Source organism: Lethenteron reissneri, chromosome 65, assembly GCF_015708825.2.
Source record: "Lethenteron reissneri isolate LAM-NWPU_2019-01 chromosome 65, ASM1570882v1, whole genome shotgun sequence".
Classification (NCBI taxonomy): Eukaryota; Metazoa; Chordata; class Hyperoartia; order Petromyzontiformes; family Petromyzontidae; genus Lethenteron; species Lethenteron reissneri.
The window spans coordinates 1,457,439-1,529,527 of record NC_083843.1 but is presented as its reverse complement, the minus strand read 5'-3'; the positions used below and the strand labels follow the sequence as shown (position 1 = coordinate 1,529,527).

General features: G+C 47.9%; 1 protein-coding gene across 1 annotated transcript; it reads left to right on the top strand.

Annotated features, from left to right (window-relative positions):
- The first annotated feature begins 24,155 nt into the window (after nt 1-24,155).
- Nucleotides 24,156-48,675, top strand: LOC133359628 (aerolysin-like protein). Its single transcript, XM_061578102.1, has 2 exons — nt 24,156-24,177; nt 46,279-48,675. The coding sequence occupies exon 2, from the start codon at nt 46,293-46,295 to the stop codon at nt 47,232-47,234; it is 942 nt and encodes a 313-aa protein (XP_061434086.1). The 5' UTR covers nt 24,156-24,177; nt 46,279-46,292; the 3' UTR covers nt 47,235-48,675.
- Nucleotides 48,676-72,089: the final 23,414 nt, after the last annotated feature.

The following is a 72,089-nucleotide window of genomic DNA, read 5'->3' as shown; positions in this document are numbered from 1 at the left end:
CCAAGAAGATGACTCACACATCATCTTCATCTCGCAGGGGCCGTTCGCGTGATGTGTTCGACATGCCAGGGGAGAGTTCTCCTGATCCTTGTGTTGCTCCGCACCCTCGTGCCACTCCTTCGGATGTTGCAGGTGTGAGTCCACCAAGGGTGGCCACACCGAAGGATCGGGGAGCTGCCCGACCGCCCGGCCTGCAGGAAGACGGCTCACGGGCACTGTCCCCTGCCTCCAGTGACGTGCCGGACGCCCGTCGTCAGACCCCTCCAGACCCTCCACCGGGGACGCTGAACTCTTATGATGGACCCGCTACACGGACTCACTCGAAGCGTCCCCGGTTCTCATGAGACCTGATCCGACGCACACACACCGCCCCTTCCCTCTGGGCTCCTGGCGTTCGGTCGGTGGTGTGGGTGTGAGGTTGACCCCAGATCCTTGGTGTGGTGTGTCCACAGTGTTCATATTGTTGGATCTATGCCCTGTTTTCCGTTATTAATATTAAGAATAATTAAGAAAAAAAACTATTTCTCTTTTTATTATATCTATATATACCTTTTAATTAAATAATGAAAACAACCCACTACAAACACACCAGGAATCTGTGAAACGGCCATTAAACTGGTAAGAAGTCGGTGACAGAGAGGTCATAGACATCCAGATGGACAAAAGATGTATGGACTAACCTTCCAAAGACATCTGGAGATGTACAGATAAGGTGCAGAGCAAACAACGGTTGAAACTCGCGTTTTCTTAACGTTTTCCTTACCGAAAAGTAGAAACTTAAAATAGATAATTAACCAACAAACAATAATATTATTATTAGTAATTCCCTTATATTCACCACATACATATTATTTAGAAGTATATGTTTCCTATCTACACGACCTTCCGAAAAACTAAAGAGTACGAATTCCAGAAAGCTTAAGTGCATGTGCACTTAACCTCAGGACATAAAAAAATTAACTCAGAATAAAACACCAATCTCTGGAGAACTAAACTTGGCGAAGCCCAAATAATAATGTGACGAGGATCATGGCGAATATTCATTAAACATAGACGAATGATAACCCCGATACCAAGACCGAAGGAACTCATAAAATATAATTCAAGAATAAATGTAACACACAGGACCACATAAATGTATTGCAAACATCTCCTCAGCCACCTTTGTCTTCCAGCAGGGCCTGACAAGCAAAGAGGGAGTAAAAAGGTCACAAGGGGCGGGGGGGGGGGTTTGTGCTGACATGGTTTGTTTTCTCTCGCAAGAGACGCGGAGAGACGAGAGGGTGCTCACGCTTGAGTTAAACACGGCCGCCTTTGTCTCCCCGCAGCACAAACACATGGCCCATGAATACTTGGAGGGTTAGGAAGGTCGCGAGGAGGGGACGCGGTGATGTCTGCTTATTCTCGCTCTGTTTTAGTTTGTTTTTCTCTCGCAAAAGAGAGAAGAGGGTGATCACGTTTTGAGCACAAACAGCAAGATTTGCACACGCAAGCAAAATAACATTCCCCACCCCTCCTCCCAGAATGGTTACACAGCTGGGTCTTTACTAATAAACACGCACACGACACACGAAACACACGAACGCAGATGTGTTCAACCCACAGAAAGATATATGACGGCCTTCAAACAACTCGGGAAGATTGAGTGGATTTTCTGAATATAAGCCGGGGAAAAATCCATTCAACTCAGATCGCCAGGGGCTCTGAGCCCCACATCGTCCGGGCCACGGGCCCCACCAGAAATCGTCAAGAAGTTTTCGTCATCCAGAATGACGAGGTTTGCGGGGTAGCGACGTGCCGCTACAAGCCGAGGTCTGCACCACCTGAGAAGAATCGCTACCCTGAGTCGCCGAGTTGCGAGTGAAGCCAACAAAGACGCCAACGTCCACCCTGCCACGAACGAAGCATCGCTACTCGTCAGAGTGACGACCAGTGAACAACCCGCAGGAAAGGTGGAGATCGCCAAGCGTGCGCCACCGTGCGCCACCGTTCGCCACTGTGCGCCACCGTGCGCCACCGTGCGCCACCGGGCGCCACCGTGCGCCACCGGGCGACACCGTGCGCCACCGTGCGCCACCGTGCGCCACCGTGCGCCACCGGGCGCCACCGTGCGCCACCGAGCGACACCGAGCGACACCGAGCGACACCGAGCGACACGAACGACCGAGCATCTTCAAGGACAGCATCGTGCCAACTCGTCATCGAGCAGTGGAGAGAGAGAGAGAGCAAAAGCCGAGCGACACGCCGAGCGAGGGAGCAGCACGACTCGATGCGGCCACGCCCCACCCAGAGGAAGCTGGCCGCTGTTCGTATCCTCCCACACCACACAAGCTAACGACACAACTCCCGACTCTAAGAATTAATTAATATTACAAGGGGACAACGCACACACAGCACGCACACGAATAAGACTTTAAAAGAAAAACTGTCTTTGCGTTTCAAAAAGGGTTGCCATTTCGAGGTGGTGCGTTCAATATCAACTGATCGTGCAAAGCAGTTGCTGCCGTCGAGCTGCATGAATAAGAAATGTTTTAGTCATTCATATTAGGTAATTGCATAGTATCGCAAATGCATGAGTTTATTCATTCATTTTAGTCAAATGCATAATATCGTAATTGCATAAGAATTTTAGTTATTCATATTAATCGAATGCATAATATCGCAAATGTATAAGAGTTTGGTTATTCATGAATATTGACGCATGTTTGACCTGCATGATAGAATGTCACATGCTTGTTAGAATAAATTGCTTCACACCAACTGTTCGAGTGCTTCTTTCCAAGTCCATGCAAAACTATCTTATTCATAAGAGCTGTTGCCTGTGATGAGATCTGAAACTGGTGACCTAAAATATCATAACACACTAAGATAATCGGTAAACGTTTAATCGATGATAATCGTGTTATCCTGATTGATATAACTCTGGATAAACGAAGCTAAGCCTAATTATCACAACTGCACACATTAACATAACCGCAAGCATCCGCATAAATTACTACGATTATCTCCGTGATTATCATAAATTATGCATATAATTACATGCATTATCATAATTTATGCATATTAATACACACACTATCATAATTAATGCGATTTGCGCATTTTTCGGAAAATTATTAATTTTTATTATTTTTATCAAAATTTCATAACCCAACACATACAACAATATGCACAGGTGGGTTGGGGTAAATTATTGTGGGTGTTGTTGGCTTATTGTAATTGTGCTGTTGTTGTTACTGTTGCGTTGAGGCTCACGGATTTTTTTTCTTTCCTGGTTCTCGTTGTTTGTATTATTGTCGGGGATGTGGATTGTGTTGCAGCCGGGGCGGCTGCGTGCTGTACAGGGGGGGTGATGTGGTGGTCATGATTGACACACACGCGCCACAACCAGGGGGAGGGGTAGAAACCGGTCCGGACCGGTCGGGCCAATGGCGGTTGGAACCCCTCTGAGGGGAGGGGGCTTGCATCAGCTACGATCCCCCAGAACCCCGCCCCTCAGGGAGAAAGAGTATATAAGGCGGGTCCCTGAGAGCGCGAATCAGTCCGTCTCAAGCTGAAGCCAGAAGCCGCCTGAAGAAGAAGAAGACCCTGGACCCCAATCCGCCGACGTCCTTCTAAGGGCCGGGGCTCAGTGCGGTGCCAGTGGTCGTGGGGTTAGGACCCTGAGGTTCCCTCGGCCTGATGCCCTTGTAAGGGCCAGGTCCAGACGGGCCAGTGGTCAGGGACCCACCGGGCCAGCGGTGGGTCAGCCTCCCCTAGGTTTAGCTAGCCGGAGGGCTGGAGTAGGGAGAGTTGTAGGTACGATAGCCCGGAGGCTGTACCTCCCCAGGTTGTGGGTGGAAGGGGCCATTACCCCTTTGTGTTAGGGATTAGTGTAAACTGTTTGAAATAAAGCGTGTTGCCTCTACGAAGACTCCGTCTCCCTCCAAGAACATTACACATTGGTTTCTATTGCATTGGACTGTGCGAGTGAGTGCGTGAGTGGTGCACTCAGAGCGCAGTGCTGGGCGAGGCTGTGTCTGCCTCGTGCATACAAAACGTTCAACGTGAACAGGCGCGCTGCCTATACCAGCTTCTGGTTGCTGTTGTTATGGTGAGCGTCTCAGATTCCCTGGGTATTTCAGAGGGGTCGGTTTATCCCCGTCCCTGCCCCCCCTCTGCCCCGCACTGCTGTACTGGGTAGATGTCTACAAGGTGCACTCGTACGGCCCTTTTATTCGAATCAGAATCTTTATTTTGCCTGGAGGAATCCGATGAGCGACAAAGCTCTTTTTCACAGATGTCTAGTAGCAATCTGACAATAAATAGAGATTGCAATAGGAAAAATTAGGGATGTGTTTCGGACAGTGATTATAACTCTACTCCTAACATAAAAATATAATACACCAACATCACGTTTCACAACACGATACAAATATATAAAGAATATACGTACTAAAAATATGAAAAAAATAAGGTAAAACAGCAACAATTAACCTTGTAAGGGAACTTAGCAAAATATTTGCTGCATGTTGGAATGACTGGAGACGGCAGGCTGCAAATGAGAAATTGGCCAGGCTTAAGGAATCGGAAATCATGGAAACCTGGGGAGAGAGCATGGCTGCATTGCCCCCAGGTGCCCGTGGGCACATCTCCTAAATCACATAGGCCATGGCAGGGCCCGGTGGCAGAGGCGTAGCTAGGGGGGGCAGGGGGGTACATATCTCCCCGGGCGCCAAGCTAAAGGGGCGCCAAAATGAGGCTTACAACGTTACATTATAACTCATTGCGGCGGGCGCGGCAGCCTGAAACTACTGCACAAATCTACACCTCAACCTAAAAGTTTATTTATCCCGCCACACACAGCCTACATGTCATGTAATTACATTTTGGTACGCGCGCCTATTAAGAACTTACATGAAAGAACGTCCCAAACAACAGACAGGCGCAGTCTTTCAGCCTTAGTCACTGGCCTGTTTTTTGGTGGCAGAAACTACGACGGCCTATTTTTAGTTCTTATTAGTGACACCACACTTCAGGCGGCTGCAGCAGCCGGAGCAGCCCACGCACGTTCAATTACATCAGCATGGTTTAAACGCCGAATAGCGAACGGAGAAGAAGTGAATCGTTCGTGGCTATTATATTCACCAATCAATAAAGCTGCTTACTGTTTTTGTTGTCTATTATTTACATAATCGAGTTCAAACTCACGAGCTTCGTTTGAGTTAACAAACGGTTTCAACAAGTGGAGAAAGCCAGAAAAACTAAATTCTCATGAAAACAATCCTAGCCACCGCACAGCTTTTACTACATGGAAGGAAGCCGAACGAAGGATAATTGATGGTACTGGAATTGACGCAGTGGTTCAAGCTCAGATTCATTTGGAAAAACAACGTTGGTGAGATATATTGCAAACAATACTCACCTGTATTAAGTTTCTGGTTTCACAAAATTTGGCACTACGTGGCCATGAGGAAAATTTGAATGCGGATGAGGATAAAAATGTTGGAAAAATTATCGCGCTGATCAAACTCGTTGCGCAGTATGACCCATTGTTAGCAAAACACGTACAGCACGCAGGAGAAAATCCGGGATCAGTTTCTTATTTGTCATCAAAAATCCAGAATGAATGTATCCACATACTTGCGTCGACTGTAAAGAACCAATTGTTGAGTGATATCAGGAAAAACAAGTACTACGGTATCTTCCTGGACTCAACTCCTGATCTAGGACATCGGGAACAGCTTTCTCTGGTCATAAGATTTGTGGATGTGGATTTTCAAACTAAAAAAGTAACTATCAAATATTTGTTTTTAGGTTATATCGATATACATGTAAAAGATGCAGCAAGCCTAGAAAGAGTCATCGTCGAAAGACTGAAATCTGACAACATACCTCTAGCCGACTGTCGGGCACAATGTTATGACAATGCTGCTGTGATGACTGGGCATATATCCGGCCTTCAACCACGAATATGTGACAAATATCACAGAGCATTGTTTGTCAACTGTGACAACCACAGCTTAAACTAAGCAGGAGTACACTCAGCTAAACAGGATCCACATTTCGTCACATTTTTTGGAACAGTTGAAAGTATATATTTGTTTTTCTCTCGTTCAACAATTCGTTTGGAAGAGTTAAAAAAAATCTGTGCCCATCACAGTAAAGCGGGAGTCTGAAACATGATGGAGTGCAAGATCAGAAGCTGTTAGAGCTATCTATGAAGGACTGGATGAACTAGTAGGGCTGCTAGACAAATTATCGGAGGATGTAACTATGACGCCTGAAACCAGAAGCGATGCAGAACTGCAGAACAGTTACAGGCATGCGTATTAAATTTTAACTTCATAGTTTTATTACATTTCTAGAATGTCATTCTTGGAAAAAATTATCGTGTTCAGAAGCGCTTACAGGATCCTACTATGAACTTCAAGGAAGCAGCAACTGATCTTGAATCTTTGGAGCATGAATTTGTCAAGCTTCGTGATGATTTGAGCCAAGTTGCTGTAGAAAACGCCAAAACAAGATGCACAGCCTGGGGGATAGATGTGGACAGAAGAAGATACAAGGATAACTGGCAAGAGATGCAGGACTTTCAGCAGAAGAAGAAATTGTGCGCGTTATGAAGAGCGTACTTTATCGACTTCAACAGGAGATGTCAACACGGTTTTTACGACTAAAAGACCTGAACACAAAATTTGGATTTCTGCTGGACGTCAAAACTCTTCTATCCGACACAGATGTCGATGCAATTCGTCGAAATTGCACAGATTTTGGAAATTTCTATGACACCGACATCAATGGCCACGAACTTTTCACAGAACTTGGAGATTGCAAAATGCTGCTCAGTAACCGGAATGAAGTTCTACCAGAAACTCCTTTGGATCTTCTTGGTTTTATTGTGTTTTATGGAGACGACATATTTCCGAATTTGCAAATTTCACTGCAAATTTTATTAACAATAGCAGTTTCAATTGCAAGCTGTGAGCGGTCGTTCAGCAAATTGAAACTTATTTTGTCGTATTTGCGTGCTTCAATGGGACAAGATCGTCTCAGCGATCTTGCTCTTCTTAGCGTTGAAAGAGAAACATTGGAAAAAACAGATTTTGATTACGTGATTGACCAGTTTGCGACAGTGAAATCAAGAAAAATTAATCTTTTGTAGACTATGTCAACCAGTCTACGACAGTGACTGAGTGAGCCATGTAATATAATTTATATAAATGTGCTTGTTTAAATACAATGTTTCATTAAAATTTAAATTGTTATTCCTTATTCGATGTAATAGGAAAATGTGATTAAACGGGGGGGGGGGGGGGGGGGCAATTTTATAGTTCGTCCCCGGGCGCAAAATATCCTAGCTACGCCTCTGCCCGGTGGAGGTAATTGAGGTTAGGAGGCTGCAGTGTGTACCGATCCAGGTTGGTCGCAGGCGTTGGAATGTGCACCCGTCACGACTGAAACCATATTTCCCACCTTATGAGTGAAATTAATCTCCATCTGGTGGCCGGGTGTGTGTGTCTGACAGGGACGGATGTACGGAGAATGCGCCTCTGCGAGACTCTGTTACTCCATCCACAGGATTCCAGGGCGTGATGCCCATGGAATCGCCGGTGATGCCGCCCACTGGCGGACCGGGGTGGATGGTACAAACGCCTCTTACTTCTTCCTCTCCTCCATCTTCATCCCGGGGGGGGGGACCACGCCCATTTGGCCAGCTGCGTGTCACCCCCAAGGTCCCTAGGGGACCCGTGTCGGGTCCATACGATGGACCAGCAAAAAGTATCCGTTCCAAGGCAGTTCGGTTCAAATTACCGCCCCTTCTCGTCGTTGGGTTGCTGTTATTTTGAGGGCTGGACTGTTGCCATGCATTGCGAAGTGTTGCGTGGATATTGCGGTGTTCGTATGGAGGTCAACCGGGATGGCTGGGGGTTTTTTCACGGGGGGGGGGGGGGGGGGTGGTAATGACGTGACATAGAATGAGTCACTGGAGACAATAAAATTAGGGGTAACAGCCTGTTCTACGAGTTGCACCTGTGGGCAAGGCACGGAGCAATCTGGAGGATCCAGAGGGGTGCGGGGACGAGGTCGGAGGGTGGCCACACTTCAGAAAATAAGACGAGCTCCGACTCACAGTCGGGGCTGCAGCGATGGGGAATGGAACTGGTTGTGCTGTCGTTGTTGTGATCTTCTCCACTCTGCAAGCCGTGGGTCTGGCAGCATGCTGGCTGTCCCGTCCCAGAATGGAGTTACCCCCGAAGGCTGTGAAGGCCGGTAATAAAGTACCTCCAAATAGTGTCTCGAGTTTAGAACACTACACCTGTTATGCAGAGGGATCTGGTTGCAACCCCGACGCCTGTATATTTGTAGTTTGCATGTTCACTCTCTTCCAAAATGATCACTGGATTTTTATCCGAGTCCTCCAGTTTATCCCTCCACATTTATAGACATGCGTTTGTATTATTGGGCTTACAAAGATTTGTATATTATAAGCCACTTCGGTGAGCTTTCATTTGCGGCCAGGTCGCTCGTAAAAAAAGCTATTAGCTCAGTGGGATTTACCTAGTAAATAAAGTAGTTTAGTGTTAGTAAAAAAGAATAGTAAGTTTTGCTCATGGCTTTGGAGAGAAGCTGAACGTTTGGTCAAGTGTAATTCCCGAGGTATTAGGGGTTTTGGTCATTGTTAAGGTGGGCATCACAGTTTAAATAAAAATTCTGATTTGACCTTGAAGGGCCGTGAGGCTTCGATGTTTCTCAAATGCAAGGAGGATGCTTACGTCGTCCCTGCATTGGGCTTTAAGTACTTCGAGTATTTTCAGGTCCAACCTCCAGGGAGACACGGAGACACACACATAGCTAAAGTGGAACACAACTTGTTGGGATTTTTTTTCAAAAGATAGATTTTCAGTCGTGACTCCAGATATCAACACTATCACGATTATTTATTGATAAATTATTCGTTAACTACTGGAGATCAATGTCAACAAGCAAATATACAATTCACCACACCCCACGGCATAGCGATTGTCGTGTCCAGTGACCGGAAAGCCAGGAGCTGTTTTATTCGGCCTCGCCGTCGATCGCCTGTTGACAGCTGATGGAAGAGAAGAGACGACTATACCAGTACTTCTTACACTACACATCTGCTTAACACAATGTGTTTTTGCTACTCGTGACAGCTTGCTCACAAGGTTACTTTAATAGCATATTAATCAGCGTGGGGATGCTCATGATTATTAATTTTTGATTTCGATGCCAATTGTTGCTGTTTAACCTATTCAACATATTCCATTTTCCCATCTAAAATCCAATTCGTAATAACTCGTCTAACATGCCCCGACTCGTATGTTCTGTCTCTGCTGTTTGTCTCATTTGCATTGAATAATTTTCTGTATCGTGTATCTTACACGTGCATGTTTTCCCTATTTGTATTGTGTAATATGGCTTGATTCGCAATATCTGTCTGCCTCGATTGTTGTGTATTATTTGTCATGTCTGTTTTTTTTTGTTTGTATCTTTTTTTAGAAGTAGAAACTACTCGGTCGAACCAAACGAGTTATTGGGTATAACGTGTACTGACACTCTGAGACTGTGGAGCCTAAGCGTTTGGATAAATTACTGTATTCATCTTCTGTTAGTGGTTGGATGGTGTACCATCTCCCGAGGTGCGAACAGGGATTGTAAAGTAAAGTTAGAGATGATTCACAGTATAATTTCTGCTGGTAAGGAAACAGGAACAGGTGATAGGGCTGGGAGGTGTACACATCATACGCACTGGTTGAGAACGACTGGTATAGCAGATTAATGTATTTAGCCAGTTATGGGTTATATGTTTCACTAAATGTACTAAATAAATAATATCCTCAGGCATTCTGATGACAAACTTTCATAATTCCAATTCATCACCATTTTACTTACATTGTAGTTGCAGTAGGACTTTTTTTACCAATCATTTTTCAATTCGTGTATTTAATTAGATAGGCAGGGGTGGCACAAATGTGCCTCACAGATTAGACGTTCTGTGTTCGATTCCTGACTCGGATGCCTTTCTGTGTGTTCTCCTCTGCTCTTGGATGGGTTTCCTGTGGGTTCTCTGCTTTTCTTCTCTCGCAATTTTTTAAAATGTTTGGCCGAATATCCAAATATTGAAAATGTATCTGCAAATTACTCAATTGGGATCACACACAACAGCTACATCAAGTTCAAGTTAATTCATTAGGTATAGCCCTGTGAGCCATTCGGCTCTTGAATCGGGTGTAACCGCAACAAACAAAAAACAAAAGACAACTTAGATTAAGGCCATCAGTCTTACATTACCCCCTATTGCGAAACTTAGAGAGGCCCTTTCGAAAATGGTATCTTTAGAGTCAGTAAGGATATTCTGGGTATACCAGCAGCATACAGGTACAGGAAATCTTTACCCAAAGAGGATTTATTGAACGCGTGTTTAAGGACAACACGAGTTACCTAATGAGGTATGTTTTAAGGAGCACGAGGGTTATGTTTTGGCTATACGTGGCTTAACGCTGCTAAGATTCTCATCTTTGCAACGAAAAGTAGTGCCGTAAGAGGGTTGCTCGTTTTGTGAACAAAGAAGTCGATTTTCAAATCGCTCGTTATTGCTAATTATCGGAGAAAGAATGCTCGTTAAGGGAGACACACCCGTACAAATGTACAAATAGCAAAAATAACATATTCCTGCCAATTTTCAACACCAAATGCAAACCTCGGCAAAACACCAAAACAACAACAGACTACACCATGACAAGAATAACAACAGTCCCACACATCAGCAGCCCTCCTTTGAGGAGCACGAACGACATTTCTTGTCTCCTTTAAATCTTCGCACACGTCGGTCGTATCGGGGGGATTAGTCATTTCCCAAAACCACCCTTGTGTGTGGTGATCCCGCAACCAAGGTACATTACACCCGGCACAGAGCATACCTGCCCACCAGCACTCTTTTTACCAGCCCCCCGCCTTTCCGACGTGGCATCTCCTTTACATTTTCGCACACGTCAGCCATATCGGGGGAGGTTATTTTCAACTGGCACTCTCACCAGGGCTCGCATTGCAGCGTTTCGCTGTACACAATCAAACGGAGAGGACAAAACGCTATTTGACGGCCAGATGACAGCCCAACGCACCCTCAATCCACCAAGGTCGTAAGGGGCATTCTCGCACAAAAAAATCCGTGCAACAAGAGACAGGATACAGCCAGTGACATTGAAACAAGCACGGGACCTGTCCTTTGGATCTCTCAATATATCGGTCCAGCAACACAGGATACATCCAATGACTTTGAACAACACTGGACCTGCCATTTGGATATCCCCATTAACAAAACACGGGATTCCCACGAGACAGAGCACTCCACTCGACGGCAACACACCACACAGTCCCCACAATCATCGACAATCCCGAGCAATGCACCATAGTCCCCCCAGAAATTAACAATCCCGACGCCGCAACTTCCACGAAAAAAAACAATGTTCCAACGCGGAACACTGACACGGACGCCATGGCCATCCACCACCCGATGCAACCCTATTCTCACGCTCCACAACCCGGCGAGTAACAACACACAAATCCGACGTGATGCACGAAAACGATGCCTGATGTGTCTGCAATGGCCGGTTTTTGGATGTGTAGGGCTTGAGTATAGCACGCCACGCATCCCCCGCCTCTGTTGTTATGCAAGTGTAATGCGGGCGTAAATGGCCTCGCGGATATGACGTCACGGGGGGAGGGGTTAGGTCACGTGGGAGAGAGGGGTAAGGTCTTAAGGGGGAGAACCGGAAGAGACGGGGGAGAGTACGGGAATAGAGACAGGGAGAGGCCACGCAGGGCGGAGAGTGGAGAGTGGCGAGATCGCCACGCAGCGAGACTCGGCACCGTCGGCCAGCGGTGACCGAGCAAGGCAGGAACGAGGAGCAGCGGTGGAGCCGCAGTGAGCGCAGCCGGAGGACTGCACAAGGGAATCTGCAGCGGAGCTGCAGCAGAGCTGCAGCGGAGTAGAGAAAGGCTACGGGAGCGACGGCAGCGTTGAGCTGCCAAGCGGGGAGGCTCTGAGCGAGGGCCATGTGGGACAAGTTGTAAAGAACCCAAATAAAGGACAACGGAGACAGACACAGTGAAAGAGTCCTTTTATTACACAAGCAAGCACAGTACAGTGGGGTGATGTGAGGTAATGGTTGTTGTTGTGGCTTTAGGCGAAGTGGGTCGTTAAGGGTTGAAACAGGTGTCAGGGTAGCCGGGAGGACACAGGCCAGTGATTGGCTGGAAAGGTAATTGGGCATTAGCTGGCGTCGCTCCGGCGGCAAAAACAAGGCCACGTGACACGAGGGGCCAGGGGGCGAGCGATAAGCGGGGGGTAGAGATAATTAGGGAGATTAAATGGTGTGGGGATATAAGCCAGAGCGCAACGGAGAGAAGGGAGTCCTGTACGAGTCGGCGTCGTGGATGGAGCTGCAGCAACGGTGCCCGGGGAGTCGCAGAGCAAGTGATAGTAGAGTAAAGCGTAGAGAGACAGTGTTAGTAGAGTAAAGCACGGAGAGACAGTGGTAGCGAGAATGCAGTGAACAACCAGGGTAGCCATGCATCGGAAGGATGCAGAGTAGGAGAAATCGTAGAGACAACAAGTGTAGCGATAGTGAGGTAAAGAGATGCGGAGCGACGCGGAGCAGAGTGAGGGCACGGAGAGACACAGAGCGGTGACGCAGCAGAGAGACGCGGAGCGGAGCGAGGCCGCGCCGAGACGCGGAGCGGTGGCGCGGCGAAGGTGGACTCTTAAGAGGAAAATAAAGAGGAGAGAAAAACAACCCTTGTACGAGTCCTACAGATGTATCACAACTCGCCTGAGGACCCAGAGGAGCGGAGGACGGCAGGGTGGAAGATCACGGCGCCATGAAGAATCTTGCTTGGCCAGCGCAGCATCCTCTTAAGACGTGACCCGGCACGCCGCACTCCAAGCAGCCGACAGGGGCACTCCCGGGAGAATAGAGGTCCCCATCCGCTGGACTCGGCCCCGGCGGGAAGCACTATTTGGCGGGATCCCCGTCCTGCCCGGCCGACAAAATGACGGCCACGCAAGCGGGCCACGTTTTTTCGGTTTCCTGCGTGCGGGTAACGGCAGCGGCAGAGCAGTCTCCCTGCGGCCCCAACACACTGACTTCTCCCACCTGCTCCTCCATCCCGAGCGTGGTGAGCAGTGCTGCGGCCGCGGAGAAAAAAAAAAAATTCGGCAGGGTGGAGCAGCACGTGTGGCGCTCTCACTCCAGCAGTGGTGGCGTGGAGACGTTGCTTTCCACCCTCTGTAGAGCCGCCATGCAGTGTGTAGCCAGGCTGCAAACCTCCGGTGCCGTCTGGAGAATCACCCCCTCGTCGTCCTCTTCATCCATAGACACCTTGGAGAGTCGTTTTGTATTCTTCTCGCAACTATCGCACGAAACTAGGGCTCTCTCTTAGCTATTTTTAAGACTTCTGACGCCAGATGTAGTGGGTTCTACGGAGACACAAACTTGAACTTGGAGGCAACACGTTTATTCTCACACTCCAACAGGGTAACTACATAAATGTACAACAAGTTCTACATATAGGTGATAACTACACGGTTAACTAGACCACAATGGGATAACTTCATAACCGGGTCAGTCAGTAACACACTGCCTCACCCAAGATGCCAAGCATGAAGACCAAAACCCGAAAACCGAGGACCGAGGATCGAAGAGCTGTAGCACCGACGGGTTCCATTCCAACAGACACCCGCCATTGCTCTCGGGACTGCCCCTTTATGCTGCCGAGTGTGGCCTCTCTCCTCTTTCGGCCACGCCCCCTTCTGGATCTTACCAGAAGGTTCTTGACCGAGCACCACGTGTCCCTCAAACCCCCCTTTGGGCCCCCTCGCAACCCTGTCCCAGTCATGTGCCATCTCGGGTTCACCCAGATTGTTACGTCCTTACTTGCCCTCTCTCTGACCATCACCAGAACCATGCCCCCAAAGGCCCGCTTCCATGCCATACCTACTCTGGTGCCAGAGAGAGGCTCAAGACGCACATTTCCTCTCTTGTGATATTAGCTGGTGCTAAACGCCATAGTGACTCCATTTACATCACTACACATTTATAATGTAATTATTTTCATGCTGAGTGTCTTGCGCTGCTGTATCCTCTCCCCTGCTTTGAGATCATTGATAAAAAGTGCAATTTGAATGAAATTATTATGATCATATTTTCAGCTGTCACCTGACGGGGAGAGAATACTGCGCTGTCTATATCTATGAGAAGATCGTGTCTACACTTCGTAACTGCTGCTTGCAGCAGCATCGCTGTGCTGTCATTAATGGACCATGACTGCGTCAGCACTCTAACGGAGCCGTCGTTCTTCAGATGCCAGGTGCCACTGCTGGCGTATGGCCGTTTCGTTGCGGCATCTTGCTGTGAACAGCTATCTGCATTGAACTGACTGCGAAGAAGCATACCGGACAGTGCGGAAGGTCCATGTTCAGGAAGTATCACAACTACTTCGGGTCTGTGGTTTCACAGAGTGGAAGAGATGTGTTCTAGTGCCAATCGTTGTGGCAATACCCCAGTCTAGCTATCCAGAACAGCCTCACTTGCCTTGCGGTGGCTGAGGCAACATTGTTTCACAGTGCATGCGAGTTCTAGAATAGTGTAGAGGTGTTACGGAGGGCAAACAAACACACTGGGCGTGGTTATGCCCGTACGCCAAGAGGTGCTTACATCCACGTCCGCACCGTTTAGCCTGGGGGGCTAACAAGGCGCTGGGATCCCCCACGGCCCCACCCCTCAGTGGGGGAGTTGCTATATAAGGCGGGGAGCCGGAGGGCTCGGGGTTCAGTGTTCAGCCTTAACCAGCGAAGCAAGAAGACCAGCTAGATAGGCCCTGGGACTCCCCTGGATCGCTGTCCTTCTCAGGACCGACCAGGGCAAGCCAGTGGCGTGGCCCCAAGAGCCCAGAGCTGATGCTCTTGTAAGAGCTGGTCTGGGGACTCAGGGTGCCGTAATCCCAGCTTAACCAGAGCTGGGTTAGCTAGCCTTCCCTAGCCCTGTAATGGAGGACCTAGGAGTAGGCTAGACGTGACATAGATTGTGTGATCTCCCTGTTAGACGGGTGAAGGGGCCGATACCCCTTCGAGTGTTGTACATCTTGGCCTGTTATGTTCCTTTTGGTTAATAAATAAGTGTGCCTCCAACTTCGTCGTCCAAGTCTCCTGGAACCTACTACAACTGGCGTCAGAAGTGGTCTTCTAAGGATGGATACGAGACGGACGGCTCGTACTAGGGAACCGGGGGAGGAGGAAACCTCGGCCGACTCAGAGCCCGAGATTGCTGAAGGCGAATCCGAGCAACCGGGGCCGAGTCCACCCACACCGCAACGGCAGGACGGGTGGGGACCGTCGGCTGACAGACTACGGCTGGCTCACTCCCGCCTGGTCGAGCTACTCTACGCGGCAGCTGCCACGTTGGAGGAAATCACTCGCCTGGGGGCTGGAGGAGCTGCACGGGGCGACGACGGACGACACGCGACGCCGGTTCCCGCCATTTCTACGGGCCTGGAAGTCGGATTTGCCACCATCAGTACAGTGGGTGCTGAGGGCGGGGCCGGGCTACGTCAGGTGACCAACATTCGCCAACCAGAAGCCACCACGTCGTCAATAGCGGCCGGCGCGTCACCAGAAGAGCGACCGCCGATGGCACCCGCCTTTCCCGCCGAAACTGTGCGGAGTGGCGGGAACGACGGGGCGCGATCTACGGCTGCAGACGCCACGTTACAGCAGCGGTTACCACCTCTCAAAGAGTTCGTGGGGGAAGATGGTGACTGGGGAACCTTCCGAAGACGGTTCCTCGCTCACCAAGAAATGGCACAATGGACGGATGACGAAGCACTACGCGAGCTACCGGCGATGCTCGACAGTGACGCCCTCGCTACCCTCACCTCGGCGCCAAGAGCGAAGCGCGCCACGCTGCAAATGGCACTTCAACTCCTGTCTGCAGTCTATGGACCACCTTCTGACTGCAGACAGCTGTTCTACGATCGCCAGCGGGGCGCCAAGGACTCGCCTCTGGCATACCGCACAGCTCTCCTGGCCCTGGCGAAGGCGGCTTCCCTCGGATGGACGAGGAAGGGGTGGACGCCATGGTGGCAGAAAAGATACTGCTGTTGGCGGACGATTTGGACATTGTCGTCTTGGTGCAAGACGACATGGAGATGTGTTCCCTGCGGGCCGCGCGTCACATCCACGCTAACTTGCTGTCCCAGCGTCGCAAGGCCAGCAAGGCGGCGGCCAGGCATACCGTGGCTGCAACCACCCTCCCATTGGAAGAGGTCTGCGCTGTGGATCACCCAATGGAGTGGAGATCCGGGGGACGACCAGCTCGGGACAGACCATGCCGCCACGATCAGCCGAAGCCGTCTGGGGCGCTCATGCACTGCTACAACTGTGGCCTCCGGGGCCATGTGGTTTCGGGATGCCAGGCTCCTCGACAGTGTGGTGCGACGCCTCGGCCGGACGTCGCGCCTCTAACCAAGCCTCACCCGCAAACTCCGGTGAGTCGTGGCACCCCACATGTTTGGCCTACGCACACACCTGTGACACACTCACGCACTGCAATGAACGGGGGTCAAAAATTGCCTGTCGTCGCGCCGAAACGTGCCACGCTGGGGAGGGCGTTCCAACCGGGCCAGTGGTCCGAGTTGGCCCATCGCGTTGTTGCCGCTTCGTCGGGGTCGTCGGTTGTTGTCGTGCATATTGATAGGGTTGAGGTGCGGGTCTTAGTTGATACGGGAGCATCGGCAACTATTGTGTCCGATTTAATTTATAACATTCTCCCCGTTCAAAGCCGTCCTTTGCTCCCCGTTGATGTTCCATGCTATGTTGCTAACGGGGGCTCGCTGGGCATTATCGGACAGATCCGCGCGCAAATTTTTATTGGGGACATCAAATTATCCGGCCCGATATTGGTCTCCTCCTCGCTGGCGGTTCCGTGCCTGTTGGGGACGGATTTCTTGGCCAAAATGCCGATTCATATCTTGGTCGACCAGGGTTGCATCAAACTCCCATCGGGCCGACGTATGATGTTCTTGTCCTCCCCCGCTACTGTCCGTACGGCATTTGTGACGGTACAGGCGCGAGGACGGTACGCGTACCGCCGGGAGCTCAGATGCTCGTGCCTCTTAGGCTGCGGTGACCATTTGCTAAGGGCATTGAGGATTGGGGGGTTCTGTTGGGACCGTCTAGGGCAGGGTCAACGGACCCGATTTGATAGCGGCCCAGGCCATTGTGAAGGGGGATGGGGACCCCTTCATCGTGGTCCTCAATGTGGGATTGCGAACGGCTGTGGTTCCTCAAGGGACCGTGCTTGCGCACGTGACGCCGGTACCCTGTGAGGAACCGGTCATTGATCAGGTGAGCACCGCTCCTCCGTCGCGACCGCATTCGGACCGTGATGAGGGGTGGCTGGATGCGCTTTGTGCGGGATCATCGTACCTGTCCGACTCACAGCGTGAGAGGCTTCGAATCCTCTTGCGCGAGTTTTCCAACGTTTTTAGTCAAAACAAATACGATATTGGTTGTACTAAACTGCTGCGACACCATATTGACATGGGTGACAGCGCGCCAACCCGCCAACATCCTTTTCGGTTGAGTCCCGCCGAAAAGGATCATGTCAAATCGTCCGTAGACGACATTCTAGCTGCGGATATTATATCCCCTTCTACCAGCCCGTGGGGTGCGCCGATCGTCTTAGTTAAAAAAACACGATGGCTCATGCGGTTTTGTGTCGATTTTCGTCGGCTGAACAAGATTTCTGTAGCCGACGCATACCCGCTTCCTCGGATGGATGAATCGCTTGATGCCCTGGTGGGGGCGCGGTTCTTCTCCACATTGGATTTATTGTCCGGGTTCTGGCAGCTCCCTCTGGATGATAAATCTAAACCTAAAACTGATTTCCGTACGCCGCACGACCTTTTCCAATTTAACCGCTTGCTGATGGGGCTCCATTCAGTGCCGGCAACTTTTCAGCGATTAATGGAATTGGTCCTGGCTGGGTTGCAATGGGATTCATGTTTGATTTACTTAGACGATGTCATCGTCTTTAGTAAAACATTCGATGAACACCTCCGGAGGTTGCAAGCCCCAGAAGTGTCATTTGCTCCGCGAATCGGTGCGGTATTTGGGTCACATTATCGGATGCTCAGGTATTGCCACAGATCCCGCCAAAACGCAATGTGTCAGCTCCTGGCCGACTCCCACCTCGGTGGGGGAGGTCAGGAGTTTCATTGGATTTGCGTCATATTACCGACAGTTTGTCGCTGATTTCACTACAATCACGAAACCCTTACATGCCTTGACATCAAAGGGGGTCAAGTTTCATTGGGGTCAGGAGGAGGAGGCTGCTTTTCGCTCCCTCCGGGACGCCCTAGTGGGGGCTCCGCCATTGAGTTATACTGACTTTACAAAACCCTTCTTGCTCGATACAGACGCAAGCAACACGGGCATTGGGGGCGTGCTTTCGCAGGTTGTTGGGGGCATAGAGCATGTGGTTGCGTACGGGAGTCGGGTGTTGTCTCCGGCGGAACAAAGGTACTGTGTTACCCGTCGGGAACTATTGGCAATCGTTTACTTCATTCAGCAATATCGCCCATATCTGTACGGTCAACATTTCACCGTCCGCACAGATCATGCGGCGCTGCAGTACGCCTTGCGGGTTCAACAGGTCTCTGAATCCCAGACCGATTGGGACCTTCATATTCCAGGGGTTTTGGCGGCATACAGAATGGCTCCTCATGCGGCGACCAAATTTTCGCCCTTCTTCCTAAAGTATGGCCGCGAGGCTAACCTACCTGTCGTGACTCAGCTGCAGATCTCCACGCCGCATGCTAAATCAAAATTGACCGACCATGTCAAATTCAACATCGCTAAATTGACAGAGGCGCAGGAGGCGGCCATCCAGAATTCGGAACTCCGCCAAAGGGCGAATGAGAGGCTCAGGCTGGGTCGGGCACATGTGCTCCAGTGGAAACCGGGTGACAAGGCGTGGTTGCACTGTCCCCAAATACCACTGGCGACCTCGTCTAAGCTGGTGCGGCCGTGGCGGGGGCCCGTGAAAGTGGTGCAGGTCTTGCGACCACAATGTGTGCGTATATGATGGGGGAAGCGTCGGTGGTTCGTGCACCCCTCCAGGTTGAAACCGTTCGTTGCGCCCCATGTTCCTACCACACACACGCATGGCCAGACATGTGAGGGGTCCACCGACTCCCAGCGTCCGACTTCGCTGCTTTCGCCTAACTTGCCACCGACTGTTCCACCTCCAGGTGCACCAGGATTAACGTGCTCACGACCGCCAACCCCTCCCGGGGGGGGGGGTCGGGGGTCGCTCAGCAGCGAAGCCAGACACTCTCGCACCCGGACTGTTGACACCCACCAATGGGCCAACCAGGGCTGCCCCTTGTGATGGCCCCGCTGCAAGAACGCGCGCCAAAACGCGCGGACTTTTGTGAGATCGGCCGCTTGTGCGGCCCTTGCGGGGGTCGCGGGGTTGGGGGGTCCTAGAAATTGTATATATGTTAGTTTTTTTTACGGGATGGGGTATTTATTCGCGAGGCACACACGGATTTGGGGGGATGCATCTTTATTGTGATTTTGTTGCAGCCGGGACGGCTGCGGGCTGTACAGGGGGGGGTGATGTAGAGGTGTTACGGAGGGCAAACAAACACACCTGGGCGTGGTTATGCCCGTACGCCAAGAGGTGCTTACATCCACGTCCGCACCGTTTAGCCTGGGGGGCTAACACGGCGCTGGGATCCCCCACGGCCCCACCCCTCAGTGGGGGAGTTGCTATATAAGGCGGGGAGCCGGAGGGCTCGGGGTTCAGTGTTCAGCCTTAACCAGCGAAGCAAGAAGACCGGCTAGATAGGCCCTGGGACTCCCCTGGATCGCTGTCCTTCTCAGGACCGACCAGGGCAAGCCAGTGGCGTGGCCCAAAGAGTCCAGAGCCGATGCTCTTGTAAGAGCCGGTCTGGGGACTCAGGGTGTCGTAATCCCAGCTTAACCAGAGCTGGGTTAGCTAGCCTCCCCTAGCCCTGTAGTGGAGGACCTAGGAGTAGGCTAACCATGACATAGATTGTGTTATCTATCTGTTAGACGGGTGAAGGGGCCGATACCCCTTCGAGTGTTGTACATCTCGGCCTGTTATGTACTTTGTGGTTAATAAATAAGTGTGCCTCCAACTACATCGTCCAAGTCTCCTGGAACCTACTACAATAGTACAAGGGCATACGTGTGAGAGTGTGGGTGTACTTTCTTAGGAGTTGTTGGGATACATTCAACCTTTTCCCCTTGCTCCATAATGCTGCATGACCCAGTGGTGGCCTGTCTACAAAACGAAGACAAACCGCCCTTAGCCAAGTGTCATCACAGGTGAAAGCTAGTTTATTGTCCGTGCGCCGCCACCTCTTACACATGCACCAAGTGACCTGGGTAACCAAATCAAGTAAAAATTCCTAGACGCTCGATTTCGTGTCAAACTTTGTATTTCCTTTGACAGATGGCAGACCAGTCAGCCAATCACAATGGTGACTAATTCTGTCAACCTTTGAGGTTCTCGAGTCAGAGCAGTGCCATCCCTCGCCATTTTCCATGATGTATTTTTTGTGGACTGGCGAATTTTCGAGACCAAAAAAATCCTAAAAGAATACTGTCTAAAGTAAAAGGATAGTATAAATGGGACACGACGACTGGGACAGACATATGTGAATCAGTACATATGAGACAGACAATGCACACAAGGCATAAAAAACACGTACCATACATAACATACATAAAATGCAGTCAATGCTAATGAGACCGACAATACAGACAGGATATATGAGTCACAGCATTTGAGATGGCTTATGACAAATTGAATATTAGATGGGCAAACGTAGTAGTAACAAGTAATAACTTAATTAACATATAAATAATCAAGGCTATCCCTGCGTTGAATAAAATAAAATAAACAATCTTGTGAGCAATTATTCATAATAACCCAAATACGTTTGGTTAAGTAGACGTGTCGTGTCAGTAAGTATAGTTGTATTCTCTTCCATTAGTTGTCAACAGGTGGTCGATAATGAGGCTGAATTAAATGTCGGTTGTCTTTGCCAGTGGGCAGGGATTAGCAACCTATGGTTCAGGAGCTGCATGCGGCCCTTGAAGGACTTCTTCGTGACGTTGTTTATTAAGTTCCGTCTTGTATTCGCTTGCATTGAGGCTCTTAAAATAAAGTGGGTTTTTTAACGAATTCGAAAACAATGGCTCTTCTTGTTACGTTGATTTCCGACTCCTGGCCATGGATATCTCTTTCCACAGTTCTACGTTTTCCTGTTTGAGGTCCTCTGTTGCGTTATAAACCCACCTTATTCACGGTCGACCTCTACGTTCTACTCCTTTCACATTACGGTGCAAAGCCACTGTTGGTAATCTGTTGCCCTCTATCCTTGTTACAAAGCCAAATAAGGTTTGCTTAAGTCGTGGCTCAATACATCAACACAATCACGGTTATTTATTAATTATTTAATCTTAACATTACAGATCAATGTTAACAAGCAAATATTAAATTCACCATACCTCACGGCATAGCGAATGTCGTGTCCAGTGACCGAAAATCAAGGAACTATTTATTTCTGCCTCGTCGTCAACCACCTGTTGACAGCTGATGGAAGAGAAGAGACAAATATATCGGTACTTCTTACACAACACGTCTGCTTAACACAATATGTTTTTGCGACTCGTAACAGCTTGCTCGAAAAATTGCTTTCCTGGCATGTGTCTCAGCGTGGGGATGCTCATGATTATTAACTTTTTTATTCGCCGTCAATTGTTACCGTTTAACATATCCCACCTATTACCTTTGCCCATCTAATATCCAATTCGTAATAACTCATCTAAAATGCCCTGACTCATATGTTCTGTCTCTGCTGTTTGTCTCATTTGCATTGGCTAATTTTATATATCGTGTAGCTTACACGTGCATGCCTTCCTTATTTGTATTGTGTCATATGGCTTGATTCACAACCTCTGTCTGCCTCGATTTTAGTTTTTCATTTGTCACGTTTTTATGGCCTGTTTATTTTAAGGTTTTTTTAGAATTAGAAAGTAGTCGATCAAACCAAACGAGTTATTAGGTATAAAGTGGACTGACACTCTGGGACTGGGGAGCCTAAACGTTCGGATAAATTACTGTATTAATTTTCTGTTAGTGGCTGTCTGGTGTACCATCTCCAGAGGGGGAACGAACAGGGATTGTAAAGTATAATTAGGGGTGATTCGAAGTAGATTATGTGCTGGTCAGGGAATGGGGACAGGTGATAGGGCTGGGGAACGACTGGTATAGCATATTAATGTAATTAACCAGTTATGGGTTATATGTTTTACTAAATGTACTACATAATACATCATATCCTTAGGCATTCTGATGACAAACTTTAGTCATAATTCCAATTCATTACCATTTTAATTCCATTGTAGTTGCAGTGGGGCTTTTTTTTCTTCCCAATTCGATATAATTCGTGTATTAAATTAGATAGGCGGGGTGGCAGAGTGGTAACACTTGTGCCTCACAGCTTAGACGTTCTGAGTTCGATTCCTGACTCCCGTGCCTTTGTGCTTGGGGTTTGTGTGTTCCCCTCCGCTGCTGGATGGGTTTTCTATTAGTTCTCTGCTTCTCTTCTTTAACGAAATTTTTTTTATGTTACTGGTTTGGCCGAACATTCCAATGTTGAAAATGTATCTGCAAATTACTCAAATGGGATCACACAGATCAGCTACATCGCTCCCTACTGTGAAACTTAGAAAGGACCTTTGGAAAATGTATCTTGAGAGTCAGTAAGGATATTCTCGGTATACCAGCAGAATACAAATACAGGAAATCCTTACCCAACGAGGATTGATAGAACACGTTTTTCAGCCCAATATGCGTTAAATAACGAGCTCTCTTTTGAGGAATACGAGGGTTATGTTTTGGCTATACATGGTTTAGTGCTGCTTAAGTTGATCATCTCCACAACTAAAAGTAGTGCCGTGATAGTGTTGCTCGTTTGGACCAAATTAATCTATATTCAAATCGCTCTTTATTGCGAATGATCAGAGATTGAATGCTCACTAAAGTGAGATACGCATGTATAGATGTACAAATTGCGCAAGAACATACATTCCTGCCAATTTTTTTTACACCAAATGCAAGCCTGGGATAAAACAGAAAAACGACAAAAACAACAACAACAGTCCCGGACTGCACCATGACAAGAATAACAGCAGTCCCAAACAAGACAACAACAGTCCCAGACCACTCCAGGACAAGTACAACAGATCCACACCAAAACAACAACAACAGTCCCAAACCACTCCAGGACAACAGCAACAACAATCCCACACTCTTTGGTTCTATCGGTAAAGTCACGTAGGTATAAAATAAAATAAATCACGACGTTTCGATCGCAACACAAGCGGTCGTCCTCAGGCGGAAAAAATATAATCCAGCAGTGGAACTGCTGAACTAGCGAGAGAGCAGTTACAACAAGGTTATATATGTGACGATGGGCAACCAAACGGGGTCTGAGCTGGTAAGGAATTCCACCCCCAAGACAACAACAAGAACAGTCCCAGACCATTCCCAGATATGTACAACAACAGTTCCAGATCACACCAAGATATTAACGTATTCCCAGATATGTACTACAACAGTTCCAGATCACACCAAGATATTAACGTACCTCAATTACATTTTACATTTACATTAAAATATTGCTACACGGTGAGTAAGGATCAATGTTACAAAACGCATTTCCAAATGTGGCTGATGTATCTGGCACTACTCACCTTCTGCTTCAGAAAATTTTAAGGGAAGGTTTACGATGGAAAAACTTTGTTTGATAGAAATACAGCACTCACTGATTCACTACACCTCGTCATCATAAAAAATTGAGGTTCAAGTTTGAAAAATGTATATGTATGATAGATTCAATATTAATAATGTATGTATGATATGCTTACCTATATTGCCATAAACTATTCTGACGTGAGTGATGCGAAGCGATCTATAATTTCGGCTGTGGCTGGGTCACGTGGCCCGTGCAACAGTAGTATAAATGGCAGTGTTCTGGGGCTAGAAGATCATGCTCTGGGAAGAGAACCTTAAGGTGAGTGTGTGGGTTACTCCTGACTGGTCTCGTTATTAACAATTCAGGTGGTGTGTGGGATGGACAGGTGACTCGCAGATAAGGGCCTCTGAGCTGGCACCCCTTGAGACCCTGCCTGCCTGGTGTGATGTTGGCAAACAAGATGCTGATATCGGATTTTTGTGTTTCTTTCATTACAAATCCGTTCTGTCAAGCACTGTCTCAAAATCAATGAAAAAAATAACGGGCAAAAGCATCATCAAAAATCAACTCCTATAATATAAAGATGTGAATTTAAGTTACAATTATACGTTGGTTTAAATGTTCAATAAAACTTTACCGACAAATCCATAGATCGCGTTTGTCTAAAAGTGACGTCGATTGCACAATACTCGTGCTTCTTCTCTCACTTTGCTCTCTTCCTGTCTCTATCTCTTTCTTCGCTATCCGCACTGCACTGACACTTATGATACATCGCATGCAGAAGGAAAACACTACTCTTGATGTCTTGGGTCAATCGTCCACAATTTATTTATCCAATGCATGATTTATTTTTGTAATAAAGAGCCCAAAACACGGACATCACAGAGGGAGATAAAAATTACGAACGTGTGTCGAACCCGGTACAATACACCCTCAAATGGGGGCCCGTCTGAAGGCCGTTGGGCTCGCTGCCCTACCACAAGTAGATGCAACGATCAGGAGCAGTAGATTAACCGGGAAGGGGAAGAATAAGGAAGAGGGGGAGGAAGGGGAATAATATAACCAATCTAGACAGTAAACAAATTAATATAGGTGCAATGTCTGGGGTTATCCTTCTTGTTTTCTTCTAGGAGCAACGGTGACCTACTACAATGTTTCAGCGTCAGGAGTTCATCCCCTCGCCCCATCCCCTATTGTTCTGGTTATTCACGCTGGATTCAGTAAAAATGGGGACCACAGTCTCATACACCAATTATTTTCATTTCATCTCCTGGCTAAGGTGTTCCATTCCCGCCAAAGCAAGGACAATTCTGTACCACAGTCCCCAAGGGGGGGGTTCATGATTTTCCAATTCACCCGTATGGTCTTTCTTTCTACATTATAGAAGGTTTGGAAGAAGGCATGTTGGTATTCCGATAGCCCTCTTGGTTTCAAGCCCCGCAGAGTTGAGTCCACTACGGGGCTCAGCTCTGTGCCCCAGATCCGAGTAAAATAATCCATTACATCCTCGAAGAATTCAACAATATCTAGACATGTCCAGAAGGCATTCTGTTACATCTGTACCATGCCTTGCGGGCATCTAGAGCAATTAGAAGAGGAATTTATGAATTTGGCTCTCCGGTCATTGGTCAGGTAGGACCCATGCATGAATTTGAACTAAATTATTTTTAGCGGAAGGGGCCAGGGGCCTGTTGTCTGGCCCTAACTATATTTGAGTCTTTTTTACAAGGAGTCATGTTTGCATTGACCACAATACCTGCGTTCGGAATGCAAACAAAAAACACAACTCTGATAATGTATGCACTGTCCTTGAAATTGATTGGTCCACACCTGAGACATTATCAGAGTTGTGTTTTTTGTTTTCATTCCGAGCGCAGGTATTGTGGTCAATCCAAACATGACTCCTTGTAAACAAGGTGTCAGTTTTGTTGGCAGATAAAAGGGTAAAAAAACAATTATCATATTTTGCTACTGGAAAAGGAGGTTCCAATGGTATATTTGAGTCCTTTTCTGGTGAGGAATGTCTTTTCCCAGCAGCATTTCCACCTCAGCTTTCTCGTTTAGGTTCTAACCTGGTCTCCATGTCCATCAGTAAGGTGGTATACATGCGGAAACTTTTATTTTCATTTTTGTCCACCAGACCATCTAGGATGGGGTGAGCGCTGTGGTCAAAGTTTTTGTTTGTAGCTTTGGAGATTATATCCCTGATCTTGGGTATCGTTTTTCAGAAGGTCCCCACCCTTTCCAGTCCTGTAACTCTCCAGCCAGGCCAGTCAACCGTTGTGCATTCTATTGTTAGTGATTGGTTGCCCCACAGAGACAATTGTCTACGTATGGAGGGGAATGAGATTCGCCTGTGGTTGCATCTCCCCAAGGTGTCAGAAACCATCCATAATGGTTTAGGACTCAGCATCTGTCTTTGATAGGGGCATAGGCAACTCCAGAAAATGACCAGGGGCTAACCGAGCCTTCTTCACACTTTTTCTATGTCCCTTTCTTTTTAAATCCTTTATATTAAGTTCGCATGCTTGCTTGCTTGCGTGCTTGCTTGCTTGCGTGCTTGCTTGCTTGCGTGTTTGCTTGCTTGCTTACGACCGTGCAAATATTTCGGTCGTTTTTTAACCTACTTCCCGTGATCCAATCGAGCTGACATTTTCAACACAGACTCGTTGTGCCAGACAATTAATGTTCGTGAAAAAAAATTCCGAAAATTTTACACTTTTTAGGCAAAATTATTTTATTTTACATATATTCAAATAGAACTCATTCATCGCTTTGGCTGAACGTCACAGTATAAGAGCCCAGAGCGTAACCCCTCCACAGGCCGTGGCGGAGTAGCGCAGTTGGTAGCGCCCTCGCTTCCCATGCCAAAGGTCGCGAGATCGATCCCCGCGTCCTCCACAGGCGAATATATTTTTAAATCCTTTATATTAAGTTCGCTGCCACGCATATAAAGGATTTATAGTGAAAAACTTTGTTTTTACGGGTTATACTTATTCGAGTTGATGCAGTGTCTAACGTTCTGACAGCGAGTCCTTTGTCCTATTTTCGGAAATCTAAAAGGGCCATGCCCCCTTCTCTCCTCAGTAACGTAAATGAGTGAGTCAATTTGCTCTATGTTGTGATTCCAAATGAATGAGGGTATGCGTGAATTAAGCGTTTTAAAGAAAGCTTTCAGAATATCATCTACGAATAGCCTCCTCCCGTAAAGGAGCTTCTGCAATACCATCATCTTGAGTAGGTGTGCCCTGTTGAAAAGGGTAAGGTGAATATCCATCCATGTCTCCAGTGAGGTAGTGATTTCAGGGAGCATGGGGGGGGGGGGATTTTTCTGAAGAGAGATGCGAGATAGGAAGGGATTATTATCTAAAGATACTTAATTGGCACTGGGCACCACCTGACGGGCGAGAGGGTGAAAGCCCTTCAGGTGGCTTCGGGGTAGCAGGGGATAAGGGCACCAACTCTGATTAAGTTATGTTTATTTTATACGTCGACGCTTCCCCGTATTCTTTGACCAGGGACACTAATGCAGGTATCGAAGACGCTGGTTCTGTTAGGGTGATTGACGTCATCCGTATATAGATTGATTTTATTTTCCTCTTTCCATTTTCTCACCCCTACCACCTATTAGCGTTTCAGAATGCTCTCAGTAGAGCTTCCGATAGCCCTTTGAATAACAGCTGCGAGAGGGGATTGCCATGGCTGGTGCCATAATTCAATGGAAAGCCATTGTAAGTTAGGCAGTATAGAGGCAATTTGTGCCCGGTTCCCCCGAGATTGAACCAGCCTCATCAGGATGTTCCTTGTAGAGGGAGAAGGATCATGGAAGAGGATCCTGGCTTTCGTATATAGGAGGATGTCTTGGTCATTTAAACCTTCTCTCGTTCCAGTTTAGTTATGTTGATCTCTTTCATGATTGCATGGTTTTGTCGTCTTCATGCAGCACACGTTGCTTGTTTCTGATATTTGAATCGATCTACATTAAATACCTGAACTTCTTTCCGTCTTCCTCGTTCATCAACTTATGATCCCGAACTTGGTTTTCCAGTGACCAGAAGCTACAGTACGTGCCAAACACCAATCGCGGGCACCAGGAATGTGATAATTATGTTATAACCATGCGCATCACCGATGGAACCGAATGACTATGGAAACCGGAAGGAATAAGGGACAAGGATAAACAAATAAAAAAATCACAAACCCGGTGTGCATAAACCCAAAGATGGGGATCGGGAGGGTGAAAGGGGAGGCCATGAATTTCGAATCGGGGGAGAAGGGGAGAATTTAGCGGCTCTTACTCCCCATTCTGCTTCTGAGCGAGGTGCATACTGTAAGTGGAGGGGCATCATCCAATTGGCTTCCCTGCAGTGTTCTATGCAAAACTTGATCATCATCTCTCTTGCATCGAGTCATTAATCCTTTGACATATTATGTGGTTGTTGTGTTTGATTCCTGTTAGTTCGCTTGTGACTAACAAGACCAGCATTTGAGCGACACAACTTTCTGCAAAGATCACGTCTGGAGAAATAACGCGAGCTGCTGGCGCAAACGTATAACTGCGATGTATGGCAGTACTTACGTACGCCAGGAGACGACAGTATAGATGGGAGGGGGGTATCTGGGGGAAAGGTCACAGAAGGGGCACATCGGGAAAGCCCCGGGAACCCACTAGTAGTTTCTAGAAAGGGGCGTGGCCAGGGCAGACCAATGCCACACTGGGAGTATAAAAGGGGGCCCTGAGCGAGAGCTCAGGGCTGTTTATTGTAAGTGGGATCCCTGTCGTGCTGCTCAAGTCCATCATCGTGCTGCTCAAGTCCATCGTTGTCATCATCACCATTCTTCTCTTAGTGGCTGCTGCCATCGTCGCTTGATATTGCACTTTTATATAGTTGTTGGCTGCATCAGTCAGCGCCATCAGTGTTAGACGGCTAGTGTTGTGTATAGGCTAGGGTGTGAGTAGCCTATTCTTAGGTTTTTTCTGTAAAGTCACGTAGGTAAAAAAATACAATTAAAATTAATAAAAGTAAAATTAAAATAAAATTAAAATCACGACGTTTCGGAGGCAACACAAGCATCCGTCTTCAGGTGGAACCGTCACAGCACGATTGCTGTATCAAGTAAATAAGAAATTCCAAGAGATCCAACCTTGTATATATACTGGTTGAGGGGGGAGGAGCCAGGGTAGGCCCCTGGATAGGAGTTTTTTATTATTATTATTATGATAAGGTTGGTGCGGCTGAAGCTACAGCTAGTCTACATAACAAAGGACTGAGCCTTTGTTATGTAGACTGGTTTAGAGGGGGGGGGGTGCCAGAGTTGTTAATGTGCGGCTGCTGCTAATGGGACTGAGCCGTTGTTATGGAGATGGTGTAGCCTAAGCGACTATAGGGTGTGTGAAGGGAGATTGTGAGTATAATAAAATAAGTTCCTCCATGAATTACCGCCTCTAAGTTGAACCACTACACATGCATAGTGACCTGAAGTGCAAAACTTGATCAAGGAAGCAGGAGCACTGTACAGCATATCACAAGGGCCAGTTCTGTTGCGCATGTATCTCGTAGAGACCAGGCTGAAGGTAATTTTTGGAGGGGTGGTTCAAACTTGTGTTAAAGGACAATGTGAATTCCACCCTTGACCTAGTATGCTTGGTGCTGCATATCTCGCCTAAAATACCACCACACGTGGCTATCTACATACGTTTTAAGCAGTGGCGGCTCCTGCAAAATCTCTCAGGGGGGGCAAATGTCTGGATGATTGATAAGGATAAGGTGCACCCATGCAATGGATAAATTAACAGCTTAAGCATGTAAAGGCAACTTCACTTCTTTAATATTAATGAAAAATAAAGTGACTCTTACAATACATCTTGTTTGTTTCTATACTCACTATTAAAACAAACCACTCAAGTTTATTTTATTAAAGATTCCACTAGATTTTGATTTAAAACTTTCGTGACTGCAGGGATTCATCTTCTTGGTTTTTTCGGTAAAGTCACGTAGAAGGGAAGTAATAAAATAATAAAAATAAAACATAATAAAATTATTCTCACGACGTTTCGGCCACAACGCAAGCAGCCGTCCTCAGGTGAAAACCAGGTCCGTCGAGGCGACAGAGTCTGAATGAAACAGCACACGAGCTTGGAGCATATATATAAGCTGGGCGCCTTGACAAAGGAATTTGCATATCAAGAGGAATTTAGCATATTTATGGGAAATGCAGGAATGTGATTAGTACTGCATGTGCATGTGCATTATGCAGGATTAACAGCATCAAAGGGAGCTGCAGTTGCTGCTGCTGCTGCTGCAGTTGCTGCTGCTGCTGCAGTTGCTGCTGCTGCTGCAGTTGCTGCCTTATCCATTTTAATATAACACTATGTATTATTCTACCCACCCTAATGTGTATATATTTACTATACAATTACGACACCATACATTACTCTGCACACTGCACCATGCCAGTGAGTGGAACGTTGTGGCCGAAACGTCGTGAGAATAACTTGCGTTGTGGCCGAAACGTCGTGAGAATAATTTTATTATGTTTTATTTTTATTATTTTATTACTTCCCTTCTACGTGACTTTACCGAAAGAACCAAGAAGAAGATTCCACTAGGTGGCGATAAATTAAATTGTTGGATGGAACGTGCTTACGTATGATGACGTTAGCACGTATGATGACGTAAGCACGTTAGGGCTTGCCCTCCCGGAAGCCATAGAGAATGCATTGGAGCGCCCCCGTTCGAAAAAAAACATCTTTCAATGTAAGTCTATGGGGCCACTCGGGGCGATTCTCAGCCGGAGTGAAATCGCCCAAAAAGAGGCGGTACTCCACAGAACGTGACATGACGCTGATTGGACTATATCCAGAGGCTGACAGTGACGGCTAGCGTGACTCTGTGGTTCAATGACATTGGTGGTGCGTCGCCCAATCGCCCTAATGAAGAAACCGCCCCTGGTTTTAAGTGTCCAAAACAGCTAATCCATGCACAAAAAAGTGCAACTCGATCTTGTAAACTTGATATATGTGCTTGTGTGTTTATAAAGATTGTTTAGGTCGACTCACTCACAAATGAGTACCTGGTGCAGTGTCTAAACATCGCCACTAGCGAGACAAAGGCGGCCCGGCGGGCATGGTGCTAGAAACCCACCCACTTGCGTGCCATGCTGACCTTCATGGGTGCCCGCTAACAGCACTTTCCTCAAATGTTTGTTAAGGGCAAGACAGGGGATATTTTCCTTTGTAACGTATGTAATTGTAACTTTTATAATTTGCTAATATTCTAGCTAAAACATTGATTGTGTTATTCCCAAATTGGTATGGAAAAATGTGGGTGTGCCCATTTCATCTAAACATCGATCCTCATGGTCGTCCTATCACCCCATTTCTGAGGACCGAAAACCATAAACTAAACAATTGCCTTAGCTTATCATAGACTCGTGTGTTTTACTAAATCATCGTTTAAATCTTCTGTCTTTCATTCATTGGAGTAGGATGCTGGCGAGCTGTTCAAATATCCATAGCTGTATGCAGTGCCTACAGCTATCCCTTTGATTCGGTAAAGTTGATCAAATCGCGTGACTGCTCCCCATTACCCAGCACGTCAATTTAGCAATGCGCCTGCCTCTCTCGCACATTCGGAAGAATGGCGAGCACCCCATGGCGGAGTGTGGAGTTGAACAGATGATAGGGGTAGTAACAGGGGCTAGGATAACTACCTACAGCCCTGTCACTATCTACCCCTGTCACTACTTTTTACTTTCACTATCTACCTCTGTCACTACCTACCCCTGTCACTACCTACCCCTGTCACTACCTACCCCTGTTACTATCTACCACAGTCACTACCTACCCCTATCACTACCTACCCCTGTCACTACCTACCCCTGTCACTACCTACCCCTGTTACTACCTACGCCTGTTCATGAACGGGGGGGGGGGGGGCGTGGGCCTACACGACGCCTTCAAACCAAACTGGAAGTATTACATCAGAGACCGTGATGTCGAAGCGCGCCCCCCCCCCACCACCCCAAAGCGTGGGGCCCGGGGCTGGTTGCCCCAATTTGCCATACCCCAGGGACAGCTCTGGCCACGTAAAGCGAAATCCCCTTAAGTGGCAGTAATTTTTACATGAGGAATACTAATAGTGGTTGTTCAAGCCAGTAATTGTATAATTGTTTGTATATGAGAGTAGACTGCTTTACATGTTTCTTTATAAACGTGTTGTTTTTATATGGTATGTCTTTAAATATGATGTGTGACAGTCGTTCATTAAAATAAAAAGTATGTGGGAAGAGGTATGACGAGTTAAACAAGATAAGGGAGTGAGATGACGCTATTCACACAAAGATGCTGGAACAAAGATTGAGGAGGAAGAGGAAAGAGCGGTGTGTTTACAGCGCGCATCACTACTACATCACTACAGTACCAGCTCCCAACATCATCGAACAACGCTTCCAACACCCAAGTCACTAACGCAAGTCTAGTACGTGATGGATTACTCACGACAATGTTAGTTTAGAGCGATGGACTACTCACTATAACAAGAGTCTAGCATGTGATCGACTACTCGCGACAACGCGAGTTTAGAGCGCTATGGACTACTCGCTATAACGCGAGTCTAGCATGTGACGAATTACTCACGACAATGTGAGTTTAGAGCACGATGGACTACTCGCTATACCGCGAGTCTTGTGCATGACAGACTTTTTTCTGGCCGGCGTGTTTGATGCTGGAAGCTTGTAGTTCTGGATTTGCAAGTTTCGCATAATCACGAGTTACTAAATGTAGACAAATCCCCTATTTGCGACCGACCAGGCTCCAATATTCGTGAGTGGACATGCCGGACCACCGACACCAGGGAGATGTGTGCAGAATGTTACATTCGAAACTGCAAATATTAGGCACGCCCCCTCGGCTGCTCACGTCGTCAGACTCGCGGTAATCCAGCTCTGAAGTTGCTATTGTGCATTTTACTTTATACATACTTACAGGCGACTCGTTTATACATTTTGGTATGAATGAGTCGTTCGTGAGATCAATGAAAAAGAACGCGAAGACAATAAGGGAAAGTGTAATGACAAGCGCTCCCGAAAGTGCTCAAATGATAAGTGCATTATCTCCCGATGAGTCATCGTTCCTGAATTCCTCACAATCACCACCACCTCAATCGTCGTCAAAGCATCATCATCAAAGGTAATAAAAAAAACATCGTTCTTTAAAATGTATTATTTGCAGTCATTGTTATCAAACATTTACCATCTTCAACGTTATCAAAATTCTAACCCTCACGGATAGACAGGGTTTGCTGTATTGTACTGATGCGTGCTGTACTGTACTTGTTCTGTTGGAAGCATTTTTTAGATTTTAATTTGAAGTGAGCTTCCCTCAAGCATTGAAGGACCCTGTTTCGGTGGAGTGATAGGTTAATTGACTAGATCACGCCATCTAAAAGAGCCGCAATGGGTAAACCCGCGATTCACAAACTCAAAGCCAAATAAGAAAACTAGGGATTGGTTCACAGTTTGTAATACGACTCTCCCTCATTATGTTTCATGTATACCCTACATCAACCCAAACATTAAACATTAAGTATTTTGAATGCAAAATAGGATTAATATTTCCTAGTTTGAACCAAAACTCAGAGTATATATATCCATAATACAGGTTTTTGTGGTTAGATCGCGTAAATATGTAATGTTCTTGAAGGAGACGGAGACTTCTTAGAGGTCACACGCTTTTATTCATCAAATACTTGCTATACCTAACACAAGGGGTATACGGTCCCCTTACCCGTTATCCTGAACAGGCTACAGACTCCGGACTTGCCGGCTATCTTCCCCGCTAGTCTAGCGTCCTCCGGCTGGGACCTAGGGGAGGCACACTGACCCGCCGCTTGCCAGGCGGGTCCCCGACCTCTGGTCTCTCGAGACCTTCGCCCTCACAAGGGCGGGAAGGCTGGGAGCCAGAGTCCTATCCAGGACCTATCTCCCCTGACCACTGGTTACTCTGAGCCCCAGCCCTGACAAGGGCTGGAAGGCTTGGTCCAGGGTCCTAGCTGTCTTCAGCCGACTTGGGTCTTCGTGTAGCAGAACTTCCCCGGAGCTCTCAGCGCTCCGGCTTTTATACCTGTTCGTTGCCGGGTTAACCAATCCCCGGCCACCTCTTGGACCCCTCCGATTGGTTATTCCCAATCTGGCGTTTGGATCCTACTTCACCCCATTTGACCCTAACTGTTTGATTGAGCGGGAAAACCTTTGAGCGGGAAAACCTTGTTTACCAACTGCTCCCTCACAGCTTGCGAATAGCGAGTAGTTATCACTACTACATCAACCCCCCCCTGTACAGCACGCAGCCGTCCCGGCTGCAACACAATTCACAACCCCAACAATAATACAAGGAACAGGAACTCGGAAGCGCGAAGAGAAAAAAAACAATGCGTGAGCCTCAACGCAACAGTAACAACAACAAGAAGAACAACCCACAATAATTTGCCCCAACCCGCCTGTACAAATGAACACTGTGGGACCTGCACGCCCGCACCCCCCACCGAACGCCAGGGCCCTGGGAGGAGGGGCGGTGTGTATGCGTCGGATCAGGTCTCACGAGAACCTGGGACACTTCGAGCGAGTCCGTCTGGCAGGTCCATCGGAAGAGTTCAGCGTTCCCTGCGGAGGGCCGGGAGGGGCCAGACGGTGGACATCCGGCACATCCCGAGAGGCTGGGGATCGAGCCCGTGAGCCGTCCTCCTGCAGGCCAGGTGGTCGGGCAGCGCCCTGATCCTCCGGTGAGGCCACTCTCGGTGGACTCACACCTGCATCATCCGAAGGAGCGGCAGGAGGGTGCGGAGCAACCCCAGGATCAAGAGAACTCTCCCCTGGCATGCCGGACACATCACACGAACGGCCCCTGCGAGATGAAGATGTGTGAGTGCGCGGTGCAACATAGGGTTTCAGGCGCGAAGGGTGAACGTACCACGAGCGCCGTCCGCACGCGACCCTAACACACTGGTCCCGAACGACCCGAACAATGTCCACCGGACCTCGCCAGGGTCTTAGCAACTTAGACGACGTTGACAGTGGTACCTAGGTACAGTGCAGCCACGCCTTATCCCCTATGGACCATTTGTGTACCGAAACCCGGCGATCATACTGACGGTCATTCACCCATTGCCTCGCCCCGGAATTTTCCTGCGCGGCCACCCGCGCCTCGACCAACTTCCGAATGTTAAATTGAACGTGGTCGGACAGTTTTGAGCATGATGCAGCAGCCTTGACCCGCAATTGCGCCTCAATGGGGGGGTCTACTTCCCTGCCGTACATTAAGTAGAAGGGCGAATAGCCCGTGGCCGCATGAGGTGCCAAACGATATGCGGCCAGAATCCCAGGTATACGCAGGTCCCAATCCAACTGTGCCTCATCCACCTGATGGCTCAACATCGAAGTAATAGTACGGTGCAGACGCTCGACCATACCATCGGTCTGCGGATGGTAGGGGGAAGTTCGCACCTTCTGCGTACCCAGAAGGTCACAGACCTCCCGCAGAAGGTTAGACGAGAAGTTTTTTCCCTGATCGGTCAGCAGCCGTTCCGGGGCGCCCTTATCCAGAACATAGCCCTGGAGGAACGCCTCCGCAATGGCCGCCGCCGACTGGTTGTGGAGGGGCCAGGCCATAGGCCAACGGGTGAAATACTCAACCCCAGCCAGTAGGTACTTATTACCCTGAGCGGTGACAGGAAAAGAACCCAGAATGTCAAGTGCCACCAGCTCGTTGACCCGGGACACCCGAATCGACTGAAGGGGCGGGCAGGCCGCCCTAGCCGGGTGTTTCCGCCACGCACACTGCGTACAACTATTTAAGAGGTCGGCAACATCGCGCGCCATTCCAGGCCAAAAAAAATCCAATTGCAGTGTGGCGAGCGTTTTGTGAATGCCCAAATGCAGGATGCGTTCATGCGCCGCCCACACGGCCCTACCCCGCAGAGCGGTGGGGACGACGATTTTATAGCGCCGCGAGCTGGCGTCCCATGATATGAGGAGACAATTACGCAACACGACAGTTCCAATACCCTCCTGGCAATTTCCCGCACACTCAGCACGACGACGTAACCTAAGGAGGGAAACGTCCTCCATCTGAAACCGTCCCCATTCATCCAGGGGCAGGTCGAGCAGCGAGTCACGAGCGACCAACTCCTGCGAGTCAACAATGGGGGCAGGCTCCTCGTCGACCACCCCTGCCGCAGCCGCAATGGGAGAAGCCGATGTAGGCACCGTGGCCAACTTGCATCTCCCAGAGCCCATAAAACACGCACAACCATCACCCGGAGGAAGGCGCGATAGGCCATCAGCGTTTGAATGTCGCGTGCCCTTCCGGTATGTTACCGTGAACGTGTAGTCCTGTAAGACCTCGAGCCATCGTGACAACTGGCCGGATGGCTGGTCTATTTTTAGCGCATACTGCAGTGCCGCATGATTGGAACGAACTGCAAAATGCCTGCCATACAAGTACGGACGATATTGTTGTATTAACACGACAATAGCGAGCAGTTCCCGGCGAGTAACGCAATAACGTTGTTCCACCGGAGACAGCACCCTACTCCCGTAGGCAACGACGCATTCGACCCCGTCCACGACCTGCGAGAGCACTGCGCCAATGCCGGTATTGCTGGCGTCAGTGTCCAGGATAAAGGGCAATGTGAAATCAGGGTAGCACAAGGGAGGGGCCCTGACGAGGGCATCGCGAAGCGCCTTGAACGCCCCGTCCTCTGCATCCCCCCAATGGAACTTGGCCCCCTTAGCTGTTAAAGCATGGATATGTTTCGTGATTGTTGCAAACCCCTCAACAAACTGGCGGTAATAGGACGCGAAGTCTATAAAGCTGCGGACTTCCCCTACAGACGTGGGTGTTGGCCACGTCCTTACACAATCAGTTTTGGTGGGGTCGGTGGCTATGCCCTTACGACTGACAATGTGTCCGAGGTACCGCACCGATTCCTGCAGTAGGAAACACTTCTGAGGCTTGAATTTTAGGTTAGCGGTCCGCATCCTAACAAACACAGCCCTCAATCTCTCCAAATGTTCTTCAAACGTGCGGCTGAAAATAATTACGTCGTCCAAATAGATGAGACATGAGTCCCACTGCAGCCCAGCGAGGACCAGCTCCATCAATCTCTGGAACGTCGCCGGAGCCGAGTGCAATCCCATGGGTAACCGATTAAATTGATAAAGGCCCTGTGGCGTACGGAATGCAGGTCTTCGGTTTAGATGCCTCATCCAAGGGCAGTTGCCAAAATCCAGACAAAAAGTCCAAGGTGGAAAAGTACCGCGCCCCCGCCAAGGCATCGAGTAACTCGTCCATGCGAGGAAGCGGGTACGCGTCCGCCAGTGAAACTTTGTTAAGTTTCCGAAAATCCACACAAAATCTCAAACTGCCATCATGCTTCTTCATGAGCACAATCGGTGCACCCCATGGGCTGTTTGAGGGAGCCACAATGTCCGCGGCAAGCATGTCGTTCCCTGCCAACCGGACATGTTATTTCTCTGCCGGGCTCAACCGAAATGGATTTTGCCAAATGGGAGCGGAATCGCCTGTATCAATGTGGTGTTTCAATAGATTAGTGCACCCGACATCAAATTTGTGCTTACTAAAAACATTGAGGAATTCACAGAATAACATACGCAATTCAAATCGCTGGGACTCGGAAAGATTTTCAGCCCCTGAACAGAGAGAATCCATCCAACCCTCATCGGTATCAGACTGCGCCCCGGACCCTGACGTATCATCTACATGAGCCATGATGGAGTCAATGTGGAGTGGCAACGATGCATGGGCAATCACAGCCCCCTGGTGCACGACATTTGTCCACAACTCTGCATTCAACACCTGAATAAAGGGTTGTCCCTCAGCAGGCACAAGTGTTTGTGCTCCCACCAGCTCCAACCCCCGTACGGCCGTATTGGAAGGTGCCAGCAAAATACCCGACATAATTTCCCCCCCGAGCGGTTTCCGTAACCGAAGCGGAATTAACATTTGCGCGCCCGGCGGAATTCGCACGGTCTGGGACGCCATAGCCGGAACAGTCGCACAAGCCGTGCGTAGCCCGATGGGCGAAGGCAGGAACGACATCCGGCGGCCCGAAGGGAGCTCAATGCAGCCCTTGTTGATTAAAATTTTAATGGGCGTTTTGCCGAGGAAGTCCGTGCCCAGTAAACAGGGAACGGCAAGGGTCTCAGAAACCAAAATGGGACCCGTTAATTTAATATCGCCAATAGAAATTTGTGCCGTTATTTGCCCAATAATTCCCAAGGAACCCCCATTCGCTGCAAAGCAAGGGACGAAAACTGGTGAGAGCGCCTGACACTTCTGGGGCAGCACATTGTATATGAGGTCCGAAATTATAGTAGCTGAAGCGCCCGTATCAACCAACAATCGAAAATCAACCCCCTCGATGGCGCCGATAATAACTGAAGAGCCCGTAGCCGCGGCGACAACCCTGTGGGCCAACTCTGACCACTGAACTGGTCAGAGTGGCTGCCGAACATCAACCCCATCTCAGCTCTGACCACTCCAGCCAACGCGACGGAGTGGTGCACGGAAATGCGGTGTATGAGATGAGGGCAGGGACTGGATGTGTGAGGTGTCGCGATATGCCTGCGGTTCTTGTGGAGCAGCAGGCGAGCGGGCGGACGATGGCGGGTGATCTGGAGCACGGCGTCGAGTAGCTGGGCAGCCCGATGCCAGGTGACCCTGCCGGCCGCAATTGTAGCATGTGACACGGCCCCATGCCCGCGGGGCTCCCCCTGGTGAGGCCGGTCGGCTGCTCTCCAGCTTGCGGCGTGCTGCGATGCGAAGGCCTGGTTGTCCAGGACCTCATCTTCACGCACAGCCGCGCGCGTAGCACACGCCGCCACCTGCCCGTCTCGCTGGAGGAGCAGCTCCGTATGTAAATACTGGGCAGCGCCCAGTGAGGAGAGATTCGCCTCGTCCTTGACGTGAACGGCGATCCGCAACTCCCGAGCTAGCAGCAGCATCTTCTCCAGCACAATGGAGTCAAGGCCCACGTCGTCCATTCGAGGATAGGCCGCTTGAGCCAGTGCCATCAGTGCACTCTGGTAGGCGAGGGGTGTCTCGTCAGCCTCCCTCCTCCGACTCGCGAAGCGATGCCTGGTTTCTGATAGAGGCCCGTACACCAAGGCCATCCGATCGAGGGCATCTTGTAGCGTGGAGCGAGCCTTCCGTGGGATGAGGAGGAACGTGGCCAGAGCGACGTTGTCCAGTGTGGAAGGCAAGGCTCGGAGAGCGATGTCCGCAGTCCACCCTGCTGTCTCCGCATTTGCCACAAATCGTCGGGAAAACGCTGCCCAGTCTCCACCTTTAGCCGTGAAGACTTGTAGAGACGGCAAGCGGTGTTGCAGTCCAGGAACAAAGTCTCCCCCCGAGGCGAGCTGCAGCCCGAGCGTGGCGTTTGTAGTGCCGTCAGATGATGAAATGTCCTGCAGCAGCAGCGGCCCCATCTCTGCAGACGTGACAGCCTCGCGGAGGAGGCCTTCAGGACCGGAAGTGACGCGTGACCCCTGGTCCACGTGACTTCCGGGGCAGCTGACGTCATTTTCTGCGGAAGTGTTGAAACCCCCGGCGGAAGTGACGTCGCTCCTGGCTGCAGCACTTCCGGTGGCAGTGACGTATCCCCGGCTGGAGATGACGTCAACACCCTGCGCTGGAATCCCGTGTTTTTCGGCGGACTCGGCCCCCAATCTCTGGCCAGGTCCTCCCCTCGCCGCCCCTGCTCATCCCAGCGTGAGCTCGTCGAGGATGGAGGCAGCGGCGTGCAGGAGATCGGCCAGCCGAGCGTGGGCCGACTGGATCGCCCATCCCGGCGATGGTGGAGTCCCTGATGGGCCCGGAGAATGCGAGCCCGCCGCTGCGGACCCGTCCCCCGGAAATGGCGCTCCCGCATCTTGATCAGCGTCGGCATCGACCTCCTTGTCCGAGGCCCTGGTGAGTGCCTTCTGTCTGGTCTCCATGTAGGCGAAGTTCTTGGCCGCTTCTGACATCAATGTAATGTTCTTGAAGGAGACGGAGACTTCTTAGAGGCCACGCGCTTTTATTCACCAAATACTTGCTATACCTAACACAAGGAGTATACGGTCCCCTTACCCATTATCCTGAACAGGCTACAGACTCCGGACTTGCCGGCTATCTTCCCCGATAACCTAGCGTCCGCCGGCTGGGAACTAGGGGAGGCACACTGACCCGCCGCTGGCCCGGCGGGTCCCCGACCTCTGGTCTCTCAAGACCTTCGCCCTCACAAGGGCGGGAAGGCTGGGAGCCAGAGTCCTACCCAGGACCTATCTCCCCTGACCACTGGTTACTCTGAGCCCCAGCCCTGACAAGGGCTGGAAGGCTTGGTCCAGGGTCCTAGCTGTCTTCAGCCGACTTGGGTCTTCGTGTAGCAGAACTTCCCCGGAGCTCTCAGCGTTCCGGCTTTTATACCTGTTCGTGGCTGGGTTAACCAATCCCCGGCCACCTCTTGGACCCCTCCGATTGGTTATTCCCAATCTGGCGTTTGGATCCTACTTCACCCCATTTGACCCTAACTGTTTGATTGAGCGGGAAAACCTTAGAGCGGGAAAACCTTGTTTACCAACTGCTCCCTCACAGCTTGCGAATAGCGAGTAGTTATCACCACTACAAATATATAAATGTCTTAAACCCGCCACCACCCGACATAGCTAATTAGTAAGGTGTTTAACGTAAACATAACATGCCATTTCATCTTATTGGTTCTTTCGGTAAAGTCACGTAGAATGTAAATAATAAAATAATAATAATAAAACATAATCAAATAATTCTCACGACGTTTCGGCCACAACGCAAGCAGCCGTCCTCGGGTGAAGAACAGGTCTGTCAGAAAGGCAGCGTCTAAATGAACACCACCAGGTTTGACAGCCTATATTTAAGCTGGGTTGGAGGGGGAAGAGCGCCTTGACAAAGTAATTTGCATATCAAGAGGAATTTAGCATATTTATGGGAAATGCAGGTATGTGATTAGTACTACTTATGCCCATGCATTATGCAGGATTAGCAGCATCAAAGGGAGGGGATATGGGAAATGCAGGTATGTGATTAGTACTACTTATGCCCGTGCATTATGCAGGATTAGCAGCATCAAAGGGAGGGGATATGGGAAATGCAGGTATGTGATTAGTACTACTTATGCCCGTGCATTATGCAGGATTAGCAGCATCAAAGGGAGGGGATATGGGAAATGCAGGTATGTGATTAGTACTACTTATGCCCGAGCATTATGCCGGATTAGCAGCATCAAAGGGAGGGGATATGGGAAATGTAGGTATGTGATTAGTACTACTTATGCCCGTGCATTATGCAGGATTAGCAGCATCAAAGGGAGGGGATAGGGTAGCATTAATAAAGGGAAGGAGTGTTAATAGTATGTAGCTGCAGTAACTAAAACCACCACGTAAACAACTAAAGTTTAAACTACATAGTATCATCAGTATACTAAATATACTCTACAATAAGCTGAGTTAATAACAGTAAGTAATACATTACAATTCTACGTCATAAATAATATAATATGCTTCCATCTAAACTTTATTCTCTTACATCACACGAGTCTACACCGTACTATATACTGCCATAGACAAACCCAACATTAAATTATATACTGTATTGCTATAAACTACCTTAAACCTTCTTCTTCTTCCAAGCGTTGTTCCTGCTGTGGCGCAGGGTCCGTTTTTCGGCATTGTCTTCTCCATTTGACTCGGTCCAGGGCATCTGCAGGGGATGCGTTGACCGTCTTTATGTCTTCCTTTATTCGATCCATCCATCACTTCTTCGGACGTCCGCGTGGACGGCAGCCCTCTGGCTCATTACGCATGGCAGTCTTGGCCACTGATGACTCTTCACTTCGCATCACATGGCCGTACCACCGAAGCCTTGCCTCAAGCATCTTGTCCGCAATGGGGGCCACACCAAGTCGCTCCGAACGTCTTCGTTCATGACACGATCCCATCGAGTGAGTCCGAGGCTCCATCTGAGCATCCTCATCTCCATGGTGTGGAGAGCTTGTTCGTGTACAGTTGTGGCTGGCCAGCACTCGGATCCATAGAGTGCCACCGGTCGGACGATGGTCTTGTAAATTTTTCCCTCCAGCCTATCCGGCATTTTCCGATCACAGAGGACTCTGGTGACTTGCCTCCACTTCATCCATGACGCATTGACTCGTGACCTCACAACAGTCGTGATGCTTATTCTTTGGTTCTTTCGGTAAAGTCACGTATAAAGAAAAAATAGTAAATTAAATAATAGCATACGACGTTTCGATTGCAACACAAGCAATCATCAGGTATAATGAAATAGCGACATAAAATCTAACCAGAAAAAATTATAGACAGACGTATAAGCAGACAGATATCACCAAGATACACACAGCGGGAAACACAGGTACAGAGAGGGGTGATCGTCTCTGTGGGGTGGCCTTGAATAGACAGAGGGGGGCGGAAGCAGCGAGAGGGAGGGGTTAGAGACAACATTTACATGTCAATGAGTACAACAAAAAGGAGTGAGCAGGCTTAGGGGGAGAAAGAAACACACTAAAATTAAATAACCTAGCAAAGTATCGAAATGTTATGTAAAACGACACAGAGAGTCGGTCAACACACAATTAACGCATAGCCTGGTCGATTACGTATTTCAAAGATTGCTAAGTTAGAATTTAAGTGTGAAAATTTCAAAGAAAGACAAAACATAAAAACAAGAGGAACGGAGACACACAGACAGAGCAGAATCTAAGAACGACAAAAAACGAGTGTAGACAGAAAAAATTACACTAAATAAACAGGCAGAGAGAGAGAATAAAAACCCAGAGAGAGAGAAAAAATGTAAACTTGGAACTTCCCCGTAGAAGTGGTTCAATCTTAACTTTGGAGCTTTCGTGACTGCAGGAATTATTCTTTGGTTCTTTCGGTAAAGTCACGTATAAAGAAAAAATAATAAATTAAATAATAGCATACGACGTTTCGATTGCAACACAAGCAATCATCATCAGATATAATGAAATAGCGACATAAAATCTAACCAGAAAAAATTATAGACAGACATATAAGCAGACAGATATCACCAAGATACACACAGCGGGAAACACAGGTACAGAGAGGGGTGATCGTCTCTGTGGGGTGGCCTTAAATAGACAGAGGGGGGCGGAGGCAGCGAGAGAGAGGGGTTAGAGACAAAATTTACATGTCAATGAGTACAACAAAAAGGAGTGAGCAGGCTTAGGGGGAGAAAGAAACACACTAAAATTAAATAACCTAGCAAAGTATCGAAATGTTAGGTAAAACGACACAGAGAGTCGGTCAACACACAATTAACGCATAGCCTGGTCGATTACGTATTTCAAAGATTGCTAAGTTAGTTAAGATTGAACAACTTCTATGGGGAAGTTCCAAGTTCACCTTTTTTCTCTCTCTCTGGGTTTTTATTCTCTCTCTCTGCCTGTTTATTTAGTGTAATTTTTTCTGTCTACACTCGTTTTTTGTCGTTCTTAGATTCTGCTCTGTCTGTGTGTCTCCGTTCCTCTTGTTTTCATGATTTGTCTTTCTTTGAAATTTTCAAACTTAAATTCTAACTTAGCAATCTTTGAAATACGTAATCGACCAGGCTATGCGTTAATTGTGTGTTGACCGACTCTCTGTGTCGTTTTACATAACATTTCGATACTTTGCTAGGTTATTTAATTTTAGTGTGTTTCTTTCTCCCCCTAAGCCTGCTCACTCCTTTTTGTTGTACTCATTGACATGTAAATTTTGTCTCTAACCCCTCTCTCTCGCTGCCTCCGCCCCCCTCTGTCTATTTAAGGCCACCCCACAGAGACGATCACCCCTCTCTGTACCTGTGTTTCCCGCTGTGTGTATCTTGGTGATATCTGTCTGCTTATATGTCTGTCTATAACTTTTTTCTGGTTAGATTTTATGTCGCTATTTCATTATACCTGATGATGATTGCTTGTGTTGCAATCGAAACGTCGTATGCTATTATTTAATTTATTATTTTTTCTTTATACGTGACTTCATCGAAAGAACCAAAGAATAATTCCTGCAGTCACGAAAGCTCCAAAGTTAAGATTAGTCGTGATGCTACCATCTGAGCTGATGGTGGAGCCCAGGTACTTAAAGTCCATCACTTTCTTCAGATCTTCTCCGTCAATGCTGATGGTGCCGTCGGTTTGGGGGCCACACTCCATATACTCCGTCTTTTTGATGTTGAACCTCATCCCGTTTTCGTCCAAACGTTCCTTCCACAGGCGCGTTTGTCTTTCCACTTCTCCTCTCTCTTCATCTGAGATGGGGACGTCATCCGCGTAGAAAATTGACCATGGCAGGGGCGTGTGCAGGTCGGCAGTGATCGTGTCCATGCACAGGATAAACAGGAGTGGTGACAGGGCCGATCCTTGGTGTACTCCAACGCTGATGGGAAATGGCGGTGATATGCCCACTGCACACCTGACTGCACTGGTGACGTTCTTGTATAGGAGTTGCACCCAATGCACGTAGGTTTCAGGGACTCCATGGGATCGAAGCGAGTGCCAGATGAGGTCGTGGGGGACCCTGTCAAATGCCTTTTCAAGGTCGAGGAACGACACGTGCACAGCTTTGTTCTTCTCTCTGTGCCTCTCCAGAAGGAGCCTCGCCGCGAATATGGCGTCCGTAGTGCCACATCCTTTGACGAAGCCGCATTGGTTGGGTGATAGGGTGATGATGTTTCTAATCCTCGTGTCCAAACCTCGCTCAAAGACCTTCATCGCATGACACAGGAGCCGGATTGGCCTGTAATTCGAGCATTCTGCCACGTCCCCTTCACCCTTCCAAATTGGAACCGTCGTGCTGGTCGACCCTAAACCACCCTAAACCTTATACATTGTAATATTACACTATGTATTATTCTACCCACCCTAATGTATATCACACTGCTGTATATTCACTATACAATTACGATACTATTGTATTAAGCATATACATTTTATACTATTTGTTATTGTAATGTATTACTTACTGTTAGTAACTCAGCTTATTGTAGAGTATATTAAGTATACTGATGATACTATGTAGTTTATACTTTAGTTGATTACGTGGTGGATTTAGTTACTGCAGCTACATACTATTAACACTCTTTCCCTTTATTAATGCTACCCCTATCCCCTCCCTTTGATGCTGCTAATCCTGCATAATGCAAGGGCATAAGTAGTACTAATCACATACCTGCATTTCCCATAAATATGCTAAATTCCTCTTGATATGCAAATTCCTTTGTCAAGGCGCTCTTCCCCCTCCAACCCAGCTTAAATATATGCTGCCAAGCCTGGTGGTGTTCATTCAGACGCTGTCTTTCTGACAGACCTGTTCTTCGCCTGAGGACGGCTGCTTGTGTTGTAGCCGAAACGTTGTGAGAATTATTTTATTATGTTTTATTTTTATTATTTTATTATTTTCATTCTACGTGACTTTACCGAAAGAACCAAGAAGATGAATCCCTGCAGTCGCGAAAGCTTTAAATCGAAACATGCCACTTCGTTACTAGTACAGCATACGGTGTGTTGGCCTTGCTCTCCAACACACCGGTGCGCTGTCCTAGTAACCAATTGCATGTTTGTTTATGTGACAAACCTTACGAATTGGCTGTGTCGGGTGGTGGCGGGTTTGACGACACATTTATATATTTACGCAATCAAACTAAAAAAACCTGTATTAAGAATGATATTGGTCGTGAAAGCCTACGTGTTAAAGTAAATAGAATAAAAACAATATGTAGTGTACAATACTGTTCAGGTAACCGTGTACAGTACTGTACACTACAGGAAGTAAAAATCGTGAGCGGCTGAACCTCACTGCCTCCCCACTGGAGGCTGGAAACACCAAATGGCCTGCGAATGGTTGAGCCACAGGGGCAGAATCGATTAATTAAATTGGCCTAAAACAGCAAAACCGCGAGGAAAGCGTTTGCTGTACTGTGTTGTATCAAAGTTTATTTCAGTGGAGTTGTATTTCTCTTGCAGACAAGGCTCTCTTAACCTCAGTCATACTTGTAAAGTATCAAACCTTGTCATTGTCTGCTGTTCTTTCATTGTCTTTATCTATAATTTAGTTATTGCTAGTTAATAATCTGATACAATATGTGTTTTTTTATTGCCCAACATGTTGATGTTATACTACTTTTTCACCGTTTGTTCGCAATAGTGAAGTTATTGTATTGCCGATAACTTCTGAGTCGACATGAAAAATTTGAAGTGCATAACTATTATAAATGTGTCAATAAAATGTGGTATTGAATGTCAAAACTGTGAATATCACAATATTTGAAATTCCCTTCATAATTTTACCAAATCTGTATCTTGTAATGTGCAGGAAGGAAGGAGAAAATGCCTTATCCATTGGCCATACACACCTGTGGAGGACAAGGAGGAACAGACTTCAACTTTGATGGGAGGAACAATGGAGCAACGCTGGAAAAAATCTGGGTGTGGGTCGGAGGGTGGCAGATCAAGTGCGTGAAGGCCTGGCTGACGGATGGAAGGTCTGCACAGTACGGCAATCCCTCGGGATCTCAGAAAGAGTTTGTGTTCCAGCCTGGGGAGCTCTTTTCATCCCTCTCACTGTGGGGGAATGGGGCTGGCACACGCATGGGCGCCTTCAAGTTCAGGACAAGCAAAGGCAGAGATTTCTTCGTGAAGATGACAGACTGGGGCCTAAAGACCGAGTATCCGGTCGACATCGGCTCTGGGATCTGCCTTGGAATTCAGGGCAAAGCCAGTTCAGACATCGACTGCATGGGCTTCGTGTTCATCAATTCGGTGAAACGTTCAGAATTGATTAACGTGACATACCCTACACTGCACAAGCAGCTTCCAAAAGTCCAGATGGAAGAGATCAAATCAATCAGTTACAAGAATAAGGGTTCTGTCCCCCAAACCTATAAAATTGAATCCTCCAAGACCTTGACCAAAACCTCCTCCTGGTCGATCTCAAACAAGCTGGAGGCAACCGTGAGCATCAGCGTCAAAGCCGGCATTCCGGATGTCGTAGAGGTTGAAAGTGGCTTTAGTTTTACCGTTGGCACCGAGAGTACGCGCGGTGTGGAGAATTCAGAATCGAAAACCGAGCTCCTCTCATTCGACGTCACGGTTCCTGCAGGCAAAACCACGGTGATCGACATAACCATCGGTCGTGCAGAAATCGATCTCCCGTACAAGGGCACAGTGCGCATGTCCTTATTGAACGGCGCCACCTTCGACATCCCAATGGAGGGTGTCTACAAGGGCCTCGCCTACACCAAGGCGACTGCAGAAACAAAAGAAAAGTGAATCGGCATTGGAAAAGCACGCACGTGCTGCGCTTTACCAGCTGCATGCTGCATGCAACGCTGCCTGTCTTTTTAAAATTAATTTATTGAAACCTGCGGTATAAAATATGATGCAATACATAACGCCATTTGAGAGAGTACAGTCCTTGCAATTAAGGAATCTTTGAATCGGTGAATAAAGAATTAACACAAAGATGCAGTTATTTCAACGACTTTTTCTCGCATATACCGTACAAATCGTACATAAACAAGTCTGTTCGCTCAGAAATCACAATGAAATTATCATAATCATAATGTTTATTTATCCTGGAGGAATCCGATGATCTATCAATCGCATTTTTACAGATGTCCAGTAGGGGCGAGTCAGCAAGTTACAACAACAAACAATACAAAACAAGAAAGGAGTACAAAGCAGAGCGATGGTAAGCAAGTAGCTAAAACGTAGATAAGTAAGTAAAAAATAAAAAGTATATACGTACAAATAGCATAGGTACATTCCTGACGATTTTTCAACACTAAATGCAAACTTGGGCAAGGCAACAAAACGACGACAAAAACAGTTCCAGATCAAACCAACACTGCAGAGGGTATCTTCATAATATTGGATATTACAATATCTATAAAAGATAAGGATCAAAGCTAAAAATCACATTTGCCAATTACTTAGGTGAGAATGAGCTCCAATTAGCAAAAGCAAATGGACGTAACCTTCCTGCAGTAGTCTGGGCAATGTAACAAGACAACACAAACTGGCATAGGCAATGCTGATCGGCAGAGTACAAATCTGGAGGGGTTCGAGGCATCAAAGTACAAGCTGGATGACCGATCTTGATTTGAAGCTGTCGTGACCGAAAGAACCAAAGAGACTGGATGACCGATGTAAAGAACTGGAAGGAGGTGAAAGAGGTGGAAGCTTTATGGGCAGCAGAAATGAGAAGGTGGAGAGTACAAACCTACACAGAGCAAATTATCTACGGCAAAACAATACGAACAAATATTGACCTTACAGATTCTGCATGCTGCCACGTACAGAAAAATCGATGAACTTAACCAATGCCAAAATTGGAGAGAGACGACATCCACGTTTGAATGATACCAAACAAAACGGTGACAAAAAGACAAAGATTCCCCATACAATCAACCAGTCATCTTTTGTGTTGGGACAGCTATTTTCAGAAACGCTCATATTTGTTTTCCATTACACATTGCATGGAAAATACAAATTATGACAACTGGCCTCGAATTAGCAACAGTTTCTCCAAAGTTGATATCCACAAATTCAAGAACCGCTCTTGCAGTATCATCACCACCACCATCTGGATTTGTGTATTTAGATTACAATTGCATGCTCTTTTAATTATAAGAAATTGCATGCAAATAGTCATTTGCATGTTGTGCAATGCTTTGGGATGGATATGCAAAATAAAAGATCTTCAAAAATACATTGGATTGTGTTTGAATTCAGTATCACCATTATCACATCCACAACCGCTTGAGCCAGCATCACTGAAAACCTCCGAATCCAGGCAGTCGCCTGTGATTAAACTGCACGCTCAAGTGTGGTGAGTTGGTGGTCTCAACCCCTTCAGAGTGCTGACATGATTTCGAATCCAGGACCTTAGCAGTACAATCTCACCAATCAAACCTCTGAGACACCTGGCCACCTCGTCTCAAAAGCATCTTAGGGTTGCTTGACACAGTCTAATTATTTCAGACAACTTCAAATTTGTCGTGAATTTTTAGATCCATCACCCATGATACTCTTATTTATCCCTGCAGTCTGCCTGCTGTATATTGCTCCTTCAAGGAAAACACAAATTTGTAAGATAAACATTGTAGACAAGGCAGTAAACATACAAATGATCGTAAGAGAAGTCAGGGCATTAGAAAACAACTGGAGGCACCAACTAGTATCGATAATGTGAGGGAAGCGAGACTGAGATACCATGGCCATGTAGTGTGGAGTGAGGATGGACACGTCATGAAATGATGAAAAGGAATCGGCTTTCCCTTTGCCAACAATCACACATTAGGTGTTAAGATGTTCAAACACCACATAACACATAATGCAAGGAGTCGCATCTGCATTAACCACAAGTGCCTGCGTTAAAACATGCAAACATATTTTTTTATAATGTATGCATTGTCCTTGAAACTGATTGGCCTACACCAGAGACAGCTTCCTTTATGGCCTTGTCTCAGCAGTGTTAGCCCAGGGAACAACATCAAATGTTAAACAGTACAAAGGCAATGCAAATATCAAAGCATTACTAGTTTGGGCTGAGGAGTTATACAACTGAAATCATTTCTAGATTTGAAGCTTTCGTGACTGCAAGGATTCATACTCTTAGTTCTTTCGGTAAAGTCACGTAGGTAAAATTAATAAAAATAAAACAATAAAAATCACGACGTTTCGGAGGCAACACAAGCTTCCGTCTTCAGGTGAAACCGTCACAGCAAAATATCTGTACCTTATATAGTGGTTAAGGGGGGAGGAGCCAGGAAGGGCAGCAGGGTAGGAGAAGTTGTGAAGTGGTCAACTACTGCTTTTTTTATACTGCTGGGTGGGTAAATGAATTAGATACGATTAAGCCGCTCTTTGTTATGCTGTTTGTGCGCAAGTCACTGTGGGATGAATGGACTCGTGGTCAGGGACGTGTTGCGCAAGTTACTGTGGATGTACATGATAGAAAAGGAGCGGAAATGCCCATGTTTATACCAGTGTTGGCTGACAATAAAGAGTACTGTTAAACGTTAGGGATGTTAACACTTGGTGAAGTAAAATAGTGCCTGTCAGATAAGATGGTCCAAAAATGTCTAATTATTTTTTTTGTATGGTTGATAACATCTTTCCAATGATTACTAAGTTTGTACCCATCATCACGGTTGAAATTATGTCTGTGTTTGTATATCTGAATGGCTTCGTGTACAAACCTTTGATGGTAGCCAGAAGGCTTGCAGAGCACCTTAGTCTCGGAGAAAACAATCTCATGAGAGCCCACCGAGTTGTAGCAATGATCGGCAACGGCGGACGACTCAATTTTGCTGTGTTTCAAATCTGATTTGTGCTCACTGGCCAGGTGGTGTTGGTCAGAAATGCCATGAGCTCTGTGGTATAGCGTTGGCATTTCTGACCAACACCACCTGGCCAGTGAATTGAGACATGTACATCGGGCCCTCAGGATGAACGGATACTCTGAACGCACCATCCGCCAAGCTGTTTCTCCCACCATACAGAAACAGCCACTTGAAACTCCGATCAAAACTGTCACGTTACCATACATAGCAGGCGTGACCAAAAAGATCTCCACAATTCTAAACAAACATAAGATCCAAGTCCGATTCAGTACAGTACGTAAAATCCGTGATCTAATTCCATCTGTGAAGGATGTCATCCCTGACTTGCAATACCCTGGAGTCTATAAACTGAGTTGCAGCTGTGGTGACTGTTACATTGGGGAAACGAAACCTCATGTCTCTGATCGTGTCCGCGAGCACAAGTCAGATTTGAAACACGGCAAAATTGAGTCGTCCGCCGTTGCCGATCATTGCTACAACTCAGTGGGCTCTCATGACATTGTTTTCTCTGAGACGAAGGTGCTCTGCAAGCCTTCTGGCTACCATCAAAGGTTTGTACACGAAGCCATTCAGATATACAAACACAGACATAATTTCAACCGTGATGATGGGTACAAACTTAGTAATCATTGGAAAGATGTTATCAACCATGCAAATAAGATTTAATTACACATTTTTGGACCATCTTATCTGACAGGCACTATTTTACTTCACCGAGTGTTAACATCCCTAACGTTTAACAGTACTCTTTATTGTCAGCCAACACTGGTATAAACATGGGCATTTCCGCTCCTTTTCTATTATGTACATCCACAGTTACTTGCGCAACACGTCCCTGACCACGATTCCATTCATCCCACAGTGATTTGCGCACAAACAGCATAACCAAGAGCGGCTTAATCGTATCTAATTCATTTACCCACCCAGCAGTATAACACAAGCAGTAATTGACCACTTCACAACTCCTCCTCCCCCGCTGCCCTTCCTGGCTCCTCCCCCCTTAACCACTATATAAGGTACAGATATTTTGCTGTGACGGTTTCACCTGAAAACGGAAGCTTGTGTTGCCTCCGAAACGTCGTGATTTTTATTGTTTTATTTTTTATTAATTTTACCTACGTGACTTTACCGAAAGAACTAAGAGTATGAACTGAAATCATGTTTATCTTAATACATTTATATCAAATTTGTTGAGGTACAATTTACTTCCAGGTTTTTGTAGGTGGAAATTCGACAAAAGCTATTTTAATCGAATTTGTCACACACAGAGTGGTTTCATGCTTGGATTCTGGTGCTGCCAACTCTGCAGCTAACCCAGGGCCGTATTATCCAAAAGGCACATTAAGTACTGTGCCTAGGGCCTACGGAAACTTAAGGGCCTAAGAAAAAAAATGTTGATCATGTTTTTAAGTATTACAAAAAAATTACCAGGATATCTTCTTGCATTAATATATGTATATAGCAAGGATATAGTAGCACAGGGTATTTTTTTTCTTATATATTAAAGTCTCCACGCACGCGCGCTAGCGAGGCATTTGGCTCTCGAACGGTGGAGTTTACGAAGAAAAAAAATGCCATCCAGCATGCCCCAAGCCCCGCGGTGGGAATAGGCTATTTCTTTTTCACGTCCGTCACCGTTAAATTAGTTAAATTAGCGATTTAGTGGGATTTTGCTATGTATTTATTTATTACAAGACATCGACCGTACCAACGCACGCCAAGTGCGTGAGGGGGGGGGCGGACCCTGCCAATTGATGCAAGTTCGGTCGAGTTCACGGGGGACATTTTCTTTTACGCGTTGAACATGCAATAAATATACACATAACGCTGCGGCTATTTCTTCACAGTGTGATGTCCTCTTCCCCCCCCCCCCCTCTAACACGATGCGTGCAGTTACTGCTATAAAGTCCGTAGATATTAATATTATGACAGCAGTTAGATAGCATTATTGTAGTATTAATGTTTACTATTATTAAACAAATACGTTTCCAGATATTACAATAATAATGTTTCTGTGCACAAAACTAATTTTTCATTATTAGCTTGCTAAATTTTCCCTTTTTTGCTGTGCTTTTATGACGCTGCGACGGTCTACTGCCAGTCTGTGATGTGGCCTGCTGCCTGCTGATTAATTAACGTCAGTGCACTGGCACGCTATTATCTACACTGCTAATTTTCCTTTTGACCATTATGAGTGTATGCCAGGCTATACTCTCTTGCCTGCTTCTTTACCTCACTCAGTGTACTGCCAGACTTTCATGTCGACTGGATTCTGCTTTTTCAGCTGCTGCCCGTATTGACATCTTTTTATGTCGACTGTAGCAATGCCTATGTCATTGAGTCGGCGTACTGGCAGTCTATAATCTAGACTGTAGCCTGCTTCTCAACTTACCTGTGCATACTGCTGCTCTTTAATTTACACTTCTTTCTGCTTATTTCTTCAATGCATTTCTATTGTTTTGATTGCTCACGTCACGCTATTTACTCATACGTAGTAATGCGATACTCATAGCTGTGCCATCATCGGGGATTGCTGTGCACGTCAACGTGTGTGTGAGTCGATATGTGTGTGTGTGTTTGGTGGGGAGCGGTAGTGTAGTGGTTAGCGCGCTGCGCTATGAACCTGGCGACCCAAATTTGATTCCCACTCACGGCCAACACCAGTGACGATTATTTGAACCGGTCCTGGGCCTCCCCTAGGTCGACTCAGTCTCAAATGAGTACCTGGTTCGGTGTGTAAACATCACCACTAGGGAGATAAAGGCGGTCGGGCGTGGTGCTGGCCACCCACCCCCTCGTGTACCGTTGCGGCCTTCATAGGTGCTTGCTCACAGCACTTGCCCCTACAGTCTGTTGAGGCTATACGGGGGATATTTGATCTTTGTGTGTGTGTTTGAGTCCATTTGTGTATTTTACGAACGGACAACGTCCGTTGTGTGTGTGTACGTCCAAGTGTTTGTGTGTGTGTGTGTCAGTCCTTTTGTGTGCGTATCAGTCGCTGTGTGTATGTTAGTTGATGTGTGTGTATGGCTCCATCTCAGTGTGTAAGTCAATGTGCGTTTGTGTGTTTATGTGTGTCAGTCGATGTGTGTGTGTGTATCAGTCCACATGTGTGTGTAAGTCCATACATGTGTGTGTGTCACTCGATGTGTGTGTGTAAGTCAATGCGTGTGTGTGAGTCGATATGTGTGTGTTAATCTATGTGTTTGTATCTGAAGTAGATGTCTGTGTGTCACAGTCCATATGTGTATGTGTGTGTAGGGCAATATGTGTGTCAGTCTATGTATGTGAAGTATGGGAATTGACGGCAGGAACTTCTTGACGGGTAACACACTTTTATTAAATCCTTTAGGTATCACAATACAACGTGTGGTCTCTCTTCTTCCTCCGACACACTCCACTAATCTCGTGTAAGCTCTAGGCCTCTGGCTACACCCGATACACTTGACTCGTGTAGACCCTATGCCTCTGGCTACACACAATATACTCGACTCGTGTAAGCCCTATGCCTCTGGCTACACAATACACTCGACTCGTGTAAGCCCTATGCCCTGGCTACACATAGTACATTCGGCTCGTGTAGACCTATGGCTACACCCACTACACTCGCCTCTGGGTTACACAGAGTCCCGGTCCCCTTAGGACAGCGGGGCTAGGTACCGCAGGGCTCTAGGTCTTCATCCCCGTCTTCCTTCTTCGCTGGTTACACACTGCCCTTACGCCTGTGTGCATCCCCTTTTATAGCCCCTGCTCACGAGGGACGGAGCTGATGCGGCGTCGACGTGAGCGTCGTTCCTTAATGACCCAATCACGACGCACTCTCTCTACGATCCGCTTTCCCCAGCGCGTGTTAACATTACTCCACCAATCACACTGCGCTGCCACCTGATCACTCCCTCTCAGCGCGTCACCGCCCACAGCCAATCGGTACCCCGTAACCCACGACCCCGCGCTGACCCCTGATCCTCCACCGTCAGCGCGCGTCACCACCTACACAGCCAATCATCACACACTGTGCATACGATCCTTAATCCCAGCGCGTATCACCTCTACATCACCCCCTCCCACATAGCTTGCAGCCGGCCCGGCTGTTAACCTACAACACAACATAACGCAACGCAGTAATAAAGAACTCCACATCCCAGTGTGCCCCGTAACACAACAACAACAACATAACACAACCTTAAATATGAAGCAATATACAGCCCGACGAACAACACAATAAAAGCGAACACCGTAAAACGAACGCGCCAAGTGTCACTGTGACCCACGCAGTGCCGAGGCGCTCCGGCTGCCTCGACTCCGCACGTGGTAGGTTACACAAAGTAGCGCGACCTAGCGCGAGTCCGTCTGGCCGGTCCGTCGTATGGAACGGGACGTTGGCGACCGTCCGGTGTCTCCGGCAGCTCTAGACGGCACGGGTCGGGCCTGGAAGGACCGGCCCCGCCGTGAAGATCCGGCCGCCGGTGGTCGGCAGCAGTCAGTTCCGAGACACCTGGGAGCGGATCAGGCGGAGACATGTGAGGAGCAGGCAAGGACAATTCCCCCTCAGGGTCGTCGGTCACGTCACATGCTCGGCCCTCACGACACAAGGGGAGGCCATACGGAGGCGAGAACGGTTTCAGTCGGGAGGGGTGGACGTACCAACGGCGTTTCCCCCATTTTATCTGAACGCACTGGGTGCGTGCCACCCGCACGACCTCCACGGGTCCCCGCCACGGCTTCAACAATTTAGGCGACGTGGCCAAAGGTGCCTGAGGGCAATGCAGCCAGGCCTTGTCACCTGGTTCCCAATTGTGCACGGACACCTTCCGTGCCCGCAACCGCTCGTTCGCAATTTGGCGAGCCCGCGAATTAAGCCGTGCGGCCTCCCTTGCCTCTGTCAGTTCATGAATATTAAATTTAATATGCTCTGCCAATTTAGAATTAGTTCGTGGTGCGGCCAGACCCAGCTGCATTTCCATGGGCGGGTCGGCTTCCCGACCGTACATTAGAAAAAACGGGGAAAACCCCGTAGCTGCATGGGGGGCCATTCTATACGCGGCAAGGACCCCAGGGACCTGCAGGTCCCAATCAACATGCGACTCACACACCTGCTGGCACAGCATAGAGGTCAATGTCCTGTTAAGCCTCTCCACCATCCCGTCCGTCTGCGGGTGGTACGGGGAGGTACGCACCTTTTTGGTACCCAACAGGTCGCACACCTCCTGCAGTAATTTACTCGAAAAATTTTTCCCTTGGTCAGTCAGCAAGCGTTCGGGAGCCCCCTTGTCCAGGACGTAGCCCTGGACAAAGGCGTCCGTCACAGCCGCCGCCGACTGGTTGGCGAGTGGCCACGCCATAGGCCACCGGGTAAAATATTCGACCCCCACCAACAGGTACTTATTACCCCTAGGCGTGACCGGAAAGGGCCCCAGAATATCGAGTGCAACGAGCTCGTTAGTGCGCGAGACCTGAATAGATTGCAGCGGTGGATTAGCTGCCACGGGCGGTGGTTTCCGTCTGGCGCACTCAACACAACCCTTCAGAATATTCAACACGTCACCCCCCATTCCCGGCCAATAATAGTCACGCTGAAGCAGGGCAAGCGTTTTGTTAACTCCCAAATGCAAGAGGAGTTCGTGTGCGGCCAAGACAACCTTCCCCCTCACAGCAGAAGGCACCACAATCGCATGCCGCCGGGACAAACTGTCCCATCTTATCAACAGGCCCTGCTTAAGCTCGTAGGAGCCAGTTCGGTCGTGGCTACCTTCGGAACCCTCCGTCTTTCGGCGCAATGCCAGCAGGGAGCTGTCCGCCATTTGGAGACGGCCCCACTCAATCAACGACAGTGAGAGCAGCGAGTCCTGACCCCCTGGGGTAGCGGGACCATCCCCAATTGGTGTGCTCGCGGTCGCAACCAACGCCTCCCTACCTTCCGTAACCGGAGGTTTACAGCGCGCCGATCCCGATAAGCACGCACATTTGTGACAAGGCAACAACCGCGACAGGGCATCGGCATTCGTGTGTCGCAACCCTTTACGGTACGTAGTCGTGAACTGATAGTCCTGGAGGACTTCCAACCACCGCGACAATTGGCCCGAGGGCTGGGCAACCCGTAATGAATACTGGAGCGCCGCATGGTCCGTCCGGACCGTGAAATGACGACCATAGAGATATGGCCTGAATTGTTGTACAAAAAAAACAATGGCAAGTAGTTCACGACGGGTGACGCAGTAGCGCTGCTCTGCCGGCGACAACACCCTGCTACCATAGGCGACCACCCGTTCGACCCCTCCAACGACTTGGGACAGCACTCCCCCAATGCCCGTGTTGCTAGCATCCGTGTCTAGCAAGAAGGGGCTCTCAAAGTCCGGATAGCACAAGGGTGGGGCCCTTACCAAGGCGTCCCGGAGGGAGCAGAATGCAGCCTCCTCCTCCGGTCCCCACCGGAACTTCACTCCTTTTGCCGTTAAAGCGTGCAAGGGCTTTGCAATGGTGGCGAAGTGCTCAACGAATCGGCGATAATACGAAGCAAAACCGATGAAACTGCGCACGTCTGACACTGACGTGGGCGTCGGCCACGAACTGACACAGTCCGTCTTCGCAGGATCGGTAGAAATCCCCGAAGAGTCGACAATGTGACCCAAGTACCTCACGGATTTACGAAAAAGATGGCATTTGGCCGGTTTAAACTTTAATTTAGCCGATCGCATTCGCAAGAACACCCCTCTCAATCGCTGGAGGTGTTCTTCGAACGTTTTACCGAAAACAATGACATCGTCAAGGTAAATGAGGCACGTCTCCCACTGCAAGCCCGACAAAACCAATTCCATAAGACGCTGAAACGTCGCAGGAGAGGAGTGAAGTCCCATGGGTAACCGGTTAAACTGAAACAGGCCCCCTGGAGTCCGGAATGCAGTCTTAGGCTTAGACTCCTCGTCGAGTGGCAACTGCCAAAATCCGGACAATAAATCAAGAGTCGAAAAGTATCGCGCACCGGACAATGCGTCGAGAGACTCGTCCATCCTGGGGAGCGGATACGCGTCGGCCACCGAGATCTTATTCAGGCGGCGGAAATCGACGCAAAATCGCAGGGACCCGTCCTGCTTTTTAACGAGCACAATAGGTGCTCCCCAAGGACTGGAAGAAGGCGAAATAATGTCGGCTTCCAGCATATCGTTAACTGCCGACTGAACATGTTCCTTCTCAGCAGGACTCAGTCGGAAGGGATTTTGCCTGACCGGTGCCGCATCGCCCGTTTCAATGTGGTGGTGTAGCAGGTCCGTGCATCCGATATCATACTTATGTTTACTGAAGACATCCGAAAATTCAATCAGCAACCCGCGCAACGCACCCAACTGTAGCGCTGACAAATCGTCAGAGTCCGCGCACAGCATATCAATCCAATCTAGGTCCTCCTTTGATGGTACGCTATTCGTGGGGCTCGGATCAGCCTGCGCAACCAGCCTCTCCTCCGCAGGGACCCGTGCCGCGTGAGCCAGCACGGTGCCCTGCTGAATGACGGCCGGCCGCGCCCCAGCGTTTAAAACCATGACAAACGGATCCCTGTCTGCCCCAACCAAAGTGTGAGCCACCGATAAATCGAGACCTCCAACAGCCCTATTAGAAGGACCCAAAAGCATGGCCTGTTCCGAGGCCTCCTTCCCCCATGGCTTCCGTAACCGGAGGGGAATCAACATTTGTGAACCCGGGGGCACGTGCACGGTCTGTGTTGCTAACGCCTGAATGGTAGCGCACGCCGTCCGAATTACATTAGGGCTCGTCAAAAATGAAATACGGCGACCCGATGGTAGTTCAATGCAACGCTGATCAATGAGAATTTTGATGGGCATTTTCGCCAAAAAATCAGTGCCCAATAGGCAAGGAACCGCCAGGGAAGATGAAACGAAAACGGGTCCCGACAATTTGATATCACCAATGCAAATGGACGCCCTAATCTGACCGATAATGCCCAACGATCCCCCGTTAGCGGCGTAAAATGGCACATCCACCGGAAGAAGCGGACGACATTGTACCGGGAGAATATTATAAATGAGATCCGAAATAATAGTCGCCGATGCCCCCGTGTCCACTAACACCCTGACCTCGACCCCATCAATCGATCCGGTAACGACGGATGAACCCGCTGAGGCAGCCACTATTCTGTGCCCCAATTCCGACCATTTAATGTCTCCCCGGTCCCGGCCGAACCCCCCTCTCCGAACCGAATCCCCGAACTCTACTCGGCTCTCCCTCGTCGCAACGCGACGACCCATACGTGTCGAGTATGCGGGCCAAGCATGTGAGGTGCCGCGACTTGCCGGGGTTTGCAGTGATGACTTGGGGCCTTGGTCGTCGTCCAGCCGAGGTCCCATGGCGCGCTGACGTGGGGCGCGGCAACCGGAGGCCACGTGGCCACGAAGGCCGCAGTTATAGCAGGTGATGACAGTAGTCGGAGATCTCGGTTGCTCCAGCTTGCGGGCCGCTCGCAGAGGCGAACGACCCCCCGACCTCCAGTCCCCCGCTCGTCCCACGATGAACGCGTCCTCTCGTGGGCTGACGACTTGGGGCACGGTGTCAACCGGACCCGGAGTTGAGGCCACGGCAGCGTTGCAGACGACCCCCTGCTTTCGTTGAAGGACCTCGTGCGCTTGCATGCTCGTGGCGACCCGTAATGAAGAAATATCGGTGTCGTCGGCCGTGTTGATGGGGACCCCCAGGTCCTGCGCCAACTTGAGCAGCTGCTCCAAAACCATCGCATCTTGGCCCTCCTCGTCCATACGAGGGAACGCGGCGTCAGCGAGAGCGAGCAACGCCGTGCGGTAGGCGAGCACGGTCTCCGTGTCCGCCTTCCGTCTTGCGTAGAAATGATGGCGGCACGCCGAGGGAGGACCGTAGACTTTGGCCATGAGAGCCAGCGCATCCTTGAGCGTGGAGCGGTCCGACCTGCGTGCGGACGTGAAGGCCGCGAGCGCGTTGTCGTCCAGCATGGCAGGCAGTGCCCGCAGTGCCGTAGCGTCGGACCAGGCGGACATCTCTTGATGCGCCAAAAATCTGCGCTGAAATTGGCTCCAATCCCCGCCTTCCGCCTTGAATGCTGACAACGTGGGAAGGCGCTGCTGAAAGATAAAGTCGTCCTCCTCCTCGTGCTTCCTCTCTGCCCCCCCGTCGGTGTGTAAGATGGCGGCCCCAGTGGCGGGTGTGTGATGGCGGTCCGCCGCGCGCGTTGGTGACGTCAGCGGCCGCGCATGGAGAACCGCTGCCACGTGGTGATGGCCGTTCCCGCCAAAAGTTGGAGCGGATGAAATGGCGGGAATCGCCAAATCGTTTTGGCGGGAATCTGCAGGGCGACCCTGTAGCACGTCGGCCGCCGTCCCCGCTCCTCCCGACGAGCTGATCTCCGCCAAGATGGACGCGGCGGCGAGCAGCAGCTCCGCCAGACGGGAGTGTGCCTCGCGAAGCACGGTGTCAGTCCCCCGTCGCTCGACCGGCGCCGTCGGTGGATCCTGCCCCGTGGGCAGCTCCTCTTCCTCACCCCCTGATGCCCGCTGGCCCGCGTCGTCGAGGTTGTCCTCGTGGTCAATCCCGTGGGTCCGACGGTTCCTCCTTGTATCCATGCTTGGAGGACCGTTTCACTTCTGACGCCAGTTGAAGTATGGGAATTGACGGCAGGAACTTCTTGACGGGTAACACACTTTTATTAAATCCTTTAGGTATCACAATACAACGTGTGGTCTCTCTTCTTCCTCCGACACACTCCACTAATCTCGTGTAAGCTCTAGGCCTCTGGCTACACCCGATACACTTGACTCGTGTAGACCCTATGCCTCTGGCTACACACAATATACTCGACTCGTGTAAGCCCTATGCCTCTGGCTACACAATACACTCGACTCGTGTAAGCCCTATGCCCTGGCTACACATAGTACATTCGGCTCGTGTAGACCTATGGCTACACCCACTACACTCGCCTCTGGGTTACACAGAGTCCCTGTCCCCTTAGGACAGCGGGGCTAGGTACCGCAGGGCTCTAGGTCTTCATCCCCGTCTTCCTTCTTCGCTGGTTACACACTGCCCTTACGCCTGTGTGCATCCCCTTTTATAGCCCCTGCTCACGAGGGACGGAGCTGATGCGGCGTCGACGTGAGCGTCGTTCCTTAATGACCCAATCACGACGCACTCTCTCTACGATCCGCTTTCCCCAGCGCGTGTTAACATTACTCCACCAATCACACTGCGCTGCCACCTGATCACTCCCTCTCAGCGCGTCACCGCCCACAGCCAATCGGTACCCCGTAACCCACGACCCCGCGCTGACCCCTGATCCTCCACCGTCAGCGCGCGTCACCACCTACACAGCCAATCATCACGCACTGTGCATACGATCCTTAATCCCAGCGCGTATCACCTCTACATATGTATGTGTGTCTTAGTCGATATGTGTGTGTGTAAGTACATATGTGTGTTTACGTCAATGTGTGTGTGAGTCCACGTATGTCTGTGTGAGTCGATGGGTGTGTGTGTGAGTCGCTGTATGTGTGTACGGCGATATATGTGTGTGTGTATCTAAAGTGGATGTCTATGCGTTTGTGAGTCCATATTTGTGTGTGTGTAAGTCCATGTGTTTGTGTGCGTGAGTCGATATGTCTGTGTGTGTCAGTCCATGGGCGTGTGTGTTAGTCGCTTTGTGTGCGTGGCTCCATGTGAGTCAGTATAAGTCAATTTATTTGCGTGTCTGTAGGTCCATGTGTGCGTGTGAGTGAATGTGTGTGCTTTATTGACCTGGTCAAGGCCTATGATACCATCAGTAGGCCTAGCCTCTGGGTTGTTCTTCATGCTTTCGGAGTCCCTCACCCTTTGCTCACGATCCTTAAGGACCTTCATGATGGTGAGCGGCCCAGCGTCAAACTACGTGGCCATCAGTCAGAGCCATTCCCTCGACATCTTGGGGTGTGACAGGGATGTCCTCTGGCTGCCATATTATTTAACATTTCGCTTTACCACGTAGTTCATGAAGACTTCAATGGCTGTACCGGAGGAATTACCATATGGTACAGATACAATGGGAGGCTGATCGATGCCCGGGTGCAGTCAAGGGATGGCTCCCTATTGCTCAACCATGTTATGTACAGTGAGGGAAAAAAGTATTTGATCCCCTGCTGATTTTGTACGTTTGCCCACTGACAAAGAAATGATCAGTCTATAATTTCAATGGTAGGTTTATTTGAACAATGAGAGACAGAATAACAACAACAAAATCCAGAAAAATGCATGTCAAAAATGTTATAAATTGATTTGCATTTTAATGAGGGAAATAAGTATTTGACCCTCTCTCAATCAGAAAGATTTCTGGCTCCCAGAGTGACAACAGCGGTAGTAACATGGGCACCAGTACCATCTGGAGAAAGTTATAATTGAAGGTCGACAGAACAGAAGTGCCTAGGGCCTACAAGAAATGTAATCCCACCCTGAGCTAACCATAACGTACGTACAGCTAACTGGGCATATTGACTGCTGGCGTAATCAGAATTACAATTTATTCCGGAGGAATCCAATGCGCTATGAAGCTCTTTTCTATAGATGTCCAGCACAGCTGCGTGGTGTGGTCTGTTCTTGCTGTTGTTTTTATGCCTTGCCCAAGCTTGGGAATTGGAGTACTTATGCAATCTGAAAGTATTTACTTTATTTATTTAACATTTTATTTTTTAGTGAGTTGCTTTTTTTTTCTACACTTTGCATTCTCTTCCGTGTTTGTATTGTTTGTTGTGGTAACTTTCTGACCCGCTCCTACTAGACATATGTGAAAAAGAGCGTCATTGCTTATTGTATTTTTCCAGGATAAATATTCTGATTCAGATTGATATTCTTCTCACAAATTCACCCAGTACATTTTCAAAAGTGTGAATCTTAGGTAACCATCTCAGTATTCACGTATGGCATTCTTCATATGAAAGGACAAAAACACCTCAAAATAATAATAAAACGATCAATAACAATTTTTGATCTTCAAGAATTCACACATGACACTCTCCATTTTGAATGGGATATGGTGATCAAAATTTCCTGTTATTGAAAGTATTTGGACATTCTTTAAGAACCAATTTATATTTTAAAAAATAATTGACAAACGTGCCCCTTTAAATAGTCCAGAATAAAGGGTAATCGTACACTTTGGTTTAATCCGAAATTTTCTGAAATAATGAAAACTAGAAATATAGCCTGGAATAATTCAAAAACATAATTTTGGATCAGCAGGGTAGTTACAGGACACATCAGAGTAAAATGTCTCATTTACATCTACACCCCGACCAATTATACCGCCGGATGTTCGGTCGCATGGACAGACTCGGTGATGAACAGGGGGAGAGCACGAAAAAGTGCCTGAACACACATTTGGCAGCAAGAGAACTATAGCGAGATGCATCACTGCCCACATCCAATACAAATCAAAGTGCAGAATCATAAAGTGGGTTTAGTCTGTTTAGTGATTCATTAGCAGCAATATGTAAGCAGCATCACCATAGTGGTAGAATGATAGCCTCAACAATGTGCTGACTTAATCAAATGGGAAAACAATGTTTGTTTACACATATATAACCTATTTTTTTTTCTTCGAGATGTGATAAATATGGGGTTGGAATGTAAGTTTTGAATACATGTGTAAACCCAATTATTTGATGTACTCTATTCATTGATTTAGTTTCTGATATCAGTAATAGGTGAAGATGATGGAATTGGGATTTTTGTTTGAGGAAAAAACCATGATGTTAGTTTTTTTTAGGATGTAGGAACAATTTTAGTGATAAAAATTGATTTTTGGATGTAAAGCTTTCGTGACTGCAGGGATTCATATTCGTGGTTCTTTCAGTGAAGTCACGTAGAAGGAAAATAATAAAATTAAAACATAATTCAATCAAATTCTCACGACGTTTCAGTCACAACGCAAGCAGCCGTCTTCAGGTGAAGCAGATTAGTGATAGTTGCAGCCAAATTTGTACAATTTTCCTGAGGGACTGTGTGTTGTCTTGGTGTTGTCTGGGACAGTTGTTGCTGTTATTTTACTGACTTGCCCAATGATGCAATTTTAACTTATATACTCCATTGATTTATTTAAGGGGCATCACGGTGGTGTTATCTTCCTCGCCTGGTATGCAGTAGGTCGTGGGTTCAATTCCAACCCTGATGCCAGTATGTTTGGAAGTTGCATGTTCTCCCCGTGGTCACGTGCAAAACTGGGTACTCGGGTTTTTCCTCTGCATTTATAAACATGTGTAATAAAGGACTCTCTCTCAGATGTCGATCTCCGTTGTCCTTTATTGGGTTCGTAGAATCTCCGTACCACGGCGTCTCGCTCAGGCCCGCGTCCCGCTCGACGACCTCTCCACAGCCCTCGGCTGCACCGTTGTGCAGTCTCCCTGCTGTTGCAATATGCAGTCTCACTGCTGCCCCGTCAAGCGATCCTTGCAGCCACACCGCTGCCCCGCTCTCTAGCGTCACTGCTGCCCCTTCCACAGCTAGCCTCTCGCTGCCCCGTTAGCTCTCTAGCGTCTGACACCGATGGCCGTCGGTGTCGACGTCTCCCACTGCGTGGCAACCGCGCCACACTCTCTGTCTTGGCCAGCGTGGCCTCCTCGTATTCCACTCCGTCTCAACTCCCCTTTCCCCTTCCGGTTCTCTCCCTAAATCCTCTCCCCCACGTGACCCTAACTCCACCCACTCCCCACGTGACCCAGACTCCACCCCCCCTCAATACTTGCTCGCATTACACATGCATTGAGATTATTTAGTTTATTTTGCTGCTATAAATGTGCACATGATAAGCCACTTTTTAAGCTATCGTTTGTGGCCAGGTCCCTTGTGAAAAATAAGTAAATACCTCAGTGGGCTTTACCAAGTAGGATAAGAAAGGTTTCGTTTAATTGGTATGTTTTTGGGTGGTTTGTTTACCTTTCTTGTACTTTGCACTACTATCGTGTTTTGTATTGATTGTTGTTGTAGCGATCTTACCTTCCCCTAATGGACATCTGTGAAAAAGAGCTTCATAGCTCATAGTATTCCTCATGTATAAATACAGATTCTGATTCAATAGATGAGACAGGAGGAATTTATAGTGGGGGTAGCCACATGGAGCTGATTTCGGGAGAGAGATAGAAATACTGGCAGACCTTGCTTGGTGCGACACCATAAAACGCTAATTGGTTATAGCGCTCTTTGTATTGGAGACAAATATGCAGAATAAATAAAATCACATAATATAAAAGCAAGAGGACGCCTTTTGGTGTCATCTGGTCTAGCACCGTTTGAGACGAGGCTCAAAAGAAAGCTGTCTCTGGTGTGGACCAATCAGTTTCAAGGACAATGCATATATTATCAGAGTGTGTTTATTGTTTGCATTCTGACCATAAGTATTGTGGTTATTGCAGACATGATTCCTAATAAGAAGGTTTCGGTTTTGTTGCCAGAAAAAAGGTGAAAAATCCTATTCTTATATTTTGGAACTGGCAAGGGAAGTCAAATGATGAAATATAAAAGCACTTACAATGAAGAACATGAAGCAGTGCCGGCCGAGGTAACATACCTGTCCCCATTGTTCGATCACCCAATGAGAGCGACGTACGCTGAGCCAACCGGATCCCACCCCCTGTGGTCATGATTACATAGGAAAAATAATCTTATCACAGTTCGTTTAGCTAGGTAAGAACCAACAAGACCAGGATAAAGTCTCAGGTTCAACCTGAAAGAAACCTCACCACAGAAATTAGACTGATGGGATCACGAAAACCGCAATCGGGAACATAACAGCCCCAACCTCGTCTCCTACCGCTGCCGTGTAGGAGGAATACCATCCAATGCACTCCTGAATGCACATGGAATGGGTTCAACTGAGTCGCAGACGTAAACTTGGAGGCAACACATTTATTCAATTCCACACACAGGGTAACTTTCCCCTTAACAGAATAACAACCTAAGGTGGTGACCACCAGGCTAACTACACTAGTTACTACACTAGCTACTACACAAGTTACTAGACTAGCTATTACACTACACTAGTAACTACACTAGTTACAACGTAACTGCTACTATGGACTGGGACCAACGACTTCGGCCCGGGTCCACGTGTTGGAGACTCGTTGAACGGAAAACATAGACGAAAAGTTTATTCCAGGATGAACAACAACCCTGGTCCCTTCCAGAACCAGGCTTATATTATCTATGGCATGGCCGGCTCCGCCCTTGGTCACGTCCACCTTCCAGAATCTGGGTCCTAATCACGTGACCACCCCTAGCCCCCTCTTGGGGCCCCTTTGTCAACTTAACTGGTCACGTGTCCTTCCAGGTCAACCAGAGTGTCATGGCCTCACATAACCTCATCCCACGGCCGGCACCCAAACACCCTGTCCTGTAGGGTCGGCACTGCCCGTAAAGCGTGGTGCCATCTCGGACTATTATTCAGCACTCATTGTGCCCCGCTAGGGCCGGTACTACACCCACACCATTATGGTATCCGCGATGTTGCTACACTGCACGCCATGGCCCCTCTAGAGCCGGCACTGCACCCAGCATGTTGACATCCAGCGATGTCACTACACACATAATACTTACTGATTATAATACAGTATTATTTTTATTTGTCAAATAATGTTAAACATCTGTATATTACCGAAACCCGAATGATGCCCTCACATATTTCTCTCACGAAAGAACTAACGCTGTTGGGAATGCATTTCCATATACACAATGATATAATGACCCCTTTTAGTGCTGATTCAATTAGCACTCACTTCTCTATGAACGTATCTTGAGCGCTGCCTGTATTACACATTTGTATTATACAATTGTTTATTGTGTTTTGCTTTACTTCAGATACATTTTTCTTAACTTTTATTCTTCTTCTTCTTTAGTGCTGCCTAACGGCGTGTGCGACTTCACGATGATATTGGTCCCCGTCTAGCACGGCGTGTAGAGTTTGTGCTGTTGTTAATTGTAGCCATGTTTTGATGTTACTGAGCCATGTCGTTTTTGGCCGTCCTGGTCGTTTTTTCCCTTCGATTTTTCCTTCCAGGATTTGCTTTAATAGCTGGTATTTGTGGTCGTTTCGGGCAATGTGGCCTAGGTAGTAACACTTCCTGCTAATGATGGTCTTCAGCAGTTGCCTGTCAGTGCCCATATCTTGCAGAACTTGTGTATTGGTGGTTTTGGCTGTCCATGGGATTTTCAGCATTCTTCGATACAGCCACATCTCGAAAGCTTCGAGCCTTTTTGTTGCTGTTGTTGTCAATGTCCACGTCTCTACTCCGTACAGCAAAATTGACCAGATGTAGCATTTCAGTGTGCGCAGTTTCAGTGATGTACTCAAGTTGCGGTCTGCAAGGAGTGTTTTCCATTTAATAAATGCTTGCCTTGCTTGTTCAATTCTGCTCTTGATTTCGACTTCATGGTTCAGCTGATCGTCAATGATTACACCAAGGTATTTAAATCGGTGTACTTGTTCCAATTTTTCGCTGCCAAGCTTGATTGTTATTTCGCTTGTAGTTCGGCTGACCTTCATAACCTTTGTTTTCTTTTTATTAATTCGTAAGCCCCATATTTGACTCTCTGTGGCAACCTCGTCCAAGATTTGTTGTAGGTCTTGTTCCGAATCGGCCAGCAGTGCAGTGTCGTCGGCATACCTGATGTTGTTGATGTATTGTCCATTGACTTTAATACCAATGTTTTTATCTGCTAGTGTTCGATCAAAAATCTGCTCCGAGTAGATGTTGAAAAGACTGGGTGAAAGTGGGCAGCCTTGTCGTACACCTTTTTGTATTGGTGTTGGGTCTGTCAATTCGTTGTCATATCGGAGTTGGGCTGTTTGCTTCCAATAAAGAGCAATGATGAAGTTGATGTCGTTTTTATCTAGTCCCAGTTGTTTTAATAGAGCTGCTGGTCGGTCGTGGTCGACTGAGTCAAAGGCTTTCTCGTAATCTATGAAGCAGATGTACACTTCTTTCTGATGTTCGTAGCATCGCTGTAGTAGTATCTGTAGACAGAAGATTGCTTCTCTTGTGCCTAGTCCTTTGCAGAAGCCAAACTGTGTGTTCTTCAATGCATTTTCGCATGTGGAGCGTATGCGCTGTTGGATCACCTTCAGGAAGACTTTCAGCACGTGGCTCATCAAGCTTATCAGTCTGTAGTCCTCGCATTTCCGGCTTGTTGCTTTCTTTGGTATGGCCACAAAAATGTATTGTAGCCAGTCGGATGGAATTTTATTGCCAATGTATATTTGATTGTACCAATTAGTCAGTTGTCGTATGTTGTTACTGTCTAATAGTTTGAGCAATTCTACATGGATTGTGTCGGGCCCGCACGCTTTGCCTGACTTAGCTGTTTTGATTGCATGTTCTACTTCTGATGTTAAAATGTGTAGAGCGTCTTTCGACATCTGTTGGTCTTTTTCTGCAGGTGTTCTCGTGGCGCCATAGAGCTTGTGTATATAGTTTGTCCAGGTGTCCATTTTTTCTTGTTTATTTAGGATTGGTTGGTTGTTGTCCGCATACAAGGTAGCTGTTGGGGCTGATCTGTAGATGTTACCAGCTTCTTTGAGCTTCTTGTGCAGAGTAAAATTGTCATGTTTTTTAATTAGTTCTTCAATCTCGGCGCATTGTTCTTCCATCCACTGTTCTTTTGCCTGTCGGATTGCTTCTCTGATCTTCTGTTGCATTTGTTTGTACTTCTCCAAGTTGTTGTTTTTGTACATTCTTCGTTGGCTCATTAGATCGAGAATACAATGTGTCATCCATCGTTGTTTCTTTTTCGGTGGCTGATGTCCCAGCATGACTTCTGTTGTTTCTGTGATGCATTGTTTGAACGAGCGCCAGTACTCCTGAACATCTGCTGTTTCTGTTGTTATTGAGCGGATGCTATCGTTGAGATGTTGCTGTACTTGTCTTTTATTCAACTGCAGACAACTCGGCATAACTCTGCCACCTGATCATTAAACGTTGACAGTCTACAGCGAATACATGCTGTCAGTTACACGCATCTTAACCAAGTAATCAAAGGAGCTACAAATATTTCGACGTTACGTAATCATCATCTATTACACTGCTGGACGCCTTCATAAAGCAATGGATTACAGAGGGCCGTACAGGTGCATTGTTGATGCATTCGTTTCTTTTCCATTGGTCTGTGCGAGTGAGTGCGTAAGTGGTGCACTCAGCCCAGTGCTGGGCGAGGCTGTGTCTCCCTCGTGTACACAAAACGTTCAACGTGAGCAGGCGCGCTGCCTACCAGCTTCTGATTGCTGTTGTTATGGTGAGCGTCTCGGATTCCCTGGGGGGTTGTTTGTGTGACTTTCTGGTATTTGAGGAGGGTCAGTCTATCCCCTTCCCTGCCCTCCCTCTGCCCCTCACTGCTGTACTGGGTAGATGTCTACACGGTGCACTCGTACCGCCCTTTTGTTCGAATCAGAATCTTTATTTTGCCTGGAGGAATCCGACGAGTTATGAAGCTCTTTTTCACAAATGTCTAGTAGCCATCTGACAAAAAATAGAGATTCAAATAGGAAAAAATTAACCCGTAAAAACAAAGTTTTTCACTATAAATCCTTTATATGCGTGGCGGCTAGAGTCATCTCGTCCTCTGGCTTGAGATGGCTGCCACCTATGGGTCAGATGATTGTCTGGCAGCATCAAGCAATTGGTAATAAAATATTTATTTATTTTTCCCTAAACAGTGTAAAATTTTGGGGAAAAAATTTCACGAAAATAAATTGTCACGCACAACGAGTCTGTGTGCAAAATGTCAGCTCGATTGGATCACGGGAAGTGGGTTAAAAAACGACCGAAAGATTTGCACGGTCATAAGCAAGCAAGCAAGCACGCAAGCACGCAAGCGAACTTAATATAAAGGATTTAAAAATTAGGAATGTGTTTCGGACAGTGATTCTAACTACTCCTAACCAAAAACATAATAATACTCCAACATCACGTTTCACAACACGAAACAAGTAAACCCGTAAAAACAAAGTTTTTCACTCTAAATCCTTTATATGCGTGGCGGCTAGAGTCCTCTCGTCCTCTGGCTTGAGATGGCTGCCACCTATGGGTCAGATGATTGTCTGCCAGTGTTAAGCAATTGGTAATTAAATATTTAATTTGTTTTCCCTAAACAGTGTAAAATTTTGGGGAAAAAATTTCACGAAAATAATTGTCTCGCACAACGAGTCTGTGTGCAAAATGTCAGCTCGATTGGATCACGGGAAGTGGGTTAAAAAACGACCGAAAGATTTGCACGGTCGTAAGCAAGCAAGCAAGCACGCAAGCAAGCAAGCACGCAAGCAAACAAGCAAGCGAACTTAATATAAAGGATTAAAAAAAAGAATATACGTAATAAAAAGATTAAATAATAAATTCAAACAGCAACAATTTATGGGACCTCCTTTGCCAGTACCAAAATATACTAATAGAGTTTTCCCCTTTTTTCTGGCAACAAAACTGACACCTTTTGCAAGGAATCATGTTTACATTAACCACAATACTTGCAGTCAAATGTAAACAAAAAACAATACTCTGATAATTTATGGATTGTCCTTGAAACTGATTGGTCCACACCAGAGACAGCTTTCTTTAGAGCCTAGTCTCATATGGTGTTCGACCAGATGACGCCTTTTGGCCTTTTGGCGTCATCTGGTTTAATATTAAGAATAATTCGGCCAATCATATTTTTTTGGTTCACATAGTCACTCGGAAGCGCAAACACCAATTTCCCCACCTCCGCGAGCAGCTGCTCAGACACGCTAGCAACAAAAGGCCAGAGGGCAGGGGATGAACCATAAATGGTCATAAACCCCTCCCCGTATACACACACAGAGAGAGGGGGGGAAATCGCAAATGGGGTTAAAACAGTCACCTCTACTTCAAAAGGCCCCCACACAATACAGGCAGTAGGCGCCACGAGACATATATAATCCATTTTTTTAGAACGGATAAAAGTTAAAAAAAATGGCAACAGGGAAAGCAAACAGCCGGGTTTTGAGCCATATTAGTTAAACAAAGTTACCAACTTAGCCACGAAGATTAAGCAAACATTATCTATCCTCATCCTCACTCTAATTAAATACACACGCACAAGCCGGGGTGCAGGATTACAGTGTGCTCTGTGGAGAGGGAGCCGCGACCGCCTTTGTCTTCCCGCAGCACGGATAGCAATATTTGCACACACAAGCAAATAACATCTCCCCATAAAGAAATCAAACCACGATGGAAATACTGTGAACACGGTTACAACATACCTTGAATCACTTATAATCAAATTACAATAATACTATAAGCAGTAAAGTGAGTCTCATTTTAACTTCCAAACAGGAAACGAACAACATAAAGCTGTGTGATACAAATGATAACGCCCAGAACGAGGGAAGGGATTCTATAACTCGTTTAACGCGTAGGCTTTCGCGACCAATATTATTCATAATCTAAACCCAAAAACGTTGATTATGATTATGTAATTCTCGGTACGAACGCGAATCGTCAGTCTGGTTTTAGTCTGATGACTCATTTGTGATGCCGTTTCGCGAGGAAGACCACCCCCCCCCCCCATCTTTCCAGGTTAATTATTACGGACAGCTGCTTCGCTTGAATAATTTTATTCCTCTAATAAATCGCACACACACGGACACACACGGACGCAGTTGAAACCACAAAGGATGTCCGGTCCTTTGAAGACATCGCAGAAGCTGAGTGGTTTTTCCAGATATATATCAGACCTCGATCATCTCAACTCAGACCATCGGAGATCGTCGGAGCTCAGCTCATCGGGGCTCAGCTCATCACCTCCAACGGAGGAAGTCTCTCATCACCCAGAATGGCGATGCTCGCTGAGTAGCGACGTGCTAAGCCAAGCCGAGGTCTGCACCACCTAAGAATCGCTACACCGAGCCGCCGAGGTGCGAGTGAAACTGACGGAGATTACAGTTATCATTCTCGAGCCAACGAAGACACCCAAGGACAACCCAGCAACGAACGAGAGCATCGTTCGTCGTCAGTGACAACAAGTGTTGGGGCCGCTGGTCCCCGGAGTCCCTCCCTGCTCCGTGCCTATGGCAGGGGCTCCGCCGTGCGCCGACCCCTCGCTGCTCTGCGAGCAGCTGCTGCCGTCGCTGGGCTCATCGCCCGACGGCTCCCCTCCCTGGTCCGTCCCTCCGCGAGCTCGTGTGAGAGGCATAGCTCGCCGCACGCCCTCGTTCACCTGCAGACGCTGCGTTGTCTCTCCACGGATCACGCGCTATTAAACGGGGGTCGGGGGCGAACGACGCTGCCCTCACACTGCGCGAGTCCCGGCGGCGACAGACGGATCGGGAACCTGCGGACGCACCGACCCCTTCACCCACACTACGAGCGCACACACCTGCACACACGCGACACCCACTCGTGCGCCGCTCTACGCAGCGCTCACTCACGTGGTGAACCACAGTGTACACACGCGCACCCACACGCTCACACTGCACGACAATATCACGCGAGACCACGCTTCGCTATTAATGATTTATTATCTGATACCTGGTAATTTTAATGTTAAATCAGTGAGTCGACGAGGCTGGCCTACGCTGATACCTTTATACCTATTCCCGATTTATCTGCTATGATTCTAATTCACCTACTTACTTCCTGCTGGATGCCCACGGCGGTTCGTTGATCCCGTGCTCGCAGCGTACCTCGATGCGTCTCACGGACGATCGGGTCGCTGGACTGGAGAGCGTCCTGTCGCCTGGCGCTGGAGAGAAGAGCCCGATTTCCCCTCTGCGCTCCTCTATTTA

Bases quoted from the DNA above. Each gene is read 5' to 3' on its own strand.
- LOC133359628 (XM_061578102.1), top strand. From the start codon at position 46,293: ATGCCTTATCCATTGGCCATACACACCTGTGGAGGACAAGGAGGAACA.